Source organism: Myotis lucifugus, unplaced genomic scaffold (assembly GCF_000147115.1).
Source record: "Myotis lucifugus unplaced genomic scaffold, Myoluc2.0 scaffold_81, whole genome shotgun sequence".
Lineage (NCBI taxonomy): Eukaryota > Metazoa > Chordata > Mammalia > Chiroptera > Vespertilionidae > Myotis > Myotis lucifugus.
This window is the reverse complement of record NW_005871129.1, coordinates 3,841,872-3,913,960: the sequence shown is the minus strand read 5'-3', so window position 1 is coordinate 3,913,960 and position 72,089 is coordinate 3,841,872.

The window sequence follows — 72,089 nt, the reverse complement described above, 5'->3', positions numbered from 1 at the left end:
TGGTCTGATGAGGACTGAACTGGCAACCTGGGCATTTGCCCTGACCAGGGATCAAATTGGTGACCTTTGTGTGCACAGGATGATGTTCAACCCACTGAGCAATACTGGCATTCATAGTTTTTGATCACTTGGCTGACATTAAAAGTACATCTAATTTTGTTATTTTCAATCATGAATTTCAGCAATGGGCTCCTCACTGCCTTCCAAATGATGCACATGATGAACATTTCCTCCACAAGCACTATGCTTTAGCTAGGAGGACTTATGTGCCATCTATGGAAAGATTTCATGCTTCCATGTCAGCATATGCGAGTTTTACAGACCCTGAAATATCATCCCCAATCCATTAACTGGAAAAGATCTACTGCTATTTAGACATGCAGATTTAGTATTTTTCCCACTTCAAAGCTTGCTCATGTTTCTATAAATTATTTTTTTACCTTCATATGTTTATCTGAGGTACCCAGTACAGGCTCTTAAAAAAAGCCCCCACCTAACCCCCAATTTTCAAAGAATACAATTCTAGATATTTCTTGCATGCATAAAGACTCATGATCACATCATGTCCTGTTGAGATAAAGACATCAGATGGAACCAGATACACTTAATACCTGACTAGTTTCTGCATGCTAGGTTCACAGAGCTCATGCTCACATCAATGTCCCCACAATAATGATTATTTCCATGTCATGATTTTAGAAAACACATACAAATACTCAAAACTGTGAATGATAAACCAAGAATGCCAAGAGTCCAGTGTTGCTAAACAATTTTATTGCAATTACTGTATTTCTTTCATATACATCTTCCATTTAGATTATGCAGTACGTATAGGCACTTTTTTCTTTATTCCTGGGCCCTCGTAAAGTACAGGCACATAACAAATTCAGTAAATATATGTTGAACATGGAAAAAATGAAAACAATGATAATGTTGGCCACTACTTTGAGAACACACATCTTGAGAAAGATATAACATTGAAAGTCCAAGCCGCCACTGAACCAGATGCCAACATGAAAAAAAAGAATGACATGTGTCAGTTAAGGGCTGGGAAGTGAAGCAGGACTGCCTGTGCATTGATAGTATACCTCTGGTTGTCTTAGAGACCAATACACACTTATTTTATAATTCCTTCAGTCAGCATAATTTCTAAGGGTTTACTCTGGGCTACACATTATGAATTTGCAGAACAACTAATAAGAAGAAAATGTATACCTGCAGCTATAACCCATGGACACAGACAATAGTGTGGTGAAGGCTTGGAGAGGGGGCAGGAGTGGGGAGGAGGAGGTCAAGGGAGGAAAAAGGGGGGACATCTGTAATACTTTCAATGATAAATAAAAAAATTTTTAAAAGGAGGATTTTTTGTTGTTATAGTGGCTGATATCTAAAGGCTACACTGTCAGGTTTCCAAAAAATGTATTCTTAACCTTTGCTTCATGACTACTTGCTCCAATAAGATGATCAAATAAATTACCTGTGAGTGTCCTATTTCTCTGAATGCCAGAACAAATTTTTATTAGGTGCCTAAATGTTTATTCTTTGAATATCATTAAAACAAAGTCCCATCTGTGAGAGATGTTAGGTTATCATAATTGATTCAGATGTAGAAAGATGAAGTGATAGCCTGGCAGTTTCCTTTTCAGTACATGCCTCTTGAAAAGGAAGTTGAGAAAATAAAGGACATCTCTGGTGCAGACTTTGTGAGAAGTCCAACCAGCATATGGGAGTGCTTGTAACATACCAGTGCCTTCAGGTTTTCAATTCAGCATCACACTGTTTCTCTGTCTCTCCCCCCACCTCCAGTGGGACTGTGAAACTCCAGACAAGGGAGGTAAAGCCTATTAAAACTGGCATAATTATCTTATAGCTTTACATGCTGAGGAGTGCTTCTTCAACAGCCCTGGGGAGACCCTTTGCATCCTTGTTAACTTTTTCTAAAGAGTAAAGTTAATCTGACTTAAATAACTGGGTTGCATGAGCCAATCTAACTAGAAATTACTAATTGAATGAGAGGTGCCAAGAAATAAGTATGGAATCTACTGTGAGGATTTCATGACAGAGAGGAGAGGAAAGAGTGACGTTCAGAAAATAGCAAATAACTCCACCATTTGTAACAAACCTCAGCCCTGCCTCTTGCTCCTGTGCAGGCACTTTAGTAAGGCTTCCGCGCCTAAAGAAATGATTGGACTGAGTTAGCTCTACCCCGACTGAACAGCCAACATTTAATCTCACTTGTGCATTGATAGAGTATAATTTGGAGATTCAGAGAGTTTATGAAATGCATCTATACTTAGAATCCGACACAATAGTGGTTGCTAGGAACTCAAAAAGAAATCAAAGAACAAAGGGAGTGGCTTTTGAGGTGGTTGGACTGATTTACAGAAGCAGAAAGACTGTGCCTTGTGATGTGGCCTCTGTGCTGCTCTAGACTGTTAGATAAATGACTAACTGAGAGAGGGGTAGCTCTGCAAAAAGACCATAAAAGCTAGAATTCAAGGAGTGGCAGAGAGGTGACTTTCATTACAATGAGCCAAGACTCAAGTATGAAAGTCACATTAACAACACCTAAATCTCCTATCTAATTTCCTGCCTATTGTGTCAAAAACTGTCTCCAGGTTTCATATAATGATAAATGTAAGGTGTTTTATTTGATTTTGTTCTTTTGTAAAAAGCTGTGTGCACAATTTATTTAGTCTTTATCCATTTCCCTCTAATTCTGTTCTTTATTGATGCCACACTCATTTCCTGCGACTTGCTTTGTTTGCATTAAGCAGCTCTGCACAAATATTCAAGAAAGGCTAGGGGCTAAAAGTAGAGATCAGCAAGAACAACAACAACAAAAGCTTGGTTTAAGCAGAAATCATCTTGATTGTGTAAAGATAATTGTTTACTTAGGTCTCTTCTGCTATAGTTCTCCAGGTAATTCCTTTAGTCATCTTCTTAGGCAGATCCCAATGGAATTCCAGAAATTATGACAAATTTCAGTTGCAATAAGCAACTGTGTCTTCACATAATGTTTTGGGCTATCGTGAGACAACAGTATAATGTTCCCAAATTATTCGTAAGACAAAGAGTTACCTAACAATCCCAGTGATGAAGTTAGGCAGAACACTGAACACATTTGAAATAGAAGAGGTATTGTGGGGTTTTGTTTTTACTACTAATAATTTTCTATTTCACTAAGATCAACCACATCCCAGACTTTTTATTCACGTTTTCTAAGAATGTCTTTATTCAACATAAGGACATAAACTGGCAGAGAATATCCCTCCCTCCTTCCTCACAATCTGTCTCAAATTTATTTTAAAGCTACATTTGTTTTCATACACTCAGGAAAGTTTCCTAACAAAAGAATCTTACATTTTCCTAACACATTTTTTTTTACTTTTTCCTAACAAAAAATCAGCAATCAAGTTTTCCATACTGGTTTATTATTTTCAACTTCTGTAGATCATGTAGCGTGCTATCAAAGGGATCCATGAAAAAGAGAGGATGAAACAGGTCCTTTCTGAGTATATACATTATGTATACATGCCTATCCCCTCAAATGGCAGGAATAAGATTCAATTTTCACACCCACTTGGGGAACTTTGGCCCTGAACAAAGGCATCTCTGGAACCTTTATTTGTGTGGTTGAGAGACCTCTCTACTGAATTCAGAATGAAGGAAACTTTAAGTTAAAAGTGAAGTCTTAGGACCAAATAACTAAAATCTTCACAATAAGAATGGGAGAAAAGAATTGCCTAATGAAACCTGGGAAAAGAATAATGAAAGATGAGCCAGGGATGCCCAGGGACCAACGTAGACAAAAGCCCAGCAAAATGTGCCCACTCAAGGGCAGGGTGGCATCAGAAAAAAAATAGTGATGCCTCATGAAGAGCTCCTGAGATTCTGACATTTATCAAAAGAGCTGAAAACCTGGGATATCCGGCTATCTTTAAGGATTTAAATAATTGCTCCCACGGCTCCCATGATACCACTCACACCTGGTTGGTTGGTTTGGTAGTTTCTCCCAAGCTCCCCTATCAGTCTTCCTCCCTTCCAGTCCTCCTCCATCCTGGAGAATGGCCCCTTGGGTTCCTTACCAAGCTCCTGTCTCTGCTCACGAAGACCTTTCCAGGTGACTGCATCTATTCCCACGGCTATGACCACTACTATCTATTGATTCTAGCTTGAATTCAAACCTTTCTTTGGAGTTCCAGCCCCAATATCCAAAAGCCTTCTCCAAAGCTTCATTTGTGTCCACATATGGGTCTAAATTTAAAATGTTCATCTTTTCTCACCACTTGAATTGTTCTTCCCCTCATATTCATCATGCTTGATAGTCTTTACTGGTAGCTCATGCTTTCTACATTAAATTACCCTCCAGGTCTATATATTCTACTTTCTTTGTATTTAACATTTATTTATTGAAACCTACTGTGACCAGATGCTGAACTAGGATAAGTAAGTATAAAGTAACACAAGGAATTCTTATGGAGCTTATAGTGGGGAGACATACAATGAACCAGTAGGCAAATACATAAACTAAATATTTAGTGCTTTTGCTAAGTGCTAAAGATTATAAAGGTTGCCATGACAAAGAATAATGTTAGAATGTATATTTTTGAAAAGTCTCCAGGAATGTTTCTGAGGAGGTGGTCTTCAAGCCATTGGCGGAAAGATATCATTAGAAAAAGATATCCATTAGAAAAAGAGCAGTCCACACTAAAGGACAAAAAGGGTTAACCCTCCAATACTGCAGAGTTCATTCTGTGTTCTGTCAGAGGCCAGTGAAATTGAAGTAAGAGTGAATGTAGAGAATGACATAAGATGTGTTCATTAGCTGGCTTTATTGAGCAATTTTCATGGCCCAATTATTGTGCTAGAAGTTTTTTTTTTTTTTTGTATTAGCACATTTCACACTATTATTTTTATTATGATTTTTATCCTCACTTTGAGAATTAGGAAACTGAGTCACAGGAGGTTAAGTAATTTACATAAGATCACACAAGTACTTTGCAGTGACCTGAGATTTAAATACAGACAAACTCACTCTTTTGACACTATATTGTATTACAATCTATTGCCACTTGGAAGCCATGTTTTGTAGGAACTTGAAGGGCATGACAAAAAATTTGGATTTGGTTTTGTTGGAATTAAAAAAAAAACAAAAAAACAATGATGGTTCTTAAAAAGAGAGACAATGCTTCCTGTGATTCTCTGGCTCATTTCCATTGACAAGTTCTCAGTTCACACCTTTACCTTGGCTCCTTCAGGTCACTACATCAGTCTTCACCTATAGTTCTGGTCAATCCATACCCCACATTGCCATCAGATTTTAATACTCATGAAATCCTAACCAAATCAAGTCACAACCCAGCTTAAAATTCTTTCATATCTATTCATAGCCTCCAATAGTAAAATTCAAACTCCTCAGCATAACACATATGGGACTTCATGATCTGTGCTGTGCTTTTCTTTCTAGTCTTGCTCAAGCCATGTTGTGATTTCATCTTGTGTTCCTATCCCATTGAACCCTCAGAGATCCTGAATGAGTTCTTCTCTGCCCATGATAGAGAAGAGGATTGCAAGAGAGCATTACAATGATTTTGCTGAAATAGGCAATCTTTCTTACCCTATAAGCTGTCACACATGCTCCTTCCTCTGGTAAACACGTGCTCTTTTCTTCCTTGAGAGAACCTCCTAACCAACACCACCTCCTACCCCTCACCCCACTGCTTCTTTAGCTAATCCCATCTGCTACTTGCTTTTAAAAACTCAACTCCGGAGTCACCTTCCCTAGGAAGCCATCTTCTCATAGTATCTTCTGCATACATATATCCTAGCACCTGTCATACTGCATTTTCGTTGTTGTTTGCTTGTCTTTCTCTACAATAAATTATGACCTATTTAAGTTACAGATTTTGTCTTATTATTCACATAACCCAATGTCTGAAACATGATATGAGCTTTAATAAAAATTGTTGTATGAATGAAAAAGGGGATGGATAAATGAATTGCAATAATTCAGAAGTTAGGCCAAAGGCAGTTCATGAAGATAAAGGCTGCTTGATTTACTTTTTCAGGGACCATATGCAATTTTAAATGATGACACCTACAAATTCATTCTACCATTTAAGATCCTCCAAACAAAAGGGAAGCTAGTGCTTATTATGTGAATCAATTAGTGAATGATATTTAAATACCTCTGTTAAATGTAGACGGATTTGGGTCATAAAATCTATAGTTTGGAAATTTGAGGAGGAAAACTTAATGATAAAAAGTATTCTATACCCTTTAAGGTAAATTTTTGCATATATTCACAACAACCTGTGCTTTGTGACATGTTTTATTTGCACTATTTTAAAGGTTAGGTGATGAAATTTCTGAGAGATGGCAAATCTGCATAAATTCAGCAGCCAGTGAGTTCAATGGCAGAACCAAACTTGAAACCAGGTTTTCCAAATCTAAGTAATGCAATTCATTTAATGTTAAATTGATAGTAGTGTAGATTTTATAATAAATTCTAAACTTATTTACTTGGGAAAAAGAGCTTCAACCATCTAGTCTGATTTAGAAGAAACATAGCGTATGGTAAAGCAATAATTTCTGTTTTCAAGTTTGCTACAAGTTCCAAAGTTAAGACTTTTGAAATTCCTTGAATTTTTAGTACATCAATCTTACTATAAGTATAAAATCTCTGTGCTTTTTTCTGCGTCTGAAGCAAATGTTTTTGTCCTGAGATGAATCATGCATTCCAGGGCATTTTGTTATTCCTTGGTCTAGAAAATGCAAATATCATTACCTTTATCAGGTCAGCCAAATTTAAGAGTTTTATACGTATTTGTGGTAGTGTTTTGTGCTGTGACCATGGGAAATTATGGCACTCTGATTTGTAATTAACTTTTAACATAATGTTGTAGAGAAAGAGAGAAAGACTACAGGGAAGAACACACACAACCATTTGTTAGGTTTATAGAAAATCATCCCTGAAAAATAGGACATGATTAGTTATATAAGTAGAAACATAAATGGAAAAATGCCCAAGTAGGAGGAAAAAAAAAGTTTTTTTTTCAATAATTTCAGTCCCATTCATTATAGAATTGTAAATTTTTCATAAATATTTAAGAAACATTTCCAAGAAAATAAATATGTCCAATTTTCATCTACATGAGGAGGTGTAGGAGCAATGATAAAAGTGGTAACAACAACAAAAAGTCTTTGGCTGAAAATCACCTCCAGCAAACATTTCGTGAGCTGCCCCCTTAAGGAGACTACACATCTTTCAAACGAATGAGTAGAGAATGAGTCAAGATATCCCTGGTTTTGAGACTGTAGTCACTGAAACCCAACAGTACCTTGGAGCAGTGGCACTGAACCATCCATTAATATCAACAATTTCTTATCATAAATGCTCAGAAACATTTAGCAGCAGATATCTTCTAATAATTACAATTTTTACACTAATGGCAATATTCCTGGCTTTCAGGAGCTGACAATTTAGTGTTCTAACACTCCAAAGTTTAGCAGCTAGAAAGTTTTGTGGCAGAACCTAACCTGAAGCCAGGATTTTCAAATTTAATAGTGTAACTTTTTGAAAGTTAAATGGATATTAGAGTAAATTTTATAATCTCATCTAAAAATATTTACTTGGAAAAAAAGAGCTCCAGCCATCTAGTATGATTTAGAAGTAATATAGTCTATAGTAAGACTATACAGACATACAAACTGACAGTCATAATACAATGCGCTAAGTATTCAAACTGATGTCTGCACAAGGTAATATGGGAGCAGATGGAGAGTGATTCAAACCTAGACTAGCAGAAATAGAAGTTCTAGGAAAAAGTAATGTTGAAGTTAGAAAGGATGAGAAGAAACTAGCCAGAGGTTGAAGACAAGAGAATCCATTCCCAGAGGAGCTGAGACAGAGCATGGGCAGTTATAGAAATGAAGTGGTTCAGTATGAATATAGTACAGGATGAATAAAAATGAATGCAGAAGACAGTGCCAGGATTCAGAGATAGCTGAAAATACAGGAAGTTGTACATCATGCAATGAAATTTATATTTTTCCTAAACACTGTAGATAATGATACTGGATGAAAAACAAGAGGATGAGTGACAAGGTCAAATTCACTTTTTAAAATTTATGCTGTTTAGTACTATGGAAGCAGGCTAACATAATTGTTCTAGTGAGAAAATTATAATATCTGACAAAGACCAAGACAAGAAAGACACCAACAAAACTTAGGAAGTATATAATTAATAAAATTAATAGTTAATGATAAGTTATAATAAGTGAATAAGTAATATCTAATCTCAAATAAAGTAGAAGGCTAGAATGACATGTTGATTTATAACTTAACTATTGCATAATTGGTGGTAAAATAATTAACATAGAAAATAAAGAATAAAGATAAAGTTTATAGCCCTAACCGGTTTGGCTCAGTGGATAGAGCGTCAGCCTGGGGACTGAATGGTCCCAGGTTCGATTCCGGTCAAGGGCATGCACCTTGGTTGCGGGCATATCCCCAGTAGTGGGTATGCAGGAGGCAGCCGATCAATGTTTCTCTCTCATCGATGTTTCTAACTCTCTATCCCTCTCCCTTCCTCTCTGTAAAAATCCAATAAAATATATTTTTAAAAAATAAAAAGAAAAGGCTTTAATTTTTTTAAAAAAAATCAAGTTTATAAAAGACAGAAACATTGGCTTTGTATAAGTTTTGCTGAGGGTGATTGAGGTATAGCTAAGAGGAAATGTTTGAGGGCATTAATAAATAAGGATCTGTATTAAAGAGTGAAGTTTATATTAAAGATAGGCTTTGCATTTTTTAAAATATATTTTTATTGATTCAGGGAGAAAGGGAGAGGAACAGAGAGAGATAGAAACATCAATGATGAGAAAAAATCATTGATCGGCTGCCTCCTGCACGGCCCCACATGGGGGATGGATCCTGGAACCCAGGTATGTGCTCTGACTGGGAATTGAACCATGATCTCCTGTTTCATAGGTCAATGCTCAACTACTGGGGCACTCCAGCCAGGCGATAGGTTTTGTATTTCAAATATAAAAGTTAGAGATGAAACAACAAGTATAGACAATAATCCTATCTAATAACAGACAAACATGGTAATTGACCATACCTTTGCTACGCCTCCCATTGGCTAATCAGCACGATATGCAAATTAACCCAACCAAGATGGCGGCTGGCAGCCACGCAGCTGAAGCGAGCAGGAGGCTTGTTTGCTCCAGTGACGGAGGAAACCAAGGTTCCCTGCCTGCCGTGGCCCGGCTCTGAGCTCCGAAAGCAACAAAGTTTCAATTATAGAAGCCAGACAAACCCCAGATACCTGCTTTCAGCAGGCCATGGCCGCAGAGCTGGAGTGAGCAGGAGCCTTTAGGCTCTCAGCTCCAGCGACAGCAACAGTTTCAATTATAGAAGGTAAATAAATCCTAGAATAAAAAAGAAAAAGAAAAAAAGGAAAGGCTGGGAGCTTCAGTTGCTGGCCAGCCTGAAAATGGCCCTCAGCCCCTCATCCAGACTGTCCAGGCACCCCAGTGGGGATCCCCACCCTAAATGGGGTGTGGCCAGCCTGAAAACAGCCATCAGCCCCTCACCCAGGCTGGCCAGGCACCCAAGCGGGACCCCCACCCTGATCCAGGACACCTTTCAGGGCCAACCAGCCAGCCCCCACCTGTGCACCAGGCCTCTATCCTATATAGTAAAAGGGTAATATGCAAACTGACCCTAACAACAGAAAGACTGTGAATGACTGGTCACTATGACACACACTGACCACCAGGGGGCAGACGCTCAATGCAGGAGCTGTCCTCTGGTGGTCAGTGCGCTTCCACATGGGGGAGCTCTGCTCAGCCACAAGCCAGGCTGATGGCTGCCAGTACAGCAGTGGTGGTGGGAGCCTCTCCTGCCTCCTCAGCAGTGCTAAGGATGTCCGACTGCAGCTTAGGTCTGCTCCCTCCTGGCAAGTGGACATCCACTGAGGGCTCCCAGGCTACCAGAGGGATGTCTGACTGCCAGCTTAGACCCAATTCCCTGGGGAGTGGGCCTAAGCCAGCAGCTGGTCATCTTCAGAGGGGTCCCAGACTGTGAGAGGGCACAGGCCGGGCTGAGGGACCCCTCAAGTGCACAAATTTTTGTGTACCGGGCCTCTAGTTGTTATATATAATTATTTAATTTCAGTTATTTTGTTTTTCAGAATGAGAATGCCCATTTTATTGTTGACATAGTTTTTATTTCATGCATCAAAATTCTCCAGTTTTTGTCCTTTAATTTTTTAAAAAATATATTTTATTGATTTTCTACAGAGAGGAAGGGAGAGAGATAGAGAGTCAGAAACATCGATGAGAGAGAAACATCGATCAGCCGCCTCCTGCACATCCCCCACTGGGGATGTGCCTGCAACCCAGGTACATGCCCTTGACCGGAATCGAACCTGGGACCCTTCAGTCCGCAGGCAGACGCTCTATCCACTGAGCCAAACCAGTTTCGGCTGTCCTTTAATTTCATAACAAAATTAATTATTGTTGTTTTTATATCTGCCTGTTATCTTTACTATTCGGTTCTCCTGTTTGGTTCTATTTTCTATTTCCTCTGGTTTTTTGGTAAATTGATGTCTCTTATCTGCCTTTTATAAGATATTGGTATATATAAAAATGCAAAGATTATTTGGGTATAGATATCGATTTCCAAGGCAGGATTTTTATTTTTTTGCTTTTTTTTTCCCAGAAAATTAAGACAGAAGCAGTTCATACTAATGCAATAATTTAAAACTCTACAGTTAATTCTAGGCTTTCTCTTGATATAGGAAGAAAACAAAAAAATGAAAAAAATTACCTTTGATAACTACTTTTTTACAATTTCTATTTGCTTAATTTTTTCATTTAAATTGATAATGTGTTTCTTACATAGAATTTTTGTTAGGTAAAAAAGGATTGATAAATAATTGTGATTTGACAGAAGAAAGCACTTCATATTAACGTAATATAATGTATGTTTTAAGTTTTTCTGACAATAATGTGAATTAAATATTTATATACCAAACACAAAAAATATACTATCTCATAAAATAAGGTGTGGGGGTGGGATTCACAATTGTGTTGATACTATTAACATTCCCTACAGGAAAGACAGAGAAATGAATGAAAGATATATTTTCTACAAATGTCTTATATCTTCTCATTTTAATTTTTACCTATAGCTTATAAAGCAATACTGCTGAAAGCCTAGAATTGTTTTAAAAAAGAAGAAGAGACAAAGCGGGATGATGGGGGGGTAGGGGGAGAAGAGGGATGGGAACCAGAGGAGGGGGGGTAAAGGAAGATTCCTGTGTTAAAAGCAAAGGAAGGGTGATAATAAATAAGATCACATATCTTATCCTTTCCAATTTTGAAAACAATAATTTGACATTAAACTTAAACATTAATGCTAAAATAGCTCTAGATAATCATACACATAAGGACAAACTATGTATATATCTTTTAAAAAATTCTTTAATGTTTAATGTATTACATGTTTCCTTTCTCCCCCATTGAACTCTCCCCTGCTTCCCCACCCCCCAGCACATGCCCTCACCCCTCTACTGTCTGTGTCCATTGGTTATGGTCATATGCATGCATACAAGTCCTTTGGTTGACCTCTTACCCCCACACCTCCCACCTTCCCTCATAGCTTGGACAGTCTGTTTGATGCTTCTATGACTCTGGTTCTGTTTTTGTTCATCAGTTTATGGTCATTAAATTCCACAAATGAATGAGATCATGTGATACTTATCTTTCTCTGATTGGCTTATTTCACTTAGCATAATTCTTTCCAGTTCCATCCATGCTGTTGCAAATGGTAATTCCTTCTTTTTTATAGCAGCATAGTATTCCATTGTGTAGATGTACCACAGTGTTCTAATCCACTCATCTGCTGATGGGCACTTAGGCTATTTCCAAATCTTAGTTATTGTAAATTGTGCTGCTATGAACATAGGGGTGCATATATCCTTTCTGATTGGTGTTCCTGGTTTCTTGGGATATATCTTAATCTTCCCAAAGCAATATGACGCAAAGTGAATGGTAAGTTCTCCACAGTTGTCTAAATCTGAAAGATTAAAAAAAAACACAACCATAAAACTGATATTTCAGGAAAAGTTTCATACTTAGGAAAGATCACATGTAGTCTATCGTGTACCCTGTTGATATGTTTTAATTTAAAAAATTATGTAAACCCTTAAAGGAAAATAAGATATGCTTATTTTAAAGTGATTTAGGGTGCTTAAAAAATTCTTATAAAAGAACTATCAAAAAATTCCTGGATGCTTGTTCATAATCCTTATATATCGCCGAGAGTCATTTGTAGATAAATGAGACATTTTAAATTGATTACTCAGCTAGAAATAAACGCATATAATTTTTAAAGAGTATTTTAAATTAATTAAAATTTTAGTACACTCTGAAAGAAGAATATAGAAATAGGATTCAGGTATTATCTCTCTCACAATCCATTTTACAGAGGAATGAATCAATAATTTATTAGTTCATAACAATAACCTGAGGTCAGGGTCTGGATTCAATGTAAATATGAATTGCTTCAGACACTAAAGATAATCACTACACATAAAGTAATTAAGCTAATATCAGATTTTGTCATAAGGCTGCAGGGATGAGATTTCTACTGGGATTTAGGGCAGTAGTTATGAGCACTTTGGAGAACAAACTGATTTATCACAGTGTAAAACACTGTGGCTTGCATCAGTAGAATGCCAGCCACAAGTTCAAAGCATGGATGAATGAGTGGTATTATCTTAGATCCCAAACGCAGCTAAATTAGGCTGCCAGATTATTGCTTTTGGAATGGTTTTATTTGGGATTGTATTTTAGACATGAGGATTTTAGTTGAATCCTTTCGTCTAAAGTCTATGTTTCCCAGATTCAATGCAAAGGCTTTAAAAATTCTTTGCTGTAGGAACACTTTTATGTGGTCTCTCCTGGATATATTTCCCATTATTTCTTTAGACTAGTATAAGCCTTTAGGATTCAGGATATTGCTCTAATGACTAATGAAGGTGAGCAAAATCATTGGTTGAGGTACATCTTGCATATTTGATTTCAGAGCATTGTTCCCATTGGTTCTGAATAATTCTGTTTCTTTCTTTCTTTTGTTTTCTTTTTTTTTTCAAATTAAGCACAGCAGATTAACTTATTACCAGGGACTATTTCCTTTATATGGATCAAAAGCATGCACATCAAGTTACTTCTAATGCAAAATTAAAATGTCTGACATACACAAAAAGTACTCATGCACTCAATCATTAGTAAGATGGCAATACAGCTGGTACCAAGAGGACCACACATATTGTCAGTAGGTAAGATGCTTGATTTTTTTAATTCAAAAAGGCATGAAATATTATGGATGTCATGGAACACTATCTACACCTGACCAGGTAGACACAATTACAACAAGTTTACACAAGCCTTGCTATATTGTAAATTAGCTTTGATTGAATTAAAACATTCCAAAAGTGCATGATTCAGAGGACATATACTAAACTTCAAAATTTCCTGGCATAATTCACTTCAATAATTTAACTTTAAATACACATTCTTACAAAGTTATTGCACATATACATATTAACACTGAACCAAAAGGATACTATTTTAAACAGGTTTAGTAGATAGAGCCTTATACACATACATATATTTTATAAGGCTTAATTTTAATATATTGTATTATATTTACAGCATAAAACAGTGTTAAAATAGTCTTCTATTTTGGAAATGGAAATAGTCACTGCATAGAATGGAATCCTAAGATAGTAATCATTAAAATGGAAATTTGTCTACATTGGAGAATCACTCTGATATATGGGGCACAATACTGATTATGGGTCAAATTTCCATCATAGAAAATGAAGTACATATGGATAGTGTGACTAAAGCAGTCAGAAATAATCAATAGAGATAAACTTTTAAATTTTTTAAAATTAATTTTTCCAGATAGTCAATCAGCATAAACTATCTCAACAGTTATTTTCTTAGTTCTTATAAGATGATATTAAAAATATATAGTAATAGGTCATTAAGTCATTCTGATTCATTAAAGTAATGTTGTCACAATGGCTTCAGTCATTAAATTTCAATCATGAACTTTGCTCAAACAACATAATTGATCATTAGTATTCTCATTTGCTTCAGGCTCATTGTGGGATTTTTTTAATAATCTAAATTCATTACCAGAAAGTGAAAGATTAATCTTCTCTGCATTTCATTGATCACCCTTGAAGGATGCCTTTTCAATCAAATGAAACGACAGTGCAAAAAACAATTGACTTAGGGTACAAGAGAATTGAATTATATAATACAAATTTCAGCAATTGCCAAATATTCTTTGTGGTTTACCAATTACAAATTTGGGAAAATTTTTCTCCATACCTATATCAGTGAGGAATAATTTGAACAAATGTGTTAATTTATATGAAGTGCTTTGCACTTTCTCAAAAAAGTGAACCCTGGCATAAATTGAAAATACCACTGTTCCAAATTAATTAGTTTCACTGGACCCTGGTATAAGAATACTCATGCATCACTATCAAACTTGGCATTCAGGAGCTATTTAGTATTGCTATAAAATAAATTATGCTGATTGCAATACTCTCCAAGTTGTTTTGAACCAAACTGCTTTGTGCTTTTCAAGTACTTGGATTCTGTTTTTAAAACACAGATTATAGTTTTAAATACTTAGTAAGTCTTGTCAAAAAAATTACTGCTTTACAACTATAACATACTAACAGAATATAAATACATCCTAAATAAACAATTTCCCAGGTTTGGGTCTATCTCTAAAAAACCTTTCTCACTGAGCCTACAACTAGGTTGAGTATGCCTTTAACCAGTTTCCAACCTAATTATTCCACACAGTCTTTAAAAGCAACATTTAAAAATGTCTGCTAAAATGGGAAGACAAAGAAACAACTCTCAAAAAAAGAAAAGGAGAAATCACCACAAAAGGAACTAAATGAAATGAAGGCAAGTAATTTGTCAGATAAAGAATTGAAAGTAACAATTAGAAAGATGCTCAAATATATGAGTGAGAATTACAAGCAACTTAATGAAAATTAAAAGAAGCTGAATGAGAAATGCACCAACATGAATAAGAATTAAGGGGAAATGAAGAATGACATAGCTGTAATAAAGAACAGCATGAGAAAGAATACCCACAGACAATAGGGTGCTGCAGGCCTGCGGCAGGGAGTGGGGGAGCAATGAGGGGGAAAGAAGGGACATATGTAATACTTTCAACAATAAATAATTATTTAAAAAATAGAGTCCATCTGTAAAACAAAGAAAGAAAGAAAAAGAACACCCTGGAAGCATTCAACAGTACACTAGAAGAAGCTGAGGATTGAATCAGTGAGTTAGAAGACAAGGTAGAAAAAAACAAACACCCATTCAGAAAAGCAAATGGAAAAAAAATTAAAAAGCAGGAGGTCAGTTTAAGGGAATTTGGGGACAACATGAAATGAAAAAACATCCACATCTTAGGGGTAACAGAAGGAGAAGAAGCTGAGCAAGGAATAGAAAACCTGTTTGAAGAAATAATGACAGAAAACTTCCCTGACTTGGGGAAGAAAAGAGTCATACAAGTCCAGGAAGCACAGAGAGACCCAGTCAAGATGGACCCCAAAATGGCAAACATTAAAGACAAAGAAAGAATCTTAAAGGCTGCAAAAAAGAGACAGAAAGTTACCTCCAGGGAAATCCCATTAGACTATCAGCTGATTTCTCAATAGAAACACTTCAGGCCAGAAGAGAGTATAATGAAGTATACAAAGTAATGAAAAGCAAGGGACTGAATCCAAGACTAGTCTATCCAGCAAGACTATCAATCATAATTGAAGGTGAAATCAGGAGCTTCACAAAAAAAAAAAAAAAAAAAAAAAAAAAAAAAAAAGCCAAAGGAATTTATTACCACCAAACCAGCAATTCAAGAAATGCTAAAGAGACTGTTGTAAGAAGAAATAGAGAGGGAGGAACATAGGCATAAGGAATAAAAATGACTACAAATAAGTACCTATAAATAATAACCTTAAATATAAATGAATTAAATGCTCCAATCAAAAGATATAGAGTAGCTGAATGGATAAGAAAGCCTGGTCCATACATACTTACTGTCTACAAAAGACCCACCTCAGAACAAAAGATTCAAACAGAATGAAAGTGAATAGATGGGAAAAACTTTCCATGCAAATGGAAATGAAAAAAAAAGCTGGTGTAATAATAATCCTATCTGACAAAATGGACTTCAAAATGAAGGCCATCACAAGAGACAATGAAGGCCATTTCCTAGTAATAAAAGGATTGATACAACAAGATGATATAACTCTGATAAACATACGCAGGAGCACCCAAATACATAAATAAACTTCTGGGGGACTTAAAGAGATTGACATCAATACAATCATAGTAGTGGACTTTAACACACCACTCACATCACTGGATAGATCTTCTAGATAAAAATCAACAAGGAAACAGCAACCTAATAGAATTTTACAGAACAATTCACCTCAAAGATACAGAATATACATTCTTCTCAAGTGCACATGGGACATTCTCAAAGATAGGCGACATGCTAGGGCACAGAACAAGTCTCTACAAATTCAAGAGGATTGAAATCATATCAAGCATCTTCTGGGATCACAATGACATGAAACTAGAGATCAACTACATTAAAACATCCCAAAACATTCAAACACATGGAGGTTAAATTGCATGTAATTAAACAATGAATGGGTCACCAATGAAATCAATGGAGAAATCAACAACTTCCTAGAAACAAATGAAAATGAACACACAACAACCCAACACCTATGAGACACAGAGAGGGAAGTTCATAGAACGACAGGCTTATCTCAAGAAACAAACAAAAAATGCTAATACATTATCTACAACTTAAAGATCTAGATAAAGATCTAGAAAGAGAACAAGAAAAACCCAGAGTAAGTTGAAGGAAAAAAATAAAGAGCAGAGCAGAAATAAATGCTATAGATAAAACAAAACACACAAAACACACACACACACACACAAACAAAACTACAAAAGACCAATGAAACCAAGAGCTAGTTCTTTGAAAAGTAAACAAGAATGATGCGCCTTTAGTCTGATAATTAGTTAACAAAGAGAGAAAACACAAATAATAAAATTAGAAACAAAAGAGGTGAAATAACAGACACCACAGAAATACAAAGGAGTGTAAGGTAATACTAGAAAGAACTATATGCCAACAAGCTGAACAACCTGGATGAAATGGACAAAATCCTAGAAAAATACAACTTTCCAAAATTGAATCAGGAAGAAGCAGAAAACCTGAATAAGCCAATAAATACTGATGTACTAGAAGCAGTAATCAAAACACTCCCAACAAAGGAAAGCCCTGGTCTGGATGGCTTCATAGGAGACTTTTACCAAAATTCAAAAAATATCAATCCTTCTCAAATTATTCCTAAAATCTAAGAGGAAGGAACATTTCCAATCTCTTCATTGAAGTCAGCATTATCCTAATTCCAAACTAGATAAAGACACTACAAAAAATAGAATTTCAGGCCAATATCTCTGAAGAACATAGAAGCTAAAATCCTCAACAAATTATTAGTAGATATTGTCCAGCAATATATTAAAAAGATCATACACTATAGTCAAGTGAGATTTATTCTGGGGATGCAAAGGTAGTTTAATATTTGCAAATCAATAAATGTGATATATCATATTAACTAATTGAAAGACAGCCAGTCAGCATGGCTCAGTGGTTGAGCATCAACCTGTGGACTCAAGGGTCCCGGATTTGATTCAAGGTCAGGGCACATGCCTGGGTTGTGGGATCAATCCCCAGTAGGGGGCGTGCAGGAGGAAGCCAATCCATGATTCTCTCTCATGGATATTGCTCTCTCTCTCTCCCTCTCCCATCCTCTCTCTCTAAACAAATCAATAAAAACATTAAAAAACAAAACAAATTGAAAGACAAAACAAGACTCTACAAAGTCAAGAGGATGAAATGTTTATGTGACGTATCAAATAAACAAATTGCTTTTCTGCATCATATCAATAGATGCAGAAAAGCAGTAGACAAAATCCAACATCCATTTTTTTAAAAAAAATTCTCAGCAACGTGGAAAAAGAGGGATCATACCTCAAGATAATAAAGGCCATATATGACAAACCTATAGCCATCATCATGCTCAAAGGGCAAAAATTAAAAGCATTTCCTCTAAAAATTGGATAGAGACAGGATTGTCCACTTTCACCAGGTTTATATAACATAATACTGGAGGTCCTAGCAACAGCTATCAGACAAGAAGAAACTATAATAGACATCCAAATTGGAAATGAGGTTGTAAACTGTAGTTATTTGAAGATGACATGATATTGTACATAGAAAACCCAAGGAATCCACCAAAAAAACTTACTATATTTAATAAAGGATTTTGGCAATGTAGTAGGATACAAAATTAACACCTAGAAATCATTGGCATTCTTATACACCAATAATGAGTTCTCTCAGAAAGAGAAACTAAAAAAAAGGATCCCATTTTTCACTGTAACAAAAAAATTAAGATACTTAGTAATAAACTTAACTGAGGAGGTAAAAGACCTGTATTCTGAAAACTATAGATCATTGAAAAAGAGATAGAAGTGGATATAAACAAGTGGAAAATATACTGTGTTCATGGATTGGTAGAATTAACATCATTAAAACATCTATACTACCCGAAGAAATCTATAGATTCAATGCAATCCCCATCAAAGTATCAATAGCATATTTCACAATTTAGAACAAACACTCCAAAAATGTATAAGGAACCAAAAAAGATTCCAAATAGCTGCAGCAATCTTGAGAAAGAACACAGTTGGAAGAATCACAAGACCAGATACTAAGCTATACTACAAAGCCACTGTAATCAAAACAACCTGGTACTGGCACAAGAACAGACGTATAGATTAATGGAACAGAACAGAGAAGCCAGAAATTGACCCAAGCCATTATGCTAAATTAATCTTTGAGGAAGGAGGCAAGAACATACAATTGGGTAAATACAGTCTCTTCAATAAATGGTGTTTGGAAAATTGGACAACTACATATAAAAAATGAAAGTAGATCATCAACTTACACCATATACAAGAATAAACTCAAAATTGATAAAAGACTTAAATGTAAGTCATGAAACTAAAAATCCTTGAAGAAAACATAGGCAGAAAAATATCAGAATTAACAAGCATGAATATACAGGGGCATAATGGGTTATTTAATTCTGAAGCCTATCAGAATAGTCTCTCTCTTTCTGAGGTAGCATACTCAAGTTGACTCTTCTTTTCCTTAACCTTATCTGAGGACATGATTTAACCTCATCTGAGGACATGATTAAAGAGAGAGAAGAGGGAGGAGAGAAAGAGAGAGAGAGAGACATCAATATGAGAGAAAAACATCTATCAATTGTCTTCCACATGTGCTCTGACCGGGGGTTGAACTGGCAACCTTTTGATGCACAGGACGATGCTCAACAAACTGAGCTCCTCTGGCTGAGTTCAAGTTAAATCTTCTTTATATCATTCATCTTGCCCTCATGTCCTCATTTTGACTCTGCTTTAGTAGAATTTCTCAAACAGCCTACTTACAGTAAGTGGAGGTCCTCCTCTCATTAAGCCTTAATTAATTTACATGTACTTTTCATATCATTGTCATTTTTCTAAGGTAAATGTCCTATTTCTAGGGTAACCAGGAAGGTCTGTATGCAGAGCAGTTTTAATCTTTAATTATCATAGTGCTCTAAAACTTATTCTTAAAGTGTGGAGAATACTAGGCATCCTGAAATTCTGTCCAATTACTTTCTGATTTTTCTATCTCCAAAGTATCACTGACCTGCACTATTTTCCATAAAATTAAAAATTTAACTCATTCTAGTCTTATGAGAATATCTGGATTCTATTCTAAACATTTATAAATAGATTCCATTTTTTAAAAAAATTCTCACTCTAGAGGTGGGTCCAAGATGAGAGCGTAAGTGGATGCTGAGCTTGCCCCCCTCCCAATAACACGTCAATGTGCACCTATCGTTAGAGCAAATTCCCTTTAGAAAAAAACTGAGCCAATGAAACAGATTTGGCACAATAAGCAAGAGAGAGGGGCCACACAGAGAATATCAGGGAAGCACAGGACCTCTCCGAGGTCCTATCACACAGAGGCTGGGTCCGCCTTGAGTCTCATGCCTTATTGTCTCTTCTCTGAGTTGTACTCCCTTCCCCCACATTTCTGTTCCCTCAGTTGTCCACTGCAGGTGCTCGAGGTTGGCAGAGGCGTGTGCACAGTTCCTGGTGTGTGACCCCTGTGAGGTCCCAGAGCCAATTTACTGGGGCCTCGGTGCCTGAGGCAGTGTGGCACCCTAGGTCCCTCTGGCAGCACTTGCAGGTTGGCCCTGGAGCCTGGGCAGGATGCCGAGCCATGTGCCTCCAGCCTGCACTGTCAGCCAATCCTGGGCCCTGGGCAGGGATGGGTGCGGGTTCCTTCTGGCATGTACTCACAGCGCAGGGTCCTGGAGCACGGGGTCTTGGAGCCCAGGAGGAGAGGAGGTCTCTGGCGTGTTCTCACTGGGGATGTGTGAGAGCCCATGGCAAGTTAGCATGCCACTCACTGCAGGGGTGCAGCGGTGGTCCCTTGCCAGTTATGGCTGACAAGCAGCTCAATGTGTGGGTTCGGGGCCGGACCTGAGGCCAGTCTGGGGGTGTTGGTGTGGCTATGCTCCTGGCCTCTGCTGCTTCATCCTTCAAGATGGCACCCTTATGTATATTACAGCACTAATTATAATAGCCCAAATATGGAAGCTACCTAGGTTTCTAAGCATGAATGGGTAATGAATTAATATACATATCTATCTATATCTATATCTATACCTATACCTATACCTATATCTATATCTATATCTATATCTATATATCTATATCTATATCTATATCTATATCTATATCTATATCTATATCTATATCTATAATCATCTATATCATCTATATCTATATCTATATCTATATCTATATCTATATCTATATCTATAGATGTTATTCAGCAAGAGAAAATAATGAAATCTTACAATTTGTGACAACATGAATGGACCTAGGAGGTAGTGATAAATGAAATAAGTCAGACAGAGAAAGATAAATACCGTATAGTTTCACTTTTATATGTGAAATCTAAAAGAAAAACAAACAAAACAAAACAAAAACAGACTCATAGAAACAGAGACCAAAGTGATTGGTTTCAGAATGGAGGGGTGGGGGAATGGGTGAAAAGGAGAAGGAGAGTATAGTCAATATATTATGTGAGCCCTAACCGGTTTGGCTCAGTGGATAGAGCGTCAGCCTGTGGACTGAAGGGTCCCAGGTTCGATTCCGGTCAAGGGCATGTACCTTGGTTGTGGGCACATCCCCAGTAGAGGTTGTGTAGGAGGCAGCTGATTGATGTTTCTCTCTCATCAATGTTTCTAATCTCTATCCCTCTCCCTTCCTTTCTGTAAAAAATCAATTACATACATATATATATATATATATATATATATATATATATGTATTCTATGAGTTTGCATGGTGACAGATAATTACTACAATTGGGTGGGTGATCACATAAGCATGGAGATGTTGGATCACTACATTGTACACAGGAAGCTAGTAAAACATTGCATACCAACTACACTTACATAAAAAAATCCTTACTCTACATATTGCATTTGTCATTTAATTGTGATAAAATATAACATATAAAATTAAAACTCTGTATTCTAGATATTTGTCTCCAGCACTTTTTGCACTAGAGTATACGTATTTGCCTGAGGACTTTAATAAAAATACAGGTGCCGGCTCCTCCCCTTCCTATTTGTTCCGTGGGCCTTGTGTCTGCATGTACAAGTACTCAGATGCAAATGGATTGAGAACCACATTTCAAAAAACAACATTGGCCCTAGCCGGTTTGGCTCAGTGGATAGAGCATCAGCCTGCAGACTGAAAGGTCCTGGGTTCGATTCTGGTCAAGGGCACATGCACTGGTTTCGGGCTCAATCCCCAGTGTGGGGCGTGAAGGAGGCAGCAGATCAATGATTCTCTCTCATCATTGATATTTCTCTCTCTCTCTCTCTCTCTCTCTCTCTCTGAAATCAATAAAAATATATTTTAAAAAAACAACATTAGTTTAAGCATGATTTGTGTGTGTGTATGTGTGTAGATGACCTGACATTTCTTATCTAGAATATAGTGCCATACCTAAAAACATGCATTTTATCTAGTATGAATATGTGAGGTTGTCCCCACTTTAGCTTTCAAATTATTGAAATATAAACTATGACAAAGAGGAAAATAATACCAGTATCAGGAAACTCTCTAAAATTATTTAAAATGAAAGTAGCATAAGGATAATCTGATGTTTATCAATCAAGTTAAACTTGCATAACAAATGAAATATGATTGGGAATTTAAGAGAATCCAATATAATGGATTCTTTTACACATAACCTTCATTTTCATGAAACCAAAAGGAGAAAATACTATTTGTGAAAATTGAAATTAAAGTAATTTGGAGGATACAAAATGGGAAGAATGTATAATATAAGTTAATTTTAACGATTAAGGATAATTTAACATGCTGCTACTAATTGTGATATTTGTTATGCCTGGTTGAACATACGGAATTTTTCTCCATGTTTCTCACTTGATTTATGTGAGAAAATATAATCTTCTTACTTCTTTAAAAAACTAGTGAGCTTTTCTGGCTAACTTTATAAAAAATGGAGCAGAGTGATTTTGTTAATCATGCCTGCTGCCTCTTTTATTCAAATGCTAGCATAGCCTAATGAGGTACCCTGGCAGAATGACCAAGACCTTTGGTTCTTTGCTGATTATTTTCCCAGGGCACCCTGCATCTGTCCAGAGTGGGGACTGAAAAGCTTCACAGAGTCATCTAAGCACCATGATTGGAGTTCAGCTTTACATATCATTGTCTCAGTTTGAGATCACATCAATTTTAGTTTTCAAACTATAGGCAACTGAAATTTGGTGTCAACTTTCTATTCCGGTGATAATGTAAGATTTGATTTTATGTTGTGAAATACTTGACAGCCATGAATCTAAATTTTATAATTTTACTTTTTATGACAAAGTAAATAACCTGGTGGGAGAGTAAGGTCCTTAAAAGACTCAACCAACTGCCAGACAGTGGTGTTTACCATGGAGCAAATTGAAAGTGATAACATTCTACCTCCACAGGAAATGTGAAGAATATTTTCTCAAGATGCCTGACCCCTAAATTGCTCTGAAAAAGCTCCCTGAAAGCATAGCATCTCTCACATTCTCTTCTTAAAGCATATCTATGGATTCTAATGCTATAGAAAGGGAGTTCCCCATTTTTTTCCTTTGGCTACATTTATAATATTTTGATCTGCTGTTTCATTATTGTTGAGTTAAAAATTTTCTAATTTCTCTGTGGTTGACTTTTTTAAAGTTTTAATCCATAGGTAAAAGTGTTCCAGTTCACTTCCACAAATGTGGAGATTTTCTAGTTATTTTTTCCTTATTGAGCACTAATGAAATTCTATAGTATGCACAGAACATACACTATTGTATTTTCAGTCTTTGAAACGTGTCTAAGCATGATTCATTTTCCAGAATATTTTGATAAATGTTCCACATGTACTTGAAAAAATATATTTTCTACATTTGTTGTAGTATTCTGTAAATGTCAATTAGGCCAAATTGGTTATTCATGTTGTTTAATGTACTAGAACTGTCTCCTTTTTTATTTATATATTTTAAAACTATGCTATTGTTTATATAAGTTTATTAATGTTATGTATTTCGGTTAAGTTACCTATTATTATAAAATGTCCTACTTTATCTCTTCTGTTACTCTTACCTTAAAGTTTTTTTCTGTTATATTATTATGTATTAACATAAATTAAAAATATGATAACATAAATTATTAATATAACCAAACCAGCTTGTTTTTGCTTGCATTGCATGCTTACATAACACATAAGCATGTGCATGTGTGCATGTGCATGCATGCATTTGTGTGTGTATGTACGTTTGTATACACGTTTTTGTTGGTGGTGAAATGACACCAGGTGTTAGAATGGTGGAGTCAGACTAAACTTTGGTTCAGCAACCTAGTTCTTGGAGTTCTGGCTAAGAAAGAATTCAAGCCAAGACTCAAAACTATTAGAGAAAACTTATTCAGAATGTCACAGAGGCAGAAGTGGGCTATAGAAGAAATGAATTAGGAAACAAGTTATAGAAGCAAAAGGAAGGGCCCTTGGAACTTGGGAGAGAGAAGGACAAAGTAAGGCACCAGGTGGGAGAGGAAGGGCTTGCTTCTGAGAGGGACAGTGCTCTGGCTCCTCTGTCCTAAGGGCTTTTAGGAGAGGAGAGCCCAGGGGAAAATCTCAATAGAATATGCATCAGCTTTTCTAGGTGTGTTTTTTCAGGATGGTGGTCTCCACTGATTGTTATTGGTCATGTCAGAGGGTCATTATGTTACTGAAGAATCAAACTTCCTTATACTCATGGGAGTGAGGTTCTTGCCATATCTTTAGAAAATGAATTTTATTAAATTTGCACAGGAGAATGAGATAAGGAAAAAGGCTTTGTTGGCATGCAGGTACATTTCTTGAGTTCCAAAGTCCCATGCTCCTTAACTCAGATCTGAAATAGGTCCAGCCAGGGGCCCAGCAGAGCCAAAAGCAAGGCCAGAGTCCAGAGCTTCCGGTCCATGTTATAGCTGGGTCTAGTTTAGCATTTGGGCTAATTAAAGTTCATTATTAGTACATTGTGTAGAGTCCCGTATGGCCATGAGCACATCCCCTTGCAACAGGAGTCACTGGAATGCAAGCAAGCAGGCAAGAAAAGAGAGAGTACTTCTTTGTTTAGAAGTTTAAATATGCAGGTTTCACACACTTGAAGTGACCACACCTGTTCTGGCCACTGACTCCCTTTCCAGGTGTGATTCACAGACAGGTAGGCACCTTTTCATGTCACTCAGACCTTACTGGGCATGCGTCTAAACAGTCTTTGTCTAGTGCTGTTCCTCTCAATCAGACTTAGAGAGCATTAAATGCACTTTTATGGGCAAAGCTGTATACATGGCATCCTTATATTATCTGGTCTCCCCTTTACTCCTTTTCTGTTAAGTAATGACCAGGTTATCACAACCACATCAATTAGTCATCACATCTTGTCCTGCTGCCAGCCATGGTACTGCTTGTCTGACTTTGCTGCTTTTCTGGGTCTGGACCTGAAACACAACTGAGACCTACATGTATTTAATGTGAGTCAGAACCTCATTTCCTTGGGACTGATGCTTAAGGGCCATTCTCCTCCACCCTTCTTTGTTTCCCCTCTCAGGCTGTCTAACCTACATGACCCAGGGGAGGAATGGTCAGGGGAGTGTAGGAACCGCATGGCCAGTGATATGAAAGATCAGGGGGTCTAAACCACATGACCAGCAATATGCTAGGGGAGCAAATGTTACCCTGGGGGCAAGGTCCTTGCTTTCTCAGTTTTTCCCATTGCTAGGTACCCAAAGGCTTCCCACCCTGGTGACCTTCTGTATCAGGCTCATCACCCTTGCTCTGCTTATGCCTGTTTAACTGCCTACCACATACTGGTGTGTATTTTTCACTCCAAAAGATGTTATAAACACCTCAGTGATTTTTTTAAACTGTTGCTTTAAACACTAGGTAGTTTTTCATATTTGTGCTTCATGCATTTGCTTTTTTTCCCTTATACTTCCATTTTTCTATGTGGGATCATTTCCCTTTACCCTATTGTGTTTGTTTATGAGAACTGAAGCAATTACAATGATTGTCAGTGTGGTTACTCTGGGAAAGGCATTGGACAGCTTAATTTTCTTTATATCTTTTTAAGAGAGAGTGGAGCTATGTTTTTTTTCTATTTTCTGAAATTTTCAAATAAAATATGAATCCTAAAGCCTAAAATATATAAAATTTGAACATATTTAGCATGTCAGTATTATAATAAATATCAGTGTGATTTCTGTTAATGTTGTAAACCTTTTCTCTACCTGATACATAGATGACAACCCATTCAGATAGATGACAAGTGTTTAAAAAAAAAAGAGGAATACTGAGTTGGCTAATAGGAAGAAATACTTCTTCAAATGTGTTTGTCATTCTCATTAGAAAATAAAAATATGTAAAGTAAGTGTTAACAGTCTCCATAATTGAGCACACTTGAATTGCATAGTTCCATATATCACATATTTTTGGCAGTTATACAGAAACAGTATTAGGAATTCTATGTCAGAAACTGTATATTCAATAGTCTTCTGGGGATAGCTTCAGGCTGTGTGATTATAGAACTGTCAATACCATTCTCTTGAGAATGTGTCATAATTGCACTATAGAACAAGTTCCTTTTATTCCTCATCTAGGATGAAGCATTTGATTGCTAAAGAAACCAAGGTCCAGTTTACTGAAGAATTTGAAGCCAAACATAATAAGTTTCATTTGATTTTTTTGAATGCCTGCATTTCATAGACTTTCCACCTGAATATCTCTAAAGTACCTTGACCTAGAGACTGAGGTGGTTCATTATCTTCTCCATCCTACTACATTTTTATCTTGTATTGAATGTTTTATGTTAAGAAAAAGCATTGCTATCCACAAATTTCCCAAGTCAGAAACCATGGAATCATCTTAGACAGCCCTGATTCTTACTCCAACTGTTCATCAAATACTGCTTATTTATTTTTCAGAAATAGCCCTTGTATTTATCCTCTTGCTTTTATCATATTATTGTGATACTAGAGGCCTGGTGCACAAAAATTTGTGCACTTGGGGAGGTCCCTCAGCCAGGCCTACGCCCTCTTGCAGTCTGGGACCCCTCAGAGGATGTCCACCTGCTGGTTTAGGCCCGCTCCCTGGGGGATCGGGCCCAAGCTGGCAGTCAGACATCCCTTTGGCAGCCCGGCAGCCCTCAGGGGATGTCCACTTGCCAGCAGGGAGCAGACCTAAGCTGCAGTCGGACATTCTTAGTGCTGCTGAGGAGGCAGGAGAGGCTCCCGTCACCACCGCTGTGCTGGCAGCTGTCAGCCTGGCTTGTGGCTGAGCAGAGCTCCCCCTGTGGGAGCACACTGACCACCAGGGGGCAGCTCCTGCACTAAGTGTCTTCCCCCTGGTGGTCAGTGTGTGTCATAGTGACCAGTCATTCCCAGTCGTTCTGCTGTTAGGGTCAGTTTGCATATTACCCTTTTATTATATAGAATAGAGGCCTGGTGCATGCGTGGGGGCTGGCTGGTTTGCCCTGAAGGGTGTCCCGGATCAGGGTGGGGTCCCGTTGGGGTGCCTGGCCAGCCTGGGTGATGGGCTGATGGCTGTTTGCAGGCTGCCCACACCCCCTTCAGGGTAGGGGTCCCTGCTGGGGTGCCTGGTCAGCCTTGGTGAGGGGCTGATGGCTGTTTTCAGACTGACCAAGCCTCCCGGTGACCGAAGCTCCCAGCCTTTCCTTTTTTTTTTATTCACTCCAGCTCCGTGGCCATGGCGACTGGAAGCAGGTATCTGGGGTTTATTTACCTTCTATAATTGAAACTATGTTGCCTTCAGTGATGCTCAGAGCCAGCCAGAAAGCTGGCTTCCTCCATCATTGGGGCAACCAAGCCTCCTGCTTGCTCCAGCTCCGTGGCTGCCAGCCGCCATCTTGGTTGGGTTAATTTGAATATATTTTCTCTGATTGGCTGGTGGGTGCGGCTTAAAGCATAGCAAAGGTACTGTCAATTTGCATGTTTGTCTTTTATTAGTGTAGATTGAGAGTTGCTTTGAGGGGGAAAAATCCTATAGATTATTTGTTAGCTCTGCTACAAATGTAGGAGATCTAGATTTTGCAACCCTTGTCTAATTGTAAATCTTCCTATTTATTCTTAAGTTACCTCAATTTCACATCTCCATAGGAACTATTTCAAGATTTCACTAGTTCTTGAATGCTTTCTTTCAATTTACATATTTATTATCCAGGGAAGGAGGTAGGCCTCAATCAGGTAGTTTACCTGGTAACAAATGCAAATATTTTAATTATATAGTGCAAGATTTTATGTGGTAAAAGATCTGAATGCAAAACTATTTTTCCCTCAAGAATTCAATGATTGAAAGTCAGTAGTTTCCTTGGAGAAAATACGGCATGCCTGCTAAATGTTATGTTTGCTTAATTAAATTAAGCAATCAGACATTATATTAGAATCCTCAAAAACAGTTTAATTGCGTACTAATGTTAGAGCTTAATAAACTTTAAGATTAAACTAAGGGTGCTTTAAAAAGCGATAATTCCTGTTTAAGTAATTTTTTAAATCATTGCGAGTATGAAATTATTTTTGCTTTTGCTTTCATGCTGAGCTCATCATGAAAACAAGGCTTAGTCAATGACTTTGAAAAGAAATTCTGGGAATTTCCACAGACACTGCAAAACCATTTTGAATTTTAACACTGAAAGGGAGCCATTTTCTTAGCCAGTGAGTATGACAGACTAATAATGGTGACCTCTTCAGATTAAAGTATTGACTCCAACATGTCACCAATTGCCCCTATGATTATAGCTTTAACATTGACATTGAAGATATTTTTGATACTCTACAGATGACATGTAATAGTAGCACTGTATCTCACTGTTTCTCATTACACTGATTCTGACATTTGGCATGAGTTACAGACATTATAACACTAAAGGCCTGGAGGCTTAAACTTGGAGTTGTAAGTACTAAAAATTTTATACCTGTAAAGCATTTTGCTGTAACTGGCTGGAGAACTGAGTGTGAGGATATGATCCAGTTAAAATGAGAAATTCCATTTCTGAGAGTGGCCTTTATATTGGTATGGCATTTAAAATCTATGTAAATGAGGAACAGGTACATAAAACACTATGTCACACCAATTTTGAGTAGAAAGAAATATGCCAGCTTCATTAACATTATAGTTATAGAGATTTAATAATTATGTAAGGTTGGGTTTATAAATACAGTCTGAAATTTTAGGAAAACGAATCTTTGAGGTGAAATTTTCATTTGCTATTTTATTTCCATTGTAGGGCATTTTCCAATTTCAACATTTCATTTCAAAGTTCTATGCAAACAATTGTCAAGATAGTGATATTAAGGGAGATTATGCACGGTATTCCAATAGAGGGCAAGGGTAGGACAACTTAAAACATAAACCTCAAAAACCTCCCCAAAATTTACCCTTTTAGGTAAAGGGGCTCTGTTTAAGGGGTACATTTAGAGGAACTCACCTGCATCTCTAATGTATCCTTCCAGTGAAGCTACTGTAGCCCTGGGCATATCTCTTTGAGGACTGCTTGGCTAATAGACCCTGAATGCCCACTCATAGGCCTCAGAGGAGGGATCTTTAGCACATTCGAAGGTTCATACATGTAATGTTTACAGGTCAGTGGTTTATATATATTCAAAGCCTTGAGCAACAATCTCCACATCTAAATTTAGACTATTTTCCCATAACCTCAGTCCCTGGCAACCTCTAATCTAATTTTTATTAAAAAGATTTACTTATTCTGGAATTATATAATTCTATTTACATGAGTTTCACATACATGGAATTTTGCAATATGTGGTCTATAGTGACTGGCTTCATTCACAGCATAATATTGTAGCATATATTAGTACTTCATTCCTTTGTATGGCTGAGTAATATTGCATTCTCTGGATATTGCAGTTTTTACATCCATTAATCACTTGATGGACATTTGCATTGTTTCCACTTTTTGGCTATTAAGTTTTTGTGTAGAGATATGTATTGATTTCTTCTGGCTATGTACATAGAAGTGGAATTGCAAGGCCAACTGATTTCCAAAGGGGTTACATAATTCTATTTTTCCACCAATAATAAATAAAGGGTCTAATTTCTATACATCTTTGCTAACACTTGTTATTATTTGTGTTTTTTTGTCATAGCCACACTCATTAGTGAGAGGAGGTATCACATTGTGGCCTGAGTAGTATTTCCCTAATGATGATGTTGAACATATTTTCATGTGAATATTGGCCATTTGTGTATCTCCTTTGGAAAAAAATCTTTTCCCCACATCCTCTGCAGCACTTGTCATTTGTTGATTTGTTTCTTTTAATTTAAATTCTTTATTGTTGAAAGTATTACATATGTCTCCTTTTTCCCCCATTGAACTCTCCCCAACCCCTCCCACCCCTGAGCACATACCCCTACTGTCCGTGTCTATTGGTTATGCTTGTATGCATGCATACAAGTCCTTTGGTTGAACTTTTTTCATCCCCCTACCAACCTCCCCACCCTTTTCTCTGAGGTTTGATGGTCTGTTCATGCTTCTATATCTCTGGATCTATTTTTGTTCTTCAGTTTACCTTGTTCATTATATTCCACAAATGAGTGAGATCATGTGATATTTATCTCTCTCCAGCTGGCTTATTTCACTTAGCATAATGCTCTCCAGGTCCATCCATGCTGTTGCAAATGGTAAGAGTTCTTTCTTTTTTTAAAGCAGCGTAATATTTCATTGTGTAGATATACCAGTTTTTTATTCCACTCATCTGCTGATGGGCACTTAGGCTGTTTCCAAATCTTAGCTATTGTAAATTGTGCTTCTATGAACATAGGGGTGCATATATTCTTTCTGATTGATGTTTCTTGGAATATATTCCTAGAAGTGAGATTACTAGGTCAAATGATAGTTCTATTTTTAATTTTTGAGGAAACTCCATACTGTTTGCTTCAGTGGCTACACCAGTCTACATTCCCATCAGCAGTGTATAAGGGATCCTTTTTCTCTACATACTTGCCAGCACTTGTTGTTTGTTGATTTGTTGATATTCATTCTGATATGTGTGAGATGGTACCTCATTGTTGTTTTGATTTGCATATCTCGGGTGATTAGTGACCTTGAGCATTTTTTCATATGTTTCTTGGCTTTCTGTATGTCCACTTCTGAGAAGTGTCTATTTAGTTCCTAGCCATAGCAATCAGACAAAAAGAAGAAATAAAAGGTATCCAAATTGGAAAAGAAGAAGTAAAACTGTCATGATTCACAGATGACATGATATTGTACATAAAAAATTAAGATTCCATCAAAAAATTACTAGATTTAATAAATGAATTAGGAAATGTAGCAGTATACAAAATTAACACCCAGAAATCTATGGCTTTTTTATACACCAACAATGAATGCACAGAAAGAGAAACTAAAAAAAATCCCATTTACCAAGCAACAAAAAATTAAGATACCTAGGAATAAACTTAACTAAGGAGGTAAAAGACCTGTACTCAGAAAACTACAGGTCATTGAAAAAAGAGATAGAGGAAGATATAAACAAGTGGAAGAATATACCATGTCCGTGGACTGGTAGAATCAACATCATTAAAATGTCCATACTACCCAAAGCCCAAAGCAATCTATAGTTCAATGCAATCCCCATTAAAATACCAATGGAATATTTCACAGACCTAGAACAAACTCTCTAAAAATTCATCTGGAATAAAGAAGATCCCGAATAGCCACATCAATCCTGAGAAAGAAGAACAAAGTTGGAGGGATCATAATACCAGATGTCAAGCTGTATTACAAAGCCACTGTTCTCAAAACTCCCTGGTACTGGCACAAGGACAGACATATAGACCAATGAAAAAGAACAGAGAACCCAGAAATCGACCCAAGCCATTATGCTCAATTAATATTTGACAAAGGAGGCAAGAGCATACAATGGAGTCAAGACAATCTCTTCAATAAATGGTGCTGGGAAAATTGGACAGATACATGCAAAAAAAATGACATTAGATTCCTAACTTACACCATGCCCAAAAATAAACTCAAAATGAATAAAAGACTTAAATGTAAAACAGGAAACCATAAAAATTTTAGAAGAATCCATAGGCAGCAAAATATCAGACATATCTTGTAGCAATATGTTTATCAATACAGCTCCTAGGGCAATGGTAACTAAGGAGAAAAACAAATGGGACTATATCAAAATAAAAAGCTTCTGCACAGCAAAAGAAACCATCAACAAAATAACAGGAAAGCTCACTGCATGGGAGAACATATATGCCAATGTGACATCCAATAAGGATTTCATCTCCAAAATTTAAAGAGAACTCATACAACTTAACAAAAAGAAGATAAAAAAATCCAATAAAAAATGGGTAAAGGACCTATATAGACACTTCTCAATAGTGTTGATTTGTTAATGGTAGCCATTCTGACAGGTGTGTGATGATACCTCTTTATTGTTTTAATTTGTATTCCTTTTAATGATCAGTGACTTTAGCATTGTTTTCATATGTCTCTTGACCATCTGTATGTACACTTTGGAGAAGTGTCTATTAGGTCCTTTGCCCATGTTTTAATTGGATTGTTTGTCTTCCTTTTGTTAAGTTGACTGAATTCCTTATATATTTTGGATATTAACCCTTTATTAGATATATCATTAACCCTTTATCAGATGCCAAATATGTTCTCCTATACAGTGGGTTCCCTTTTCATTTTGATGGTGGTTTCTTTGACAGTGCTGAAGCTTTTTATTTTGATGTAGTCTCATTTGTTTATTTTCTCCTTAGCTTCCCTAGTACACTGCTGGTGGGAATGCAGACTGATGCAGCCATTATGAAAATCAGTATAGACTTTCATCAAAAAATTAAAAACTGAACTGCCATTTGACTTAGTGATCCCATTTCTAGAAATATATCCTAAGAAAGCTGAAGGATCAATCCAAAAGAATGTATGCACCCCTATCTCTATAGCAGCACAATTTACAATAGCTAAGATCTGGAAATAGCCCAAATGCCCATCAGTGGATAAAAAAAACCCTATGATGTATTTACACCATGGAATACTATGCAGCAGTAAGTGATAAGGGTTTCTTAGCCTTTAAGACAGCATGGAGGGACTGGAGAGTATTATGCTAAGCGAAATAAGTGAGTCAGACAAAGACAAGTACCACACGATCTCACTCATATGTGGAATCTAATTAACAAGATAAACTGATAAATAAAATAGATCTGGAGATATAGAATCATGGAACAGACTGTGGAATCTCAGCCGGAAGGCGGGGGTGGGAGGGTGGGTAGGAAGAGATCAACCAAAGAACTTATATGCATATATGAATAACCCATGGACAGAGACAATAGGGTGGTGACGATCTGGGGTGGGATGAGGGGGGCAGGGAGGGCTAGATGGGATCAACGGGGGGAAAGAAGATATATGTAATATTTTCAAAAATAAAGATTTTTTAAATGTCTTTCTTTTTTTTAAAGAAAGGAGATATATGCAATATTTTCAAAAATAAAGATTTTTTAAATGTCTTTCTTTTATATTTTTTCATCACCATTTATCCCCCCTGTACCTTCTTCTGCCTTTATACACCCCCCATCCTCTATAATCACCACATTGTTGTCCAAGTCTATGAGATAAAATGTCTTCAAATTTTTCGCCTTTTTAATAAAATGTAAATGTCTGTTTATTTTTAATCTATAATGATAAAAGTGTAATATGCTAATTAGACTGGACATCCTTCTGGACATCCTTCTAGATGACCTTCTGGATGAAGCCGAGGCTGCGAGGGTCAAGGTGGCCACCACGATGGGCAGGGGCCGAGGCAGAGGAGGCAGCCACGGTGGCGGCGGGGACCGAGCCCCTTGCATGAATTTCATGCATCAGGCCTCTAGTTAATAGATAAATTCTAAAGCAGTTTTGTAGAAAAATAGAACAGAAAGGTGAGGAAGTTCTTATGTATTTCTTTTCCCATCTACCTATAGTTTCCTCTGTTATTCACATCTTTCATTTATGTAGTGCACTTGTCACAACTGATAACATTATTGTTAACTGAGATCCATAGGTTGCATTAGGTTCACACTGTGTTGTACAGGTCTATGTATTTGGCAAATTTATAATATCATGTGTGTAGTGTTACAGTATAATACAAAATAATTTCACTGCTTTAAAGATTCCCCAGTGTTCCATGTGTGCATCCTCCCCTACCTCCTAAACACCTAGCACCACTCATGTTTTTATTATCTCTATCATTTTGCCTTTTCCAGAATGTTATATAGTTCAGTGATTTTTCTCCTGCTGTCATCTCAGGTTTATTGTTGATCCCACTAGTGAATTTTTCATGTTGGACATAAAAATTTTATTCCATAAATTTTCAGAATTTTGAAATCCCATTCCAAAATTCTCATTGATACTTATTTAATAATTTATATCAGTTTATTCATATATTTTCTATTTGAGAGGACATTTTCATCATATTTTCTTTTGGTATGACTGACTTTAATTATTTGAACATATTTCAAATAGCTTCTTAGAAGACTATCTTCCTAAGTCCATCACTGGATCCCCTCAAAAAGAAAACACCCAGTTCTTAGTGCCGTGTGTGTGTGTGTATGTATGTGTGTGTGTATGTGTGTGTGTATGTGTATGTGTGTGTATGTGAGTATGTGTGTGTATATGTGTGTGTATGTGTGTGTATGTGTGTATGTGTGTGTATGTGTGTATGTGTGTGTTTCTGCCAATGAGTCATATTTTCCTATTTCTTTCTATATCTCTTAAACTTTGTAGGAGACTGGAAATTTTATATAATATATTGTGGAAACTCTATATTGATCCCTACCTCCACCCTAAGGGTGAGTAGAGTTAGTACAACTGCCTGTAATCAATGAGGCATGAAGTAGTTTTAAAGATGGACCTAAGCCTTGCTCCTACAGTTTTACTCCAGTTATACACTTTAGAGAAACCTGTAATCATGTGCATAGGAATTGTTTATAAGAATATTCATTATATCAGTATTTGCTGGAGAGAGTGTAAGAAAGAAGCAATTTAAATGTCTCTCAGAGAATGGATAAATAAATTATAGTACTTTTGCTTAAAGTTGTATTCTACACATAAATGTAATATTATTCTAAAATTGTTAAAGTTGGTTTTATTGGACACACAAATTTTGTTCTTTTACTATGTTTCTATATTGTATATATGTATGAAATACAGGGTGTTCCAAAAAATGTATACACACTTAAACAGCTAATAGCTCAATTTTGAAATTGATTGTATACATTTTGGGGGGATAGCCTATATTTGGCACTGAATGCATAGAAGGAGAAAATAGTATTTACAACAGACCTGTACTATAAAATAATAAATTGATGCAAGTACTTCAGGTTGAAGAAAAATTATTCCAGTTATAAACTGTATATATGCAAATGAATAAAAAGTTACAAATAGGGAAAATGCATGCTAAAATATGAACAGGAAGACTCCACAATATGATATTGAAAATACATAGACTTTAAATATAAAGTTATAGATAAGTAAAAAGTAAGGATGTGGAAAGGTTGTAGTATGCAAACACCAATCTTTATAAGTGAAGTGGCTCTATTTATACGAAAGTATTCTTCAGTTAAAGGAATATTAGCAGAAAAATGAGTATTTCTTTATGATAAAAGGTCAAATGAGCAACAAGACAAGCAAACATAAATGTTTGTGCATCTAGTAACAAGAATTCAAAATACATGAAGAAACAATGACAGAAGAAGAAAAAAGAAATTGAGATTCACCAGTATAACTGGAGATTGCAACATTCTTCTCTCCTTACTTAGAACAAATGCACATAAAATTGGAATGGATAAAGAATACTTTAAATTGTTATAAAACACTTTAATTAACATTAATAAAACACTACATATCCCTTTCAAGTTAAAATAGGATAGTCAAAATAGACATTACCCCTGGCCACAAACGAAGTCTTATTGAATCTACAACAATTGACTTCATAGAAAAAATGTATTTCTTGAAGAGGTAAAAATTAATTATAAATCAATAACTCAATTCCATCTGGAGCATTTAAAAATAATTGGAAATTAAGCAACATACTTTTGAATAAATGTTGGGGTCAAGAATTTGCAAAGGATGTTGAATATTAAATGGTATTAACATGAAAATATAACAATAAAATATGAGGACTATAGCTCAAGCAATGCTTAGATAAAATTGTATTTTTGTAGTTTAGAAAAAGAGTGTAGTTAAAATAAATGATTTAATCTACTGAATTAAGAAGCTATAAAAAAATTAAACCCAAATTAGAGAGTAGGGAATAATGAAAATGAGAGTGAATATCAATATAGTAACAAAATAACAAGTTATAGCTAAAAATTATTGGAAAAAACAATGCATCTCTGAAAAGCAAAATTAGATCCATTAACCTCTAGCTAGACTAATAATGAAGAAAATAGAGAAAAACTAATAATATCAGAATGACTGTGGCAGCATCATGGCATCATTACAGATCCTGGTGAAAAATAAGGGTAACGGTAATGGAGGATCAGGATAAGGATAAAACATGCTTTTTTTTAAAAAAAAAAATTACCTTTACTGTTGAATGTGTTACATATATCCCCTTTGTTGTTGTTTTTGTTATCTTTTGACATTGACCCCTCCTCCCTGGACCTGCCCCTCCCAGTCTTCACCACACTATTGTCTGTGTCCCGGGGCTATGTATATATGCACATAAATTCCCCTGTTAATCTCACCCCCACACCTCTACCTTCCTTCTGAAATGCAACAGTCTGTCCATTGGTTCTATGTCTCTGGATATCTTTTCTTCATCAGTTTATTTTGTTCATTAGGTTCCATATATGAGATAGATCATGTGATACTTATCTTCCTCTGACTGGCTTATTTCATTTTGCATAATATTTTCCAGGTCCATTCATGCTGCTGCAAACAGTAAGAGTTCTTTCTTATTTTTACCATTGTATTCCATTGTAAAAAGGTAACACTGCTTTTTTTATCCACTCATCTACTGATGGGCACTTGAGCTGTTTCCAAATCTTACAATAGCTATTGTAAATTGTGCTGCTATCAACATAGGGGTGCATACATTCTTTCTGATTGGTCTTTGCATTTCTCAGATGCAAATTAAAACAGATCAGTGACTTTGAACATTTTTTCATATGTCTCTTGGCCTTCTGTATGTACACTCTGGAAGAGTGTCTATGTAGGTCCTTTGCCCATTTTGTAATTGGATTGCTTGTCTTCCTTTTGTTAAGTTGTATGAGTTCCTTATATATCTTGGAAATTAACAGATGTAGCCTATCTGATACATTCTCCCATGAAGTGGGCTCTATTTTCACTTCATTGATGGTTTTTTTTGCTGTGCAGAAGCTTTTTATTTTGATGTCGCCCCATTTATTTATTTTCTTCTTAGTTTCCTTTGCCCTAGGAAGATGTATCAGTAAACATATTGATAAGAAAGATATCTGAGATTTTTCTGCCTATGATTTCTTCTAGGATTGTTATGGTTTCATGACTTGCAGTTAGGTCTTTTAAGGGATAAAACATACTCAATGTTTAAAATTTTAATAAATTGTACCAAATTTATTAAAGCTTTAATGATATGCCATAGAACTTGTGCTAGAACCCCCAGATAGATCTGTGAAAAAAAGAAATGAACTTCAGCCCCTACCTCATCAAATATGAAAATTGAGTCAAAATAGATCATAGATGTTAATAAAAGTTAGAATTCTAAAATACTAAAAGGAAACAAAAGAAATTCATTGTGAATTGGATGTTAACAAAGATTTCTTAGGTTAACAAAAGGACAAACTGAAAAAAATCAATAAATTGGACTTTATTAATTTTTTTCTTCAAAACACAACATTAAAAAATGAAAAAGTAAGCCAAATAATGATAGGATATATTTACATTACCTAATAATACAAAGGGCTTATCACATATATAAAAAACACATAAAATAGAAATTAAAAAAAAACAACCAAACCAAATGGATAAAAGATTTTCAATATCTTTAAACTTCCAGAAAGTGAAAAATAAAGAAAGCAAAATTATACATTACTGCATAGCAACTTGAAATGCTAAAATGAAAATAACTGACAATACCAAGCATTGGTGAAGATATGGAGCAAATGGAATTCGTATACATTTCTGATGAAAATGCAAAAATGGTATATAATCACTTTAAATATTAGTTTTCTAATGTCTTATAAGGTTATAATACACTTACCACATAATCCCATTTCCAGGTATTTTCTAAGAAAAAGAAAACTATATAACTACACAATAACTTTTACATGTGTTCACATAAATTTTTTCAAAAAACCCACAAACTAAAAACAGTCCACATATCAATCAAGTGAATAGATGAACTGACTGTGGTATATTCATTCAATGGAATACAGTTCATCACTTAAAAAAATACACTACTGATACATGTAACAAAATGGATGAATATAAAAATCCTTTATTGTTCTTGAAGGCAAGAACAATAAAGGGCATACTGTATGATTCTAAAATGAAGTTCTAGAAAAAGCAACAATAATCTGTAGTGATAAAAATGAGATCAATACTTGCTTGTTTATTAAGATTGTTTATGTGGTTGTATGTTATTTATCAAAATTCATCTCAATTAATACATTAACTTATGTTTTAATGTAAGTAAATTATACCTAAAGTGGATTTGGAAAGTAATACATGGACAAAATACATTCAAATAGAACAAAAGAAAAATTAGCAAAAGAATGTATTTCTACAGCTTTCAGGCAAACATTGTAAACAACTTAGAATGTATTTTCCCAGAAATATTATTTGTACATGTATATGTATAAAATCATAAGTGCAAAAATGAGTTTTTAATATCAAAGAAATATTTTACATGAAAAGAGCACTTATAGATGTTTGTTTTAATACCAAATTTATTAAAATTGTGTATTTTTAAAAATCTTATTTCTTTCATTACATGAAAATAGGGGCCAATAATAATGTTGTATTAAGTTTGGTTTCCTCACTATGTCTAATCCTTAGTTAATTCCAATGCTTTGAATACAATAGTAGGTGCAGACATAATTATTAATATGGTATATCTGGGTTTCTTCAGATTTTGAGGAATACAGTTTTGAAAAGGAGTATGTAAAATGGAATAATCAGAGCTTGTGACAGAATTGTGTTGTAAATTTGTGTAGCAAATCAGGATTTTAAAAAGTACTTTGCACTGCCAAATTTTTTATAGCCTAGCCCTTTGAAATATAAGGGTTATTTTTCCTTTAAAAACCAGTGAGCAAAGTAAAGTGCCATAATGTTTATTACAGATTTATGTCATGCTGAAAAGCTCATCTATCATTGGGAGGTTAAACATACTATACAATTTTGATAAATGGTTAGTAATGAAGATATTTCATCTTGCTTTTCCTCAAAATTATTTTTTAAGCAGTAAATCTCCTTGTTATATTAATATACATATTTAAACTTAAGGAAGAATTTAATGATGAACATACATTGAAGAATGAAGTTAGTTGTCTATTCAAAGAAAAAGGCTTTAAAATAAATGTGAGAGAAATTCACTCATATTTTTGAGTATGAGGAGTCTGAGTTACTTCACCTAATGAATTTGTTTGATTATAAAAGCACATTTTGTTAAATGTCTCAAGAATGTATTTCTTCTTATTTTCCTGCATATTCATGTTTATTTTAAAACAAATAATGTGCATGCATTATAATTTATGTAAATTCATAATTTAAAATAACAGTTTCCTAGAACAGGCAAAGTAGATAAAATCAGATTAGACATATAAAAATCCTGATTAAATCATAATTTTTTTTCTCTGAATTTTATCAGACAAAACTGATGATATCTCACTTAATTACTTTTTTTTGGTAGTTTTCACAGAAGGGTGTTTCAAGATATAGATTCATGAAATAACTTTTAGAGTCATAAAGTGAATTATGAATAGAGCCAAAAGTAGGTAAATATTTCTAGTGTGTCAAAATTATCTAAATTACATAATAACTTAACTGGCTTCCAATATTGTATTTTATATTAATCTACAGTTGGATGTGAAAAGCACCAAGGCATTAAGTGATATTACTTTATGAAAACAGCATGTTCATTTTATATGAAAAGTATCTAAATTAGGCAGTCTTTGTTGGACATCTTCAATCATTATTTTGGAGCATATTATTGGTTGTACTTTAAAACAACTGCTGAACTTACTGTGTTTTGGAGAGAAGCAGACACCAACTCTAAAAAGAACGAAGAATGACCTACACAGCTACAATGGTACCTATCAGGGAAGACTAAGAAACTGTGAAGAAAAAGTAGCTTGTCGAGCATACTGAAGAATGAATCATAGAGTAGAATATTAGGATATATTTCAGCTTTCCAATTGAATCAAGACACAGCCCATAAATCTCAATATGAAACTCAGTGGGTGCAGCATCCAATGTTCTGTAATCCATATGCACCAAGGTGTTTTATCTTTTTGCATTAAAGGATTGAGAAATAAAGTAGAAATTTGCATTTTATCTAAAATGTTTTCATAAGTAACACATCAAAATGATTGAACTTTTCACAGGATAAAATTAAATTAAGGCTACTTTTTCTGTTCAATTTAAGTAGTCCTTTGAATCTAATCTGCCACAGATTCTAATTCATTTCTAATTAATGATTAAGTTCAAACTCCAATAGTACTCTGTCAGTGTATTAACATATGAGAAAATTACTTAAATTCTTACAGTTTATATTGGCACATTAAACCACAATTATAATATCCTTATATTTTAAATATTTAAGTATTTTACTACTTATTTAAGCATTATTTTCTAAATATGGCAAAGTTACTTAACTAAACATTTTAAAACACTGAGCTTGACAACTAATGAATGAATTTATCATATAAAATAATTTTAAAATTAGAGTAAACCAATAAAAATAATGATGACTATACCAATATCCTTTCAAAATGATTGCTGCTCTTGCTTCATGTTAGAATTCAGAGGAAAATATATTAATTTTATGAAAATAGTTTTTGTTTTGAAATAATAGCACAAAGACAATTAGACCTGTTCTTTTCAACAATGACTACTTTGTCATTGAAAAGTATCCGATCTGGACTTTTTACATTCGTAGAAATGAGGCCCACACACTAGAAATCATAAATTAATGGTCCTCGTGGAATAAGTCCTGAGGATGCTGTATGCTCTGATGGCCCTTTATTGGCATGACACCCAATAGTTTCCTGCTATCTATTGTTTGCACCTTGAAGAAATAATATTATTTATGCCAGCCTTGCAAATAAGTACACAACAATTTATCAGCACAAAATTGTTTTGTCATCCTGTCTTATCCTATAGTTTTGCCATTTAATGAACAATAACTTATTTTATCCCGTTAGCCTAACATAAATCACTGCTTGTTATCAACAAATGTCTGCAGCAATATTGTCAAAGTTGATAGCAGTACAGTCTAAGCCAGTTAGAATAATATTAGCACTTATTTGTTGATTTTTTAAAATGTTATTAATATCCTATATAATAGAGCTAATATGCTAATTAGACCGAACAGTCGAACTACCTTCCAGACGTCCTTCCAGATGACCTTCTGGACAAAGACAGGGCTGCAAGGGCCGGCCAAGGCTGTGAGGGGTTGTGAGGGTTGGCTGAGGCAGCGGGCTGTGAGGGCTGTGCCCCTTGGATGAATGTCATGCATCAGGCCTCTAGTTACTATTATTCCTATAAAGTTCTCTGTCATGTTGACCTATCTAATCTAAGAAAAGAGAAACATGCAAAGTGACCATACCTCTGCTACACCCATAAACCACACCCACGAGCCACACCCACCAGCCAATCAGGAGCAAATACGCAAATTAACCCAACTAAGATGGCAGCGGCCACAGAGCTGGAGCCAGCAGGAGGCTTGGGTTGCCCCCAGCAATGGAGAAAGCCAAGCTTCCCACCTGCCCTGCCCGCCCTGAGCTCTGCTCAAGGCTACAAAGTTTCAATTATAGAAGATAAATAAATCCCAGATACCTGCTTCCAGCCCGCGGCTGTGGCCAGCCTGAAAACGGCCATCAGCCCCTCACCCAGGCTGGCCAGGCACCCCAGTAGGGCCCCCCACCCTGAAGGGGCTGTGGCCAGCCTGAAAACAGCCCTTAGCCCCTCACCCAGGCTGGCCAAACCCCAGCAGGATAGTTTAAGTGGTGTTAGATTCCTAAAGAACTTTGTCTCCATAGGAAGTGAATGAAGGTTCTTACGTTTAATTAAAGTTATATTGCTATTCCACCAAAGTGTGTTATTTGACTTAGTGAAAAAGAGCAAGGGTTTTTCTCCAAGACCTTCTTCTTAAACCTATCTGCTACTGATGAAGTAGGGTCTGGTTTGGGTGTGCTAATGATTCTGAGTTCTTCAGAAAAAATGGCAGAAGATTTCTGCCTTTGGCTATGTCTCACTCAAGTTATACTGTTGATTCTTGAACAACACCAGTTTGAAATGCATAGGTACACTTAAATGCAATTTTTTTCAATAAATATAGAGTAGGCCCCTATATTTCTGTGTTTTCGGTATGTGGACAGCCAATCATGGATCAAAGGCAGTATTTTTAATTCACAATTGGGAATCTGTGGATGCAGAGGGCTGACTAAAGTTATATGCAAATTTTCACCTGCATGGGGGAGGGGGCGGGGGCAGTCAATGCCCTTACCCTCCAAAATGTTCAAGGGTCAATTGTATAATGAAATGCTAATACTAGTTATTTGTGTAAAGAATATTTATCTTCTGTCCATTTATTTGATGTAACAATTATAAATAAACATTTCATTAAGCAGAATATACTACTTTATCCTCTAACTTAGTTGATTATGATATTCATTATTTTATGCACATTAAAACCATGTAATTTGGGATAATGCTTAAAAATTAAAGAACTTTGTTTCATGCCATAATCCTTGTGATTTACGGAGCAATATTCAAATGGCATCCAGTTCTGGTATTCTGCAGATAGCAGAGGGCTTTCTTAGAACCTAGTTGTGTTTATGTGTAAATGCATATGTGTATATTAATGTCTGTTTGTTTGTAAATACATGTGTATGCATGTGTATATGAATGTATATGAGTATGTGTGTACATGTGTGAGAATGTCTGGGAATGTGTAGCATTTGTATATGAGTTTGTAGGGGGTGATTCAAAGGACTGCAGCTTCAGGATCCCATTACATTCTTAACCTACAGGAACTATAATTACATTTGTTTTGTTTTTTAAGCTTCCTATAAGTTTACTAGAGGACCAGTGCCCAAAATTCGTGCACAGGAGAGGGTCCCTCAGCCCGGCCTGCACCCTCTCCAATCCGGGACCCCTCAGGAGATGTCCGACTGCCTCTTGAAATCTGGGACCACTGGCTCCTAACTACTCACCTACCTGCCTGCCTGATTGCCTCTAACCACCTCTGCCTGCCTGATCACCCCTAACCACCTCTGCCTGCCTGCCTGATGGCCCCTAACTGCCTCTGCCTCACCCCACAACGGGGACCTAGGATTCCTTCCTCTGTTGGTTGCAGGCACCTGGAACCCAGGCTTCCCTCCCTCTGGCTGGCCGCAGGCACCCAGGACCCAGGCCGGCTTTGCCCAGGCTGACCACAGCCACAGGGGACCATGGGTGGGAGGCTTCGCCCGGGCCACAGCCACAGGTGCTGGGACCATGGGGCAGGAGGCTTGTCTCTCTCTTGGGCCACAGCCTGGCTGGTCCCCATTCCTCTTGTGAGCTTATTTGTGCCTGGCTGGTCCCCATTCCTCTCTCCCCAGTGTTGAGTGTCTGAGCCATTATGGTGTGACGGCATGAGGGTGTGATGACAATTTGCATATTAGCTCTTTATTATATAGGACATTTAGGAAAACAAATTTAAAGATTAAAATGTAAAATAAGCTCAGCAAACAGCAAAAAATCATTTACAGCTACTTTTCTAAAATAATTAGGGATATATGCACTTTAAATCTACATGCTATAATCTCTCAATTTAATTTACCAAATATCTTCACCATTCTCCCCTACTAAATATTTCACTTAAGCAAGATAGCTTTCCACAAATTGTCATGTTTTCATTAAGAGTGCTTAATTTTTTTTTCCCTTGGATCACCTTCTGGAAGAACTTAGTAAGCAGAAAAATTGGCAAAATCCAATGATCAGGAAGAAAAAGGAAATGGAACAGGCCTATATAACCCATAAATTGCACAATAAGATTTACAATAATTGAATTGATTCTAGTGCAGAGATGATTTTGCCTAAAATATTCTTCCCTGTCTATAGTCTGCATATTTGCATATGCTTTCATAGAAATCAAGGCCAAATCACTTGGCAGAAATATCTTTTCCCACTCTATTTTGCCAATTAACTAGTGACTTTGAAGCCTTTGCTCAATTCATAAAATTCTTAAGTAATTTATGCATTTCCTGGAGGTCCCTGGAGAACAGTGAACACTAGTGGAAAGACTACTGTGCATATTAAAATATTGATGAATATAGAAAACATACAGTTGGAATTTTAGTTTTCAGACATGTAGCAATATGGAAAAATTAAACTGCCTTGATTTTTCCTTTTAAAACTTAAATTTTAAAATGAGAATGATATTTTAATAAGTAATATGCACACTGCCTTGTATTTTCCATTGTAAACTGACTGCACTCCATACTCTAAGGTCTTTAATTCCGTATTAGTATTAGATCCATGCCCTGAAATGTGTCTTCTTCCCTTCAAAGTGCAGGCTTCTGCTTTCTCTATCAGAGAATTTAACTCTGGGTCTGTTTTTCTATGACTCATGAATGGGCAACAAATTGTCTGGCATTTATGAGATGCAAATTCTATTTATGTATGTAGTTGGGATTTTGATACAGCTCAACTTGTTCAACTTGTATGAACTTGTACAAATTTGTGTTGGTGACTTTCCTAATGGCATTAGAGTTCCTCAGAGCTCAGTCTTCTTTGCTCATATTATATATTTTCATAGGTGATTGAATACATTTTCTACAGGTTTAAAAACTTTTTATAACTTCATAATTCCTTAAGTATTATCACCATCTCTTTTAACCCCCAAGTCTATATATTCACTTGCTTTTTTACATGTTCAGTTGAATGTCACATTTTTTAATGTCCAGAACTGAATTTTTGTTTTCTTTTTCTAATAACATTTTTTGGTGCTACTCCTAATAGGATATGACAGAAATTTTCAACCTTTTTCATCTCATGGCACACATAAATTAATTACTAAAATTCTGTGGGACACCAAAAGATATACTTTTGGCTGATCTGACAAAAATAGGAATAATTTTGATTGATTTACAAAAAAATAATAATAATCGTAATTACCTACACTTTTGCTCCAAACTGACTTTTTAAAAAATCAGGTGCCTATACTTATATGTAAGGATTTCTGGTACCAAGATTTAACCAATCAGATGCAACCTTATTATGCAATGTGACCAATAAAATGCAACTATTATATGACATATATTTATGGTTCAAGACAGAGCATTCACAGTAGACAGCTATTGCTGTGTTGGCTGTTGTCATTTTTAAAAATATATATTTTTATTGACTTCAGAGAGGAAGGGAGAGGGGAGAGTGAGATAGAAATATCAATGATGAGAGAGAATCATAGATCAGCTGCCTCCTGCATGCCCCCTACTGGGAATCAAGCCTGCAACCCAGGCATGTGTCCTTGGTTGGAATTGAACTTGGGACCCTTCCGTCCGCAGGCCAACACTCTATCCACTGAGCCAAACCAGCTAGGGTGGCTGTTGTCATTTTTAATTACAATCTAAGGGAAAAGAGGTCAATGCCCTGACTAAATAGTCAGGTATTGCATGTTTTAAAAATTCTTTCAACATACAAGAATATGACATGGCTTAAACAACAAATGTATGTGTGTGTGTTTTTCTCTCTCTCACAGTTATGGAGGCTAGAAGTCCAAGATCAAGGTACCAGTAGATTGGTGCCTGGTCAGTGTTTTACTCCTGGTTTGTGGATGGCAGTCTTCTTATATCCTTAAATGGTGGAGAGAGAAAGATTAGCAAGCTCTCTCATGTTTCCTCTCCTAAGGATACTTATCCCATCATGGGGGTTCCACCCTTATGACCAAAGTACCTCCCAGAGGCCCCACTTCCAAATATTATCCAATTGGGGGTTATTATCTCACCATTAATTTGGAAGGGGCCACAAACATGTAATACATAATATCAACTCACATTCTGTCATTTAAAAATTTCTCCTGAGTCTTCTTATTCCACCCTTGTCTAATTCACTATCATCTCTTTATTGGACTAAGTGCAAATATAAATCTGACAACAGAAAGGCCTTGATACAATTTCTTAGTGCTTTTAATTGCTCTTAAGTAAAATTCAAAATTACTAATAAGACATAAAAAGGCTTATAAAATTGACTTTAAGTTTGATCTCCAGTCATTGTCTGTCCAACCATATTGCTGCCACAGAGAATTTCATTTTTTTCTGCTTCTCCAACATACATGTTTATTCCTTTCCACTTTTAAAAACTTTATTTGTGCTATCTGTCTTCCCAATTCTGTGCTTCCTTTTCTAAACATGACCACATCTTATCTTGCCCAACTTAGTTCTATTTACCCCGACTGTTTCTTTAGGAAGGCTTTGTCTTTAATGTTGCTTGCCTCCTTGATTAGATTCTGTCCTTTCATATTTTTTGTGTGTGAAACACTATACTTTTTATCATATTGTTGATAAAATATTTTATTTTACATATACTGTGGGTTTTAAAAAAATTAGATGTAGATTTTAAGAGAAAACTTATACTTTGAAATCCCTTCAAAAAGTATGATAGTTGAGGTGAAGGTTATATGTCTCATTGAGTCCAAGAGCGCCAACTCCTCCAACATTGAAACATTACTTTTTTTTCTCATATGCCTAATAAGAAGTAATGACCTTATATTTAGGTGTAGTAAAATGAAAAATCTGTAGTTTTAGACACTAGAATTGCACTCTACATGACAAAATGCCACGCTACTAAAAGCCTTTCAAAACTTAAAACAACGCAAGATCAGTTCACAAGTCCAATGTCAGCTTCCATCTAGACTTTCTACTCTCTATATGCAAGAGATATGTAACTGCTTTAACTATTTAAATCCATGCATATGATTCACTTCTCTTTATAAACATTATAAATTACTTTTTAAGATATTTCCCACCCTTGGCTCCCTCATTAGATGGTAACTCCATGAGGGCAGGTGCTATGCTTTCACTTTCAAAACTGTGTTCCTAGTGCCCAGGGCAGTGGCTGATGAATATGGCTCACTTCACAGCATTTGTCAGAATAGTGAATGGAAATATTTATTGAATGAATGACTTTCCATTCTGGCTCCCATATTCTGTATGGCACAAATGGAGTATGTACTATCTAAGAGTGATTTCAGAAATGTTGTTATACTTTCAGGGATCTACTGAAGACAGAAAGACTACAGGGTCCTCAAGAATACGTATATCCATACATACATATTGACTACAGCTGCAGCACACAACAGGGTGATTTTCTCCTTAAGGAAACATTTGGCAATGTATAGAGACTTTTGGGGGGTGTTAATGCTTCTAGTGGCTAGAGGTCAGGTGCCACTGCAAGACTACCATGAAAACTGGCAAGAAGAAATCAACTAAAATTGTAATGAATTGCTAAAGGGCAATGATGGGCTATTGTGATGGTATAGAATTACATTCACAGGCTCGTTTCCTTGTTCCTACATCAAATATTCATGAGTAAAATAAATAAAATAAATATACATATATAAAAAGTATTCTGGACAGAAACCCATTTGTCAGTGTAGGAGGAGGGGATAGCTGCTGCTGTAAGAAAACACAAAACCCCTTTTTGGGCTCCTCTTTCAAAAGCATAAGTCTCTATTGGAGGGACAATAAACACCTTCCCCAAGACACCAGTAAGTCTCACTATTCCTGCAGGAAGAATAAAGAATATAAAAACACTATGTCTGGGGAAGGGGCTGGAAGCATTCTGGGTCCAGATTTCAAATCTAATACAATTAAAGATCTTCTGTGGGCAGGGCACTAAAGTCTCCTACACGAGAACCACCACAGATAAAAGGTAGAATTTGGCTACCAAAAGAAGAACAGGAACATTAAGAAATCCCCAACACTGAGACCTCGGCACATGGACCTGCATAAGACTGAGTTTGTACCAGGGAAACACAGAACTCTCCCTTGCCTCCACAATGAGCTCAGCAACCACTGAATAATGAGCAACGTCACTCAGAGAGAAGCAAGACCCCTCTGAAGCACTAACTGGTCCAAACAGCTAAAAACGGAGGATAGAATTTTAACCCTAAGGGGGTTTTACTTAACCTAGTTTGGGGTAAGTTGGATTTGAATTTTATTGTTGCTGTATTAGCTTCAGTATTTCCTAGAAATTAAAAGGAGCATATACACTATTCCTGTAAGATATGCATTAGACAGCATTTTTATAGATGAAAAACTAAGATTACAAGGATAAAAAAGTGCTCAACTTTACACACCTTGTTATAAAGTATCTTAGAAAGCCAGTGTACTTCAAAGCCATTGCTCTTAATGGCTATGTATATAGCCTTTGGATTTTAGAACCCATGAACACCTATGATAGGATAAAAGCTCCTGCTAGGTGAGAAATTATTGGAGAGACTCTAGTTTATTTAATTGAATGTAAGTCATGTCTCGAACTTGTTACTTATAACCACACTGGGGAAATTTGTAGTGGCATTTACTGAATGAATCTTGGTCATTTTAAATTTATCATATAGAATAGAAAGTTCCTTAAAGTTTGAAAAATGTAAAATATTTCAGTGTTCTCAGAGGGATATAGGTGGATGTAACAACCTATAGACTTTGAAACTAGCATTAGTGACAATTTTATAGTATGCTTTTAATTAGTCATTTGTCCCCCAAGAGAAAGGCTGAACCAATTAAAAACAACAACATGTCATATTTAGTGTATTATTTTTAAATTTTTGTAATTTTAGGATAGACCTCCACCTAAAATTTGTTTGATACTGACACTAGTGATCACTCACAGATACAAACACACACACACCCCAAAGTATTATGAAAAGGTTTATTACATACTAAGGCTTTCTGGGGAGAATAGGGTGGCTCTTAAAAGGGTCCAAAAATAGCTTGAAAGAGACAAATGTTATTGGCTTCGGGTTCTGATGGTGGTTAGGAGGTGGGGCTGGGGAGAATGATCTCACACTTGGCTTGAACTTCCTGCCTGTGCTAAAGGAAACATCACCCAGGATTTCTTATATGCTTGTCCAGATGTGGGGCAGAGGGAGAGCGGAAGAAGTGAAGCTTTAAAGCTGTCATCAGTTGAAATAATAAAATGGAGCCATATCCTTTATTTAACTGATGAAACTACTAACAGATAGATAAATGATAAAAGCATTTTACATTTGCCTTTTTAGAATATTTGATTTTGCTTTTCTTCTCCCTTGCCCCAGCACGTGTTTGGGGGTCCTATCATCCCAGGATATGTGTTAGGTAAATTTCCTAACTTTGAATGTCCTGGGACCTGCAGATAATGTGAGTTCAAAACTACAGACACTTTGGTTATAAATGGTCAAAGGAGATGTTTTAGTTTCTACACAGATCCTATTAAATTTCCCTTATTATCTTTTTGCCAGGAGACAAAAGTGTACCCTTTACTGAAGGTGTAGTTTTTTCCAGAGTCCTGTGTTTAAATGATTTCAATTTCAACTACCAACCTTACTTCTGTTTCTTAACTATCCTATAAAATCCAAGGCATTAGGTTACTAAAATTGTTCAGCATCATTAAGATATCAGCATTTCAGAACCTACTTATTCTTTTATTGCCTTACTAGAGTTCCAATGCATAAAATTTGTGCATGGGTGGGGTCCCTAGGCCTGGCCAGCAATCAGGGCAATCAGGTTCCCCACGTCCCTGCCTCCCTGCCTCCTCCCTCCCTCACTGCCCACACACTGCCAACGTGTGGTTCCCCATCTCCCTGCCTCCCGCCTCCCCACCTCCCCCCTCCTCCTTCCCTCACTGCCTGCATCTGCAGCAGGCCATCCACTCCCAGTTCCCCATCCCAGCCCGGGGCCCAGCCCCGATCAAGCAATTGTGACCTGCTGGCTGCGGGGAGGGCCAACTGCCACTGCAGCAGGTGGGTGGCGGGCCAATTGGGCGGGGGGGGGGAGACAGCGGGAGGGACCCAGAAGGTTGGCTGCCGGCCCGGAGGAGGGAGCTGGCCCTCAGCCCCTCCTGGGAAAGGGGCCACATCCACCACCACCCACACCCAGTTCACCTTCCCAGCCCGGGGGGCCCAGGGGGCTTGGGGAGTCCAGGGGGAGAGACTGGAAGGGACTGGGAGGTTGGCCTGCAGTCCCCATTGGTGATCAGGGGCTGAGGACTGGGGGAATCTCCTGCGTCGAGCGTCTGCCCCCTGGTGTCAGTGTGTATCATAGCAACTAGTCGCTCCAGTCATTATGGTCATTCCATAATAAGCTTATATATAGAGAGAAGTCCTCTTATTTTTTTTTTTTATCTCTGGCTTTTTAGAAAATGTATGTTTATAATTTAGAAAAATTTTCTAGGTTAAAATTAGTGTTTAGGACATCTACTTCACATCAGAACTTTAGACCAATGTTCTTCTATTCTACTCTATTCAACGTTTAGACAGGTATAACTAATATTTAATATAGCACTTATTTTACATGGTAGAAGAAAAATATTAAATAAATTATAAAAGATAAACCATTTGAATATTGCAACTCAAAATACTAATGCATCTCCATATAGATATCTATGAAATATTTACTTTTCTTTTATCATTTATATAATTTGTAAAATAACCTTTGATTTTTGTTTTATAAGGATTAATAAGATTCAACATACAAAAGAAGGGTAAATGCTAATATCTGGTCATAACATTTTTTCATGAATTCCAAATTTAAGATATATGTACATAGTTGAGGAAAATGAGCGACATTTTATTGTCTTTTCTTTATTAATTTAGTCAAGAAGTATTTTCCAGCACCACATGTATGAGAATTTTTTTTCAGTTCTGGGTTTAAATAGTCATACAATCTATAGATTTATAGCATAAATAATTTTTTATGTACAGTTTCACTTACCATAATGTTCTCCAGTTCCATCCATGCTGTTGCAAATGGTAAGAATTCCTTCTTTTTTACAGCAGCATAGTATTCCATCGTGTAGATGTACCACAGTTTTCTAATCCATTCATCTGCTAATGGGCATTTAGGCTGTTTCCAAATCTTTGCTATGGTGAATTGTGCTGCTATGAACATAGGGGTGCATGTATCCTTTCTGATTGGTGTTTCTGTTTTCATGGGATATATTCCTAGAAGTGGGATCACTGGGTCAAATGGGAGTTCCATTTTTAACTTTTTGAGGAAACTCCATACTGTCTTCCATAGTGGCTGCACCAGTCTGCATTCCCACCAGCAGTGCACGAGGGTTCCTTTTTCTCCACATCCTCTCCAGCACTTGTCGTTTGTTGATTTGTTGATGATAGCCATCTTGACAGGTGTGAGATGGTACCTCATTGTTGTTTTGATTTGCATTTCTCGGATGATTAGTGACTTTGAGCATGTTTTCATATGTCTCTTGGCTTTCTGTATATCCTCTTTCAAAAAGTGTCTATTTGGATCCTTTGCCCATTTTTTTATTGGATTTTTTATCTTCCTTTTTGTTAAGTTACATGAGTTCCCTGCAAATGCTGGAGATTAAACCCTTATCAGAGATAACATTGGCAAATATGTTCTCCCATGCAGTGGGTTTTCTTGTTCTTTTGTTGATGGTTTCTTTTGCTGTGCAAAGCTTTTATTTTGATGTAGTTCCATTTGTTTATTTTCTCCTTAGTTTCCATTGCTCTAGGAGCTGTATCAGTAAAGATATTTCTACCACAAATGTCTGCTATTTTGGTGCCTATGGCTTCTTCTAAGATTTTTATAGTTTCCCATGTTACATTTAAGTCCTTTATCAATTTTGAGTTTATTTTTGTGTATGGTATAAGTGGGTGGTCAGTTTTTTGGGGTTTTTTTTGCATGTATCTGTCCAATTTTCCCAACACCATTTATTGAAGAGACTGTCTTGACTACATCATATGCTCTTGCCTCTTTTGTCAAATATTAATTGAGCATAAAGGCTTGTGTCAATTTCTGGGTTCTCTGTTCTGTTCCACTGGTCTATATATCTGGTCTTGTGCCAGTACCAGGGAGTTTTGAGAACATTGGCTTTGTAGTATAGCTTGATATCTGGTATTGTGATCCCTCCAACATTGTTCTTCTTTCTCAAGGTTGCTGCAACTATTTGGGGTCTTCTTTTATTCAGGATGAATTTTTAGAGAGTGTGTTCTAGGTCTTTGATGTATGCCATTGATATTTTAATGGAGATTGCGTTGAATTTATAGATTGCTTTGGGTAGTATGGTCATTTTAATGATGTTGATTCTACCAATCCATGAACATGGTATATTCTTCCATTTGTTCATGTCTTCCTCTATCTCTTTCTTCAACATCCTGAAATTTCCTGAGTACAGGTCCTTTATTTCCTGTATTAAATTTATTCTTAGGTATCTTAATTTTTTTTGTTGCAATGGTAAATGGGATTGCTTTTTAGTTTCTGTTTCTGTGAGTTCATTACTGGTGTATAGAAAAGCTATAGACTTCTGGGTGTTAATTTTGTATCCTGCTACATTGCCGAATTCATTTTTTAAGTCTAGAAGTTTTTTGATAGCGTCTTTGGGGTTTTCTATGTATAATATCATGTCACCTGCGAATAAGGACAGTTTTACTTCTTCTTATCCAATGTGGGTTATTTCTTCCTCTTGTCTGATCACAATGGCTAGTTTCTCCAGTACTATGTTCAACACGAGTGGTGAGAGTGGGCATCCCTGTCTTGTTCCTGTTTTTAGGGGAAATGGTTTTAGTTTTTGCCCATTGAGTATTAAGTTGGCTGTGGGTTTGTCATAATGGCTTTTATTATGTTGACGTCTGATCCTTCTATTCCCACCTTGCTGAGAGTTTTTATCAAGTAAGGGTGTTGGATTTTTTCAAATGCTTTTTCTGCATTAATCAATATGATTGTATGGTTGTTATCTCTCATTTTGATTATGTGGTGTATCCTGTTTATTAATTTGTGGATATTGTACCATCCTTGCATCCCCAGAATAAATCCCACTTGGTCACGGTGTATGATCTTTCTAATGTACTGCTGGATTCGATTTGCCAGAATTTTGTTGAGAATTTTGGCGTCTATGTTCATGAGGGATATTGGCCTATAATACTCTTTCTTTGTATTGGCCATATCTGGTTTTGGGATTAGGGTAATGCTGGCTTCGTATGAATGGCTTAAAAGTGTTCCTTCCTCTTGAATTTTTTGGAATAGCCTGAGGAAGATAGGTTTTATTTCCTCTTTAAATGTTTGATAAAACTCCCTTGTAAAGCCATCTGGTTCACGGCTTTTGTTTGTTGGAAGTTTTTTTTTATTTTATTATTATTACTGCTTTAATTTCCTCCATCGTTATTGGCCTATTCAGATTTTTTTATTCCTCCTGGTTGAGTTTTGAGAGGTTGTGTTTTTCTAGGAATATGTCCATTTCTTCTAAGTTGACCAGTTTGTTGGAATAGAGTTGCTTATAGTATTTTTTTAATGATTTTTTGTATTTCTGTGGCGTCTGTGGCTATTTTGCCTCTTTCATTTCTGATTTTGTTTATTTGGGTCCTCTCTCTTTGCTTCTTGGTGAGCGTGGCTAGAGGTTCATCAATTTTGTTTATCCTTTCAAAGAATCAGCTCTTGATTTCATTGATCTTTTGTATTGTGCTTTTTTGGTCTCTATGTCGTTTATTTCCTCTCTGATCTTTATTATTTCCTTCCTTATGCTCACTCTGGGCTTTTCTTGTCGCTCTCTTTATAATTCTTCAAGTTGCAGAGTGAAATGGTTTATTACCATTTTTTTTTGTTTTCTGAGGTAGGCCTGTAATGCTATAAACTTTCCTCTCAGGACTGCTTTCACTGTGTCCCATAGATTTTGGATTGTTGTGTTTTCATTGACATTTGTTTCCAAGATGTTTTTTATTTTCTTTGATCTCTTTGGTAACCCAGTCATTGTTTTATAGCATGATATTTAGCCTCCAAGTGTTTGAATTTTTGTGATTGTTTTTATTATAGTTGATTTCTAATATTATGCCATTGTGATCTGAGAAGACGCTTGATATTATTTCAGTCTTCTTGAATTTGGAGAGACTTTGCCTATGTGCCAATATGTGGTCTATCTTTGAAAATGTCCCATGTGTGCTTGAGAATAATGTATATTCTGCAGTTTTGGCATAGAATGTACTAAAGATGTCGATTAAGTCCATCTGATCTAGTGAGTCATTAAGCATTGTTGTTTCTTTGCTATTTTTTGTCAAGAGGATTTAGGCAGTGATGTTAATGGGGTGTTAAATTCTCCTACTATGGTTGTATTGCTGTCTATCTCTCCCCTGATATCTTCCAGAAGTGTTTTTGTTGTTGTTGGTGTTGTTTTTTGTTGTTGTTTTTTTTTTTATGTATTTGGGTGCTCCTGCATTGGGAACATACATGTTTACCAGAGTTAAATCCTCTTGTTGTAACATCCCTTTAGAATTATGAAGTGGCCTTCTTTATCGCTTGTTATGGTTTTTACTTTGAGGTCTATTTTGTCAGATATGAGTATTGTTACCCCAGCTTTTTTTTCTTTTTTCATTTCCATTTGCCTGATAGATATTCTCCATCCCTTCACTTTTAGTCTGCATGAGTCCCATGTTCTGAGGTGGGTCTCCTATAGACAGCGTATCTATAGGTTATGTTTTCTTATCCATTCAGTCACTCAATGTCTTTTGATTAGAGCAGTTAATCCATTTACATTTAATGTTATTATTGACTAGAGGCCCAGGGCACAAAATTCCTGCACTGCCGGGGATGTGTCCCTCAGCCCAACCTACACACTCTCCAATCTGGAACCCTCGGGGGATGTCCGACTGCCAGGTTAGGCCCTGTGGGATCAGGCTAAACTGGTAGTCAGACATCCCTCTCACAATCCAGGACTGCTGGCTCCCAACTGCTCGCCTGCCTGCCTACCTTATTGCCCCTAAGCGCTTCTGCCTGCCAGCCTGATCACCCCCTAACCACTCCCCTGCCAGCCTGATCGATGCATAACTGCTCCCCTGCCAGCCCAATTGCTCCCAACTGCCCTCCCCTGCCAGCTTGGTTGCCCCCAACTGACCTCCCCTGCTGGCCCCGTCACCCCTAACTGCCCTACCCTGCTGGCCTGGTCACCCCTAACTGCCCTCCTCTGCTGGCCCACAACTGCCCTCCCCTTCTGGCCATCTTGTGGCTGTGGGCGCCGCCATCTTTGAGGGTGTGGCAGTCAATTAGCATATTCCCTCCTTATTGGCTGTGGGCACTGCCATCTTTGTGAAGGCCTGAGGGTCAGTTAGCATATTCCCTCTTTATTAGATAAGATAGGTACTTGTTTGTAGCCATTTCTGTACTTTATGTCTGTGTTCCTTCCTCCCTGTCTATTTCTTCTTTTTAAAGCATTCTCTTTAGCATTTCTTGCATTGCTGGCTTGGTTGTGATAAACTCCCTTAGCATTTTTATTTGTCTTCGAAGCTCCTGATTTGCTCTTCAATTTTGTTTGATAGTCTTGCTGGATAGAGTATTATTGGATTCAGTCCTTTGCTTTGCATCACTTTGTATACTTCATTCCATTCCCTTCTAGCTTGGTGTGTTTCTGTTGAGAAATCATTTGATAATCTGATGGGAATCTTTTGTAAGTAACTCTCTGTTTCTCTCTTGCAGCCTTTAAGCTTCTCTCTTTGTCGTTAACATTTGCCATTATATTTATGACATGTCTTGGTGAGGGTCTTTTGGGATTAATCTTTCTAAGGAATCTCTGTATTTGTGTGACTTTTTCTTCCCCATATCAGGGAAATTTTCTGTCATTATTTCTTCAAATAGATTATCTAGTCCTTGCTGCTCTTCTTGTCCTTCTGGCACCCTTAATATATGTATGTTACTTTGTTTTGTGTTGTCCCAAAGCTCCCTTAGGCTCTCCTCCTGCTTTTTAAATTTTTCTCCAGTTGGTGTTCATATTGGGCTTTTTTCTCTACCTTATCTTCTAACAAACTAATTTTGTCCACTTTTTCTAGTCTACTGTTGAAACCTTCCATAGCGTTTTTTGATTGTAGCTATATCACTTTTGATTTCTTCCTGATTTTTGCATAGGTTGTTGATTTTCTTATCCATCTGGTTATAAACTGTATGACCATTACTCTGAATTCTTTTTCTGTAATACTGCATGCCTCTGTTTCACTTATTTCCTTTCTTGGTGATTCCTCTTTCCCTTTCCTCTGGGGATTTTTTCATTTTCTTCCCATTCTAACTATCACTAGAAGGTCCAAATGCCAAGTTGCGGGGGCCTGAGCCATGTGCAGTAGGAGTGTCGCACCACCCGAGTGTCACTGAAGAGCTCTGACACCAAGACCTGTGGCTGTTGTGGGTCAGTGGGTGCCACACACTCCAAGAATCAGAGTCACTGGTGCTCAGTGCAGCCTCGTGTTCGCACCTAGAATCAGGGACCCTGCATGAACCGTGCTGAAAAAAAAAAGTCCCTGCAGGCATGCGCTGAAAATCAGAGTCCCCTTGCACACATCAGGAGTCAGAGTCCCCATGTGCACACTCGGAGAAGCAAGTATCAGAGTCTCTGCTGCTCGGTGCAGCCTCACACCGAGAATCAGGGTCCCTGTGTGTTCGTGCGCTGAGAATTAGAGCCACTGGCACTAAGTGTGCATGCACTGAGAATCAGGGATCCTGTATGCACATGATGACAAACAGAATCCCAGCATGTGCACGCCAAGTGTCAAGTCACTGGTGCTCAGTACTGCCTTTTGGGGCGTTGGGCTCAGGAGGCCTACGCGCTGGATAGGCACAACTATGGTGTCCGGTGGTGGTTGGCAGCTGTGAATTGGGAAGACTAAATTTTTGCTTCCAGGACCTTGCACCCTTAGTTGGATTCACACGCGACCAGCGGCAGTTCAAAGAGACACCCAAGGGCCATTTGCTAGGGCGGAGCATTCAGAGGGGTCTTGGCGCTGAAGCTGCACAACCCGCGGTGTCTGTGGTCCCAAATTCTACTGCCGGGGTGTGCTCCCTTGTTTGGATGCAAGTGCGCTCAATGGAGGCTCACAGTGGCACCCAAGAGCGGCCTTTGGGGTGGTGGGCTCAGGAGGTCTGCACACTGGAAAGGCACAACTGTCATGTCCAGAGGTCAGCAGCCAGGGAGGAGGAAGTCACACTTACTGCTGCGGGAGCCATGCACCCTTGGAGGTGGAAGTCCTAGGGTTTGCAGGTCTGTGGGCAGGGCATTTTGACTGGAGTGGCTGCAGGTTCATGGGTGTCCAAGGCCAGTCTGGGTGGTGGTACTGATGACTTCCTAGAAGAGGCTGCTCTCCCTATCAAGATGGTGAGGGCTCTGTGCCCGCGCCCCGCAGCCCGGGGAGTGCCCACAGCGGTGGTAGGTGCACCCTGTCCAGGAGAGACTGGTCTGCCAGCCTCTGATATTCCTGCTATATTTAACTGTCCCTCACTCACCACCTCACACATTCACACACTTTTCCTTTCACCCCCTAACTCACACACCCTCTCCCTCACCTTCCATCCTGCCAGCTGCCATCTTTTCTCCTCTGAGAATTCTTAACAGAACTGTTTGCTCAATTTTACTGATAATTTTAGTGTATTATAAAATAAACCTTTTACTAGAACCTAATGAGGTTATCAAATTTATTAGGTTTAAGTAACTGTCCTATATTAGAGATAAATGCTATTAAATTGAAATTTATTATTAGATGGCTTTGTTTGTAAGTTCCTATTTAATTTATGTTTTTCATCCATGTTCTTAACTGTGATTTGTCTTTTATAATTTCCCTTTGTCTTCTAATGTTTAAGTATAAAGGACATGCTAACTTCACAAAATGAATTGAATTGATTACATCTTCTATGCTGCAGAATAGTTTATATGGAATAAGATTAGCTGTTTCATAAAAGCTGCAAATCACTCTGCTATGAAATTGTTTGGTTCCAGAAACTTTGTTGTAATTCCTTGATAGTTTAAATATATTCACCAAAGTTAGGAATTTTATTATGCACAAAATTCATGCACTTGGGGGCGGGGTTCCCTCAGCCCAGCCTATGCCCTCTCGCAGTCTGGGGCCCTCAGGGGATGTCCAACTGCCACGAAGGCAGGAGAGGCTCCCACCACCACCACTGTGCTCACCAGCCATGAGCCCGGCTTCTGGCTGAGCAGAACTCCCCCTGTGGGAGCGCACTGACCACCAGGGGGCAGCTCCTGCATTGAGCATCTGCAGTCGTTCCGCCATTCAGTCAATTTGCATATGAGCCTTTTATTATATAGGATGAGTAAGTTGTATTGATTTATATATTTCATAACAATTTTCTACTTCAACTGGATTATTATATTTGTTGTGTTATGTGTTGTAGCTATAGTCCTTGTATCTTTCGCCTACTCAGCACTTTTTAAAAAATCCAGTTATGTCCATTTCCTGTTTTTTATTCTTGTTTTCAGGTAAAACTTCCAGGATAGGTGGTGTTTACTATTTTCTTCAAATAACTATCTGTAAAGTTTTTAACATATCTTAAGCTTTCCTGGTTTTATTTCATTGATTATTGCTTTTATGTTGCTTTATGTTGATTTTATTTTATTTTTTAACTTAATAAATTAAATGCTTACATCAATATATTTCATTTTTTTCTAACTTTATAACAATACTAGAGGCCCAATGCATGAAATTTGTGCAAAAGTAGGCTTTTGCAGCCCTGGCTGCCTCAGCCCTCATAGCCCCAGCTTAGTCCAGAAGGTTGTCTGGAAGGTCATCTGGACATTTGTTCTGCTGTTTGGCCATTCAGTGGATTTGCATATTATGCTTTTATTATTATAGACTAGAAGCCTGGTGCACAAAATTTGTGCACTGGGTGGGGGGGGGGGGTGTTCCTCAGCCCGGCCTGCACCCTCTCGCTGTCCGGGACCCCTCGCTCCTTACTGCCCAGCTCACTGCTCCTTAGCGCTGCCGTGGAGGCGGGAGAGGCTCCCACCACCACCGCTGCACTCGCAGCCTTGAGCTGGCCTCCCACAGGGGGAGCAGCGCTGACCACCAGGGGGCAGCTCCTGCTTTGAGCGTCTGCCCTCTGGTGGTCAGTGCACATCATAGCTACTGGTCGTTCGCCATTTGGTCAATTTGCATATTAGCCTTTTATTATATAGGATATTTAATGCTACAATTTTTACTAATGGACATATTTGGGGTATATCTTATAATTTTTAATATTTAATATTTAAAAATATATATGTTTTAAAATGTTCAACTACCTGCCCTCAAAAGAAAGTTTGTCTGTCTTCAAAGTAACCATATTTCCTGTTATTGACAGCTAATACTTCAAGGAGTAACCATCTGACCAGAGTGACCCAATCTCTAGACTGGACAAAATTAACTGGACCAATTACATATGTCTGAGTGAAAAAATATATATACACACAACACATGCACACATGCATATGTGTATATTTGGTTGTGTGTGCACATGTATATACAGAAATGGACAAAAGTAGATTTATAGTTGTGAGTACACAAAACACAGAGTTTATTCTTTTTTCATAATATCACTAGAGGCCCAGTGCACGTAATTTGTACATGGGAGGGGTGTCCCTCAACCCTGCCTGCACCCTCTCACAATCCAGGTCTGCTGGTTTCTAACTGCTTGCCTGCCTGCCTGCCTGATTGCCCCTAACCACTTCTGTCTGCCAGTCTGATAACCCCCTAAATGCTTCCCTGCTGGCCTGATTGCCCCCAACTGCCCTCCCCTGCTGGCCATCTTGTGGCGGCCATCTTGTGATGGCCATCTTGTGATGATGTCATGCATGACACCACCTAGGTTTTATTATATTGGATAACCTCCATATATTTTTCCATATGAACAATTATAAACCTACTTTTGCCCACCCCTATATATATTCATAACACATATATATTACATATATACCCATATATATGCACATATATATTCACTTGTACATAAACTTTTATTATATTAATATTGTGTATCCAAATAAGCATTTAGCTCATATTTTATATGCTATTTTAAATTTGTATAATTGGACTTCCTATTTCTTATTTAACTCATTAATGTTTTATAAATGCCAAGGGGTTTAGATGTAAATATTGACACTTGGTTATTCATTTCTAGTATCATAACATTATGGTGAGAGAATTGGTCTATGTCATGGTACATTTCAGAATTCAGTTTTTAAATCTATTTTGTGTTCAATTCTTTTGATTTTTCAGGGCTGTTTAAAATGAGTATATCCTATCAAATATACATTATAATCTATATACTAATCATATTTACTTAATAAACTATAATAGTTTATGTTTCCTGTTATAGATTAAGACTTCTTTATTGTCTTCCACCAATACTGCATTTCTATCATTTTCTCCTGATATTTTCAGTAGTTTTAGTTTTATACATTCTGATATTACATAACTAACAGATATTCACAATTAAAAATCTTCACTATGCACCAAATAGTTTAATTAATATAGAGATTTTATTTTTTCCTAATTTTATTTTTGCATTGCTTTGTGAGTATAAGTTAATTCTGCTATCTAACTTTTTCATAGGTTTTTGTGTGTGTAAACAATCATAGTCATTTTGTTTTAGATTTATGTCTTGCAAACCAAAACTATAAACAAGTTTAATAATAGTATTTACCTCATAATCATATAGAGATTGAGAAGATGCATATTAAATTTTTAATGCATGCTCAGTGTATGGCAGACATGCAATAAACCTTGCTATGATGTATGTTATTTAAAGTTAATTATTATGATCATTATCAGCATATTTTATTCATTCTTGCTATTAGTTTGTTTTCTGTGATTACCAAATGATCTATACTTTCTTCTTTTTACATATTCCAATAATTTATAATTTATTTTTATGATTTATGCATTTATATTATATAAAATGTATTGTATGCTTATATTTCACTGCTTATATTTTCACTAGTATTTTTTCTAAATTTTGAAATTAATAATAATATATCTTGTATTCCTCTTTAGGTAAAATTAAGCACTTAACATTTTTTACCAAATATTAACTCGTGTCCTTGTCTTTGTTAAAATAAATGTATACCTATTATGGTTTATACAATTAACAATTGAATTATACATTTGTTGTTTCTAATGAACGGTTTTTTAAATGTGTTTGCATTTGAGCAAGAAAATCATTCACATTTAACTACATGTTTAATTGTCTTAATATTTCATTAGTCTATATTTGCAGTAATAGCAAACATTCCCTATATCTCAGTATTATGAACTGAAAGCTTGAGTTCCCTCCAAATTTATATGTTAAAGTCCTAACATTCCAATTTTTTATGATATTACAAGGTGTGGGTGTTTGGAGGTAATTTGGTCATGAGGGTGAAGCTTCATGAATGGGATTAGTGCGCTTATAAAAAGAGAAATGAGGGAGCATCTCCCTCCCCTTCTTTCCCCTCTCCCCAATCATGTAAGGATACAACCAGAAAACAGTCATCTGCAAACCAGGAAGAGGGTTCTTGCCAGACACCACATCTGCTTGATCTTGGACTTCACAGCTCTGTAACTGTGAGGAATATGTTTTGTTTTGTTTTTTACCAATCTGTGACAATTAGTTATACTAGTCTAAACAGACTAAGATATTCATTAAACATCTCTTTTTACTATGTGAAGTTATTGTTTAGCTATGGCTGTACTGAGTTGTCAGGGCTCAATTGTACTTAGCAAGGCTCACGTCCACATGTCTTCTCAATCTGAAACCTAGGGTAAAGAAGTAGGCACAATCCGGGACATGCTTTTCACATGGTGAAGAGTAAGAGTAAGAGGACAGAATCAAATCATGCAAGAATATTAAAAAATTCTACTTAGATGATGTATACTTTAGGACAAATCATTTTTCATTGGCCAAAGGCAGTCACATGACCAAAACAAAGGTCAATGAAAAAATATATTTCCCTTACAGAAAAGTATGGTATGGGCAGAGAGGATATAAGAACCTTGAATAAATAATATAATCAGATCTAGCCAGTTTGGCTCAGTGGGTAGAGGATCAGCCTGCGGACCAAAGGGTCCTGGGTTCGATTCCGGTCAAAGGCATGTACCTTGGTTGTGGGCTCCTCCCTGGCCTGGGGTCCTAGTCAGGGCTCCTGCAGGAGGCAACCAATTGATGTGTTTCTCTCACATCGATGTTTTTCTCTGTCTCTCCTTCTCTCTTCTATTCTTTCTAAAAATCAATGGAAAAATATCTTTGGGTGGGGATTAACAAAAACAAACAAACAAAAAATATATATAATCAACCACAGCTGCTTAGCATAAAACCCCTTCTGTCCAAACTTCCCCTATCTTTATTTTCTTATTAAAGGACATCAGACACTTTCATTTTCAAGAAGCATATACATAAGTAATATATTATTCACCATTGAACCTTTGTGCTTTTAGAATGTATTTTGGTTATTTTTTTTCTTAGGGAGATAGGAACACTTTGGGGCACTAACGTTTTTTCCTTAAAACTTATTGATGGTTCTTTGGATCCAGGAATATAATAAAAGTAATGGAAAAGGGGAAAAAACATAATATCTGTATTTAATAGAAAAAATGAAATGGACATCCTTAAAATATTGAGCAAAAACCATCAGAGTAACAGAATGAAATCTGGCAAAGCATAGGTAAAGGTTTTCAGTGAGTGTTTCCAGATGTTAGCATAGTCACATACTGCTGAGAGATCAAATAAAATGGTGATTGAAAAGTATCCATTAGGGCTCATAAGAAGGATGCCATTACTTTCTTGATGAGAGCACTTTCAAGTGAGTGATAGGGAAGATATTGTTCTACAGTGGATATATGTGTAAATGAGAGGGAGCATAAACAAGTATAGACAATCTTTCTTAACCCACTACTGTTTTCCAAGAGCATAGCACAGAGGTGAAGTTTAACATTATCTTACACAACTCAATCAGCAAAACAATACTCTGAGATATTATTTCACAGACAAAGAAAAGAAAACTCAAAAAAGATACTCACTTATCCAATGACATTGTAGCTTGGTTTCAAATCCAGGTTAACTAATTCCAAAGCCAATCTTCTCTTTCAACTTCCCTTCTTTTTCTTAGTACAAAAGAACTCAGATTCCTCATTTAGCTATAAAGTGAATGTGACTGCATGGCATTATCTAAATCTTTCCACGTCTAGATAAACTGTAGTTCTCATATAATATAAATTCAACTCCATTGGGAACAATGCTTTTTTTGCATCTGTAATTTACTTTATTATTTTTTTAATCTTTATTGTTGAAAGTAGTAAATATATCCCCCTTTTTACCCATTAACCCCTTTGGAGAGTATTATGTTAAGAGAATAATGCTTTTTAAGTTTCCAATATAACGATAACTCTGAAACTTATTTAGGTATTTACTTATTATGAATGACATTCTCAAGTTTAGATCAGAAGTTTGATACCAAGTTAGATCATTTAGAGTAGGTGAAGGCCTTTGTAATGCTGTTACCTTGAACTATGTTATTTTTCTTTCATTGTCATTACCTCTTAATAACTGGTTGCATCTTTTGAACATTATATGGGGAAATCAGGGGTTATTTGTGTAAGCTTCCTACAATGCAACAACAAGGAAGCTCATATAATAAATATTCATTATTTTAAATAAAGTTATTGTTTGTTGAGCATTACTAAGCAATAGTCTTTTATGTTTATTACCAGAGGCCTGATGCATGAAATATGAAAGAGTAGGTCTTCCTTTCCCCGGCTGCTGGCACCAGCTTCCCTCTGGCACCCAGAATCCAGGCTTCCCTTTAGCCCTGGCTTCGTCCAGAAAGATGTCCAGAATGATGTCTCATCTAATTAGCATATTACCCTTTTGTTATTATAGATTTTATAAAATAATGTGACATGTGATAAATCAGAATATACATTTGGCCATATTTCATAACATTTTTCCAAAGAATTAAATGTACACACATCTATACTAATAAAAGACAACGTGCAAATTGACCGTACCTTTGCTACTCCTTAAGCCACACCCACCAGCCAATCAGAGCGACTATATGCAAATTAACCCAACCAAGATGGTGGCTGGCATCCACGGAGCTGGAGCAAGCAGGAGGCTTGGTTGCCCCAATGATGGTGGAAGCCAAGCTTCCTGCTTGCCACAGAGGGCTCTGAGTTCCACTCAAAAATACAAAGTTTCAATTATAGAAGGTAAATAAACCCCAGATACCTGCTTTCAGCTGGCTGTGGCCATGGAGCTGGAGCAAGCAGGAGGCTTCCCTCCCGCCCACCCTGGCTGACTCTAAGCTCCACTGAAGGCAACAAAGTTTCAATTATAAAAGGTAAATAAATCTCAGAATAAGAAAGAAAAAAGAAAAAAAGGAGAGGTTAGGGTCCCCACTGGGGGGGCTTGACCAGCCTCCAAACAACCATCAGCCCCTCACCCAGGCTGGCCAGGCACCCCAGTGGGGACCCCCACCCTGAAGGGGGTGTGACCAGCTGCAAACAGCTATCAGCCCCTCACCCAGGCTGGCCAAACCCCCATGGGGTGAGGGTCCACACTGGGGGGCTTGACCAGCCTGCAAACAGTCATCAGCCCCTTACCCAGGCTGGCCAGGCACCCAAGCGGGACCCCCACCCTGATCCGGGACACCCTTCAGGGAAAACCAGCCGGCCCCCACCCATGCACCAGGCCTCTATCCTATATAATAAAAGGGTAATATGAAAATTGACCCTAACAGCAGAATGACTAGGAATGACTGGTCACTATGACACACACTGACCACCAGTGGGCAGAGGCTCAATGCAGGAGCTGCCCCCTGGTGGTCAATGCGCTCCCACAGGGGGAGCTCTGCTCAGCCACAAGCCAGGCTGACGGCTCCGGTGGTGGTGGGAGCCTCTTCCGCCTCCTCAGCAGCACTAAGGATGTCCGACTGCAGCTTAGGCCTGCTCCCCGCTGGCAAGTGGACATCCCCTGAGTGCTCCCGGGCTGCCAGAGGGATGTCTGATTGCCAGCTTAGGCCCAATACCCCAGAGAGCAGGCCTAAGCCAGCAGTTGGTCATCCCCCGAGGGTCTCAGACTGCAAGAGGGCATAGGCCGGGCTGAGGGACCCCCCCAAGTGTACAGATTTTTGTGCACCGGGCCTCTAGTCATTTAATAAAGCAGAGACTGTAGGGAAATTAATCCATCTCTAAAGAAAATATATTTTCTGCCACCCAAAACTTTATCTTTTTAAAAATTATCAAACAAAAATCTTCCTGTGTCAAGTTACATGTATCTACTATTAGATGATAAAACATTGCATTACAATTGTTGTTTGGCATTCATTTATTTCAGTCATGTGGTAATTTTTAAATGTTTATTCTATTAATTTATTATGGTTGAATAATTTTAATTAGATATTATCTAGATTTACATTAATTGAAACCAAGTACTGTGTAGGAATAATTTTAAAATAATAACTTAAAAATACATTGCTTTTGATTCTAAATAGAATCTATGTTGATTTATGAACCAAACCATCCTAACATGATTATGGCACTTATTTCTGAAAATAGTAAAGCAACAAATAGAGTTTTTTATAAACATACAGTATAATTATTTTTTGGAAGGTGAAAAGAGTTAATGTGAAGTTATAAATAATGTTTACTAAAACATATGACAGAATAAAAAATATTGATATCAATTATAATATCATTTTTAAATATCTTCAACATGCAAGACTTGTCAAAAGTCACTTAAGTCAGCCTGGCTTAGGCAACATCGCTCAGTGGTTGAGTGTTGACCTAAGGTCACGGTTCAGTTCCTGGTAAGGGCACATGCCTGGGTTGTGGGCTCAATCCCCAGAAAGAGGTGTGCAGGAGGCAGCAGATCAATGATTTTCTCACATCATTGATTTTTCTTTCTCTCTCTCCTTCTTCCTTCCTCTCTGATTCAATAAAAATATATATTTTTAAAAAGTCACTCAAATCATAGAGAAGAAATAGTAACCACAGTGCATTTCAATCTAGTTTAAAAATCAGCTGAAAAAAAATATTTAATACATTGCCATACTAGGAGGTTGGTTTTGGACAATTTTTAAATAATTAGTATTTGTGTTAGATTTAGATGACTGCAGAGTAGGTAGAAGCTGCACTCCCCTCCTCATAGAACCACACCAGATTTACAGCCAAATTATAGAGTAATCAACCTGAATGACCAACTAAAAAACAGCTGAACAGAAGGAGTATTATATCCTAGGATTTATGGAAGTAGCATCATCGAGACTGGTAAAAAGAACGGGCTGGCCCCACACCATGTGCGGTGGCTGAAAAGCCAGAGGAATATCTTGGCTGCACAAGTCCCCCTTCAGGAGCATGGGATCTCAATCCCATGCCAGGACCCTCAGCTGAGATCACCTGGGCTGGGAAGTGGAGCTTGCATAGCATCTGGCAGTGAAAATCAGCAGGAATTCTGTCCTCAGGAAGAGGAGAGAGTCTGCTAGAGTCTCAGGTACTTTCCTAAAGGGTTAAAGACCAAGAGCTTGCTCTCAGGTACTCACCCAGGATTCTGGTAGAGGGGAGGCAAAACAGGGCATATGGGAGTTATAAAAAGATCTGATGGCATGACTTCAAAGAGAGATCTGGAGGGTCAGCTACTGAGGTCCCAGACCTGAATCAATATCTTAAGGAAGTGCTACTTTCCCAGGGATGGGGACTATTCTTATAGCACCAGCTTGGGGAGTGCCCTATCCAGATCCTCCAAACACTGGTGACACACACCTGAAAGGTCAGCTAGTACCATCCCCCCAACATGAGGCTGTTTAACTCAAATCCTCTTCCCAAATCCTGGTGGCCTCACCCTACTAAACTCAGTCCCTTGGGGGAAGGAATGGCCACAAAGATCTGGAACATTCCAGGCGTGTCTACTTCAGAGGCTTTGGTCTGGGGCTCGAGGAGAGCAGCTACACAGCTAAGGGGAAGTGTAGAGCTTGCTCCCCAACTGTGGGCTTGGCTGGCACCACCCCCACAGAAGACTGCTGTGATCTGTTTTCCCAATTTGTGGGGGTCTCCCCCTGCTGAGCTTGTTCCGGCAGAGGGACTAGCTGGCTGCACCCAAACTGAATAGGTGGTATTCTCCTCTTGTAGAAGCTAGACTTAAAGACTATAGCATAAACTGAGTGGTATGGCTCTGGAGTAGGGGCCAGATTCTCCCCATTGAGTGCCTGATCATGCTACCTCCAAGTAGGGAAACCACTAGCCTCATCCTCTTGATCCAGTGGCCTGCCCTTCAGAGCCTGGGGTCGGGGGTGCAGCTTGAGCCTACTGTACAGACTTTCTTCAAAAATCTCTGGAGGAAGTCCAGGCAACCTCAGGGGTGATGGTGTAGCCAACAGGTGGCTGCCAAACTCAGAGAGCCTTGGACATTTTATTGGTCTTCCCCTAGCTTAGAGATGCAGGAAGCTAACCCTTGTGCACAGCTTAGCCACTCCCATGCACACCCAGGCCCAGTAGACACGGCCACAATCAGTGAATAACATGGTGGTTCCAGACCGGTAACCCAAGATCAGTTACACACAACAACTGGCACTGACCTGCACTGGAACCCTGCCATGTTAGTGGGGTCAGAACCAACACAATAAGTGGTGGGCTTCAAACTTAACCAGAGCTTGACCAAACTAGCCACACAGATGTCTCAGCCAAAGGAGGACTCCAGACCCTGCTGGGAACAACTCCACCTCAGGGGAAGCCCTAGAACAGTGACTCCTATGTGGTAAACAAGGTCTATTCTTATAGTCAGCCAGCTTGAGGGTTAACTCCACTCATGAACAGGCTAACTGAATTTAAGTCTCAACTACAAAAAGAGGGGGCACATTTCCCACACAGGAAACATTTCCGGAGCACCTAGCTAAGGTGATCTAGATGATTGTGCCACTGCATCAGAGAGCCCTCATAACAAGCTTATGAGTCGTAGCAGATCTATCTAGCATATAGCACCTAACACAAAAAGGCAGACAAAATGGGGAGACAAAGAAATATGCCCCCCCAAAGAGCAAGAGAACCCCTCAGTAAAAGAATTAAATGAAATGGAAGCAACCAAGGTACCAGATGCAACTTATAACAATGGTTATAAGAATGCTCAAGGACCTTAGGGAAACAATGGATGGTTTCAGTGAACTTAAACAGATAGTAGGCATTAAAGAGGACAATGAGACCATAAAAAAGAACCAGCCACCAGTGAAGAATGCAGTATCTGAAATTAAGAGCACACTAGACAGAATCAGCAGCAGGTTAAATGAAGCAAAAGATCAAACAGTGATTTAGAGGACAAGATAAGAGTAAGTATCAAAGCAGAGCAACAAAAAGAAAAGAGATTTTTTTTTTTAAGTGAGGAAAGTCTAAGGAACCTCTAAGCCACCATCCATTGTATCCACGTCATAGTGATACAAGTAGGAGAAGAGAGTGAGCAAGAGACCCACAACCTGTTTGAAGAAATGATGGCTGAAAACTTCCCAATCCTGATGAAAAAGAGCGACACCATACATGAAATACAAAAAGTCTCTCTAAAGATAAACCTAAAGAAGCTCACATCAAGACACATCATAATTAAAATGTCAAAGCGTAAAGACAAAGAGAGATTCTTAAAAGCAGCAAGTAAAGACACGGGAACTCACATAAGGATGTCAGCAGATTTCTCAACAGAAACACTTCAGGCCAGAAGGGATTGGCATGAAATATTCAAAGTGATGAAAAGCAAGGACTTACAATGGAGGTAACTCTATCCAGCAAGGCTACCATTTAAAACTGAAGATGAAATAAAGAGCTTCTCAGAAAAACAAAGAAAAACTTAAAGAATGCATTACCACCAAACCAGTATTGCAAGAAATGTTAAAGGGCCTGCTTTAAGAAAACTATTGAATTTTAAAGGCATATATAATCACTTCAGTAAACCACTTTAATTTTGATAACTTTAAATTTCCTTTTCCTGATTTTTTAAACCATATAGATATTGTCTGAGTATAAGTTTTGTTTTCCTGTTTATTGGCATTTATAGCTCTTTTATTCTTATCTCATTGTATTGAATACAAGTACTTGTACTATATTCTCTCTTATTTGATTCTGAGAAATTATTTTGTTACTAGAGGCCTGGTGCATGAATTTGTGGACCAGTGGGGTCCCTCAGCCTGGCCTGCAGGGATCAGGCTGAAACCAGCTCTCTGACATCCCCCAAGGGGTCTTGGATTGCAAGATGGTGCAGGCCAGGCCGAGGGACCCCACCAGTGCACAATTGTGGCTAGGGAAAGATGTGGGAGGCTGGCCAGCTGGGGAGGGACTGTGGGAAGGCTACAGGGCATGTCCAGGCAATCTTGCTCAGTCCTGATCAACCGGACCCCAGCAGCAAGCTAACTTACGGGTCGGAGCATCTGCCCTCTGGTGGTCAGTGCATGTCATAGCGACTGGTTGACTGGTCAACTGTCTGACCCCTGGTGGTCAGTACACATCATAGCGAGTGGTTGAATGGTTTTAGCATACATTTGCATATTATGCTTTGATTGGTTGAACGGATGACTGGACAACCGGACACTCAGCATATTAAGCTTTTATTATATAGGATTATCCTAAGTAGTACTATTTCAAGTGTCTCACCAATAAAGATTATTGGTGTTTCATGTTTGCAGTAAATATGCTTTATTAATAACTAGTAGCCTGGTGCACGAAATTCGTGCACTGGGGTAGGGGGGGGAGAAGGGGCCCCTCAGTCTGGCCTTCACCCTCTCCAATCTGAGACCCCTCAGGGAATGTCCAACTACCTGTTTGTGCCCACACTTTTAACAGATAACAGCTCCATTGTTGTTCCTTTCTTATGCTTAAAACCATTGGAATTAGCAGGTATTCAGTGTGTATACATTTTGGGGGGACGCCCTGTATATCTCTAGTCAGTGGTGAAAGAAACCAACAGCAGATTTGGAACCCCCAGACAGGGAACCTTGCTCATTCCCCACATGTCTCCCCACTTCACTTTCCACCTTCGTGGGCAGCAGGAGAATCAATGTTTCCTCTCATTAATTCGGAAAAGCACGTCCTGTCACCCGCTGCCCGGCAGGAGTGCTCTAGGCCCCAAGCAAGCGAGGCTCAGTCAGGGCAGCCTTCGCTCATGGGTGCTGGCACCCAAAGTACACATTCCTCCTCTACAGTCACCCCGACTATCCCACTGTTTCACTGAGAGGACGGAATTCCTCTCTGCCTCTGGGCTCTTGATCTTGAACGCTGACCGAAGGCACCTCAGAGAGGGCTGCCCGTGCCCACCAGGTGTGTCTGTCTGCACCTGCTCCTGCCTCAGCACCTGCATTAACTCCCCAGAGGTGATCTTGTAGCTGCACTGGCCTCCGTGGGAAGAGGGCATCACCACTCCGCCCTCTCACTGTCATCTCACAGGCGCCCACTCTCAGCACCCAGAACACCCAGACACTCTCCAAAGGACGTGAGTGCATCAGAGGGGATGTGTGCACATCCTTTGGGGGTGTTAGGCATGCCAGGTTGATGGAAGTGTGGTGGAGAGGCAGGGGGAACTTGTGCACTCCTTGGTTTGCAACTGTTGCAGGCGTGGGAGGGTGACAGTGTGCTGGGGGATGTTCGCACGCCAGGGGGGTATGTGCACACAGGAGGCCTCTGGCTTTGCAGATCCGCAAACCCCCGTGGTGCGGCCAGGAGGACATCAGTCTGGCCCGCCACGGTGGCTGTTTCTGCAATCCTGCACCTTCTGGGCCAGGAGGCGGATCTTGCGCAGTCACTCCTGGGCACTGATGGCTGCCTCCCCTCCGTGAAGGGTCACGGATCCGAGTCCCGGGACCGTGCACAGCCTCAAGCGCTGCCTCCCGCCCGGCAGGGTCACAGATCCGTGTCTTGGTCCCGTGGACAGCCTCAAGCACTGACCCCCACCTGGCAGGGTCACAGATTCGGGTCCCGGACTGCAGACAGCCTCCTGTGCTGCCCCCCTGCCCATCAGGTCACAGATCCGGGTCCTGGGACCACGGATAGCCTCAAGCACTGCCCCCCGCCCAGCAGGGTCACAGATCCGAGTCCCGGACTGCAGACAGCCTCCTGCGGTGTCCCCCATCTGGCAGGGTCACAGATCTGGGTCCTGTACTGCAGACAGCCTCCCGCGGTGCCTCCCGCCCGGCAGGGTCACAGATCCGGGTCCCAGACCACAGACAGCCTTGCCTGCTGCTGCCTGCCTTCAGTATGCAAATTAGCTGCCATCTTGTTGCTTCAGGGTGGGGGTCCCCACTGGGGTGCCTGGCCAGTCTGGGTGAGGGGCTGAGGGCTGTTTTCAGGCTGGCGGGCGACTGAAGCTCCAAACCTCTCCTTTTTTTCTTTTTTTTTTATTCTGGCATTTATTTACCTTCTATGCCTGTCACTGGAACTGAGAGCCGGCTTTCTCTCTGAGGCTCGGCTGCTGAAAGCAGGTTTCTGGCCTTTGTTTACCTTCTGTATTCGAAACAATGTTGCGGTCTTGCTGGCTGAAGCCTGGCTGACTGTAAGGAGGTTTCTGGGGTTTTGTTTAGCTTCTATATTTATTACAATGTTTCAAATTGCAAGCTCAGAGGCCGGCAAGGCAGGCGGGGAAGCTTGGCTTCCTCCGTCACTGAAGCAAGCAAGCCTCCCTGTTCGCTTCAAGCTGCCTGGCTGCCGGCCGCCATCTTGGCTGGCAGTTAATTTGCATATCTCAGTGATTAGCCAATGGGAAGGGTAGCGGCCGTATGGCTAATTACCATGTTTCTCTTTTATTAGGATACAATTTTCTTCTCTTTCAGCTTTGCTAAGAGCTTTCATTAATTTGATGGGTTTAATTCTATCAAATTATTTTTAAGCAAGGTTACTATTTCTTTTTTAAATATTTTTATTGATTTCAAAGAGAGAGGGAGAGAGAGATAAAACATCAATGATAAGAGAGAATCATTGATAGGCTGCCCCCTGCGTCCCCCACACCCACACTGGGAATCAAGCTCATAACCCTGGCATGTGCCCTGACCAGAAATAGAACAGTGACCTCCTGGTTCACAGGTCAGTTCTCAACCACTGAGCCATGCCTGCTAGGCAAG